Source organism: Mytilus edulis, chromosome 13 (genome assembly GCF_963676685.1).
Source record: "Mytilus edulis chromosome 13, xbMytEdul2.2, whole genome shotgun sequence".
Classification (NCBI taxonomy): domain Eukaryota; kingdom Metazoa; phylum Mollusca; class Bivalvia; order Mytilida; family Mytilidae; genus Mytilus; species Mytilus edulis.
The window spans coordinates 35,228,843-35,300,931 of record NC_092356.1 but is presented as its reverse complement, the minus strand read 5'-3'; the positions used below and the strand labels follow the sequence as shown (position 1 = coordinate 35,300,931).

At 31.6% G+C, this 72,089-nt stretch overlaps 1 protein-coding gene across 1 annotated transcript; it reads left to right on the top strand.

Annotated features, from left to right (window-relative positions):
• Positions 1 to 49,450: 49,450 nt before the first annotated feature.
• LOC139500655 (uncharacterized) lies at positions 49,451 to 68,047 on the top strand. Its single transcript, XM_071289416.1, has 9 exons — positions 49,451 to 49,585; positions 53,735 to 54,012; positions 55,279 to 55,360; positions 57,194 to 57,227; positions 57,795 to 57,872; positions 58,506 to 58,559; positions 59,307 to 59,360; positions 63,218 to 63,356; positions 64,153 to 68,047. Exons 1-9 carry the CDS (start codon positions 49,578 to 49,580, stop codon positions 64,176 to 64,178), a joined length of 753 nt encoding a protein of 250 aa, XP_071145517.1. The 5' UTR covers positions 49,451 to 49,577; the 3' UTR covers positions 64,179 to 68,047.
• The last annotated feature ends 4,042 nt before the right edge of the window (positions 68,048 to 72,089 follow it).

The window sequence follows — 72,089 nt, the reverse complement described above, 5'->3', positions numbered from 1 at the left end:
AAAACAACAGCATAAAGCATCGTAGTGGCCATCTTAGTCTGTTAACTAATTTTCACGTTGGTAGGAATAGGGGGGGGGGGGGCTTTACTTTTTCAGCAAGGTTAAGTCGAAAGTCGAGCTGATGAAGTCAAGAGTGGACAATATTTCTGTGCTCAAGTCTACCCTTTGGGTTCGAAAAAGGGATTAAGAGTAAATATTGATGAGACCACAGACAATCAAGATATTGAAAGTTTTTTTTACAGTCTTTTGGGTTTTTTTTTTATTATAGAGAGATCCCTATACACCTTATCAAGCCAAACAAAAACGTTCCATGTATAAATAAAGTAAGGATCTAATTTCATATTACCTGCCATTTAAAATATCACAAAAGGCACATACATATTTTGTGAAAAGTTTAACCATACCATTTTTATAATATCAATTCGTGGAAATCAAACCAAGTACATGAAATAAAAATCAGTACAAGGAAAATACTTCTCTATTTATTAACTATTTAGTAGATATATAATGAACGTTGAATATGCCTTATATCTAGACCTGTCCAGAGACAAATTCAAGTTCCAAATGTTATACTGAATATGAACCCTGTTCTAGACTGATAGTGTCGAGAAAGATTTTTAACGTGCTAGTTCACAAAGTAACACTCCGCATTTGGACATCATTTAGCCACTCGAGCATACCAGTCTTTTTTTACAGATATATCATGCAATGGAGGAGAGGTGTAATTAAATTATTAATTCCACTTGCTTAGCAATTTTAAATGTTGACGTATTTGGATTGACCAGGCCGGGATTTGAACCCACGATTTCCCGCACTAAGTGCAAAAACATAACCAAGAGAAATCTGAAATATAGTATCATATCAAAAAAACTAAAGTGCTATAAATAATCCAATCTAAAAGAACTCTCCCTTTTATTTAAGCCATCAAAATGCATTTAACCAGTTGATATTATTAAAAGCTGTACTTGAAAAACGATGGTCGATTTAAGCATAGATTTCATGCACGGAAGACTTCTGCACATTTGGTACTCTTGCACAATTAATTGAGGCAGCTCTGTTTTTTATTCAATATATCCTCATTTTGCATTACCATTCCAAGTTCCATGTCCATTCTCTCAGTCAACCTTTTATATTTGCTATGAAAAGCCTACCTATTGTGTTCTCGTTATGAACATACATGTAATATTTGCCACAGGACGTAAAACAAACAACATTTATTAAACAGACTCATAAATAATTAATATCATGAAAACCATATACGAAGGCAAGATTTGCACAATCCTATAAAGTAATATTTCCATGTATCCGTTTCGATAATTATTGAAACTATAACTACCCTTTTCCGGGTTGCGTTCAATATCGTAGCAGCTACGTAGTGCGACGTAAATTTATGACTATTGAACGAGAAGCTAGCTTAGCTGCTATTGATATCTATGTAGCAGCTAGGCTAGCCACCCGTTCAAAAGTCATAAATCTACATAGCCCTATATAGCCGATAAGATATTGAACACAACCCAAGGTCGTGTTCAATATCGTAGCGCTTACGTAGATGGGTCGAGTTCAATATCGTAGTAGCTACGAAGTGCTACGTAGATTTTGACTATTGAATGTGTAGCTATAGACTAGTTGTTACATAAATATTGATAGCAGCTACGTAGCCGCTACGTAGCCACTACGTAGCTGCTACGATATTGAACCCAACCCTGGGACGCGTTCAATATCGTAGCAGCTACGTAGTGCTAAGTAGATATTGACTATTGAACGTGTAGCTATAGACTAGTTATTACTTAGATTTTGATAGCAGCTACATAGTCGCTACGTAGCTGCTACGATATTGAACTGATCCCTGATATCAATATCTATGTAGCAGCTAGGCTAAATACAAAGGTTGAGTTCAATATCGTAGTAGCTACGTAGTGATCAATATCTATGTAGCAACAATTGTTAACGTTTGTAAGATACCAACAAAACTGACGAATCCATCTTAGATGACAAAACGTATCAAAATTTAATCCTATGGGAGAAAAAATAATCCTATAGGACAAAGTTAATCCTAAGGGAAAACAAAATATCTTACAGGACAAAATTTATCCTAAGGGAGAGAAAAAAATCCGGTAGGAGAAAAAAATATCCCATGGGAGAAAAAAACATCCCACAGGACAAAATAAATCCCTTAGGAGAAAAAAATATCCTAAGGGACAATAGTTTCTGTCAAAAAGTCTTTCATGATAATCCTATAGGATAAAAAAAATCCTATCGGATTTAACACTTTTTTTGAAAATCCTACAGGATTTTAAATCCCATAGGATATTAATTTAATCCCATAGGAGATAAATTTTCCTATAGGATAAATAAATCCGATAGGATTTATATATCCCATAGGATATTTAAAATATCCTACGGGATTATGACTTTATCCTATAGGATTTCTCAAAATCCTGTAGGATTTTTAAAAATCCTATGGGAGAAAAAAATATCCTACAGGATTTTGTCACTGTTTTCGCTCCAGTTGCCGAACCGGGCGAGCCATATCAAATTTATTTTTGTATTGTGTTATTTATCCCCAGAGGTACATTATTGCCAAATTTGATGATTCTACGACAAAAAAAAGTGTGGTTCCAATTTGCACTTATGAGAAGTGCAAATTAATCCAAGAACATGTTAATTTATAAAAACGTTACCTAATGACAGCGTTTCTTTGTTTACATTGAATATGACGTCATAACTCAAATAACGTCACAACTTAAATCCCTAACAACAGAACCAAAATCGGAAACGTTACAGTATTTCCGTTTCTCTTTTTAACATTGCTGATTTAAAAAAAAATCATAGACTTCGTCCCCATTTACAGGTAATTCCTGCCTCATATTAAAGCCAAACAATTACAAAGTTGAAGAGCATTGAGGACACAAAATTCCAAAAAGTTTTGCCAAATACGGCTAAGGTAATCTATTCCTGGGATAAGAAAATCCTTAGTTTTTCGAAAAATTTGAAGTTTTGTAACTGGAAATAAGATATCGAATGGTATAAGACTTGCCCCCTTACAAATAATTAAATTAAGCAAATGGCTGACCATAATCTATGAAGTCTAGGTCGGTCATTTCACGGGTTTTTATGAACTGCGCTTCGACAACCCACAGCCCCATAGATATATAAAAGGCCGTTGCAATATCAGACTGTCTAAGTACTTTAAATACGTAGGGATTTTCAAAAAATAATTATGTTACCACAACTATCAATGGTATAGCAGAAAACAATAGCAGAAAATAATAACAACAAATATTAGTGAACCAAGTTGTTATGTTTGTTGCCATTGTATAAATTTAGGATTAAACCAATGCGTTAAAAACATTTTTTTGGCAACGTACAACATAATCATTCATACATTTTTAATCATTGTTTTTCTTTCCCACGGAAATAAACACCTATTGAAACGGAATGAAAAAGACAAAAATAGGTACATTTGAAATTGACACTTTACGATTTATAAAAGATGACATGGAAGTAGATATATTGTGTTACTAAACACTTTCAATTCAATAAGATAATTTTGTTATTTATTTCCTTGCATAATTAAGGCAAATTGTAAAAAGATTCAATCTTACTTAAACGGTTTTACTAAAGTATTCCTGTTGACTTAATCGTTTAAACTTAGCAGTATAAATATTAAACGTTTATTTGTATTTCTTTCGACGTTTGGTTGATTCCTTGCTGAATGAAGTCCAAATATTTCATGCATTTAACGGATAAAAACAAAATAACTATTTAGATACTTCAGATCTTTGCAGAGAGAAAATGACTCTCTTTACACAAAGTATCAGATTTAACATCACCATGTTAACCGGAAGTTACTGTTTACTGATACACCACGTCTATCCAAATAGACACACAACGTATTTCTATTCCCCAGTCACCATAATGGATGTCCGTCAATGAGAACAATTTTATTTCCTGCACGCGATACCCTTGTAGTTATAATAATATTGTCGTGTTCAAAAGAAACAATTATGAAATTTGTGACTGTGGTGCTCGGTTGTCTATCGTACGGTTTGTGTTCTCTCAATCGATTTATGATTTTCGAACAACGGTATACTACTGTTGCCTTTATTAAAGATGAAGAAAACGTTTTCTTTAAAATCAGTTGGTAGAATTTTATTCAATGTCACTGCTGATTTAAACAGATTGGTCTTTATACCAACAATGCAATATAGAATTATAGCAATACACAATCTATTACGAAGACTTGAAAAATATTCATAGAGCTCCCTAACTGTTTCATTCACGGGACTATTATTCGTCTAAGGATTACCGATAATCGAAAAAATACCAATTAATTGAATTTTAGCTTGAAAATGAAGTAACATATGCAACTATTCAAGTCATAATTACGTTTGATAACTCTGCATGTTACTGGTTTAATGAGGATTATGTAAAATTTACTGGTTAATTACCCGATCAATAATTTAAAGAAAAGTGAAACATAAAGTTATTTCAACTCGGTTAATATCCATTCGAGGTCTTCTTTTTATAAATATATAATAATATTGTAATGAATTTCAGTGAAAATCGGACAACTTTAATCTACATAGGTATTGTCAAAACTTAATGTCTACATCTAGGTATTGTAAAATTTTCGTCGTGATTAGGTACCATGTTTGTTTTCTTTGATCACGTTGTCAATTTCATATCTCCTTAATCTATGTCCTTGGCTATCATTATAGTGGCAATAACATGTCATATTTAATTGCATTATAAACATTGAAATTTAATTGTGTTATTTGCATGGACAAAATAAGTGTCGAACATCGTCTACGTTTGAAAATTGTTTGGTCGCTATTTTTTAAAAATCCGAAAGAGTAATCGTCAAAATGTAAATTAACCAGTAATCTAATATGCTTAACCTATTTAATTATTTTCAAATTGCTCTTTAAACCTTTTTTCTACAAGTATTTGAAAATTCATCTGAAAATAATGAAGTATAATTGGCGATTTAAAAAAAAGATATTTGTAACTAAAGAATGTACATATGAGTTAACAATTTATATCATCAATCAGAAGAGCATCAGCTAAGGAATAAAATAAGCTTAAGATATTGATAGATTATTAAGTTTCTTTTCGAAATATTTAACTTTTAAAAATGACGGGATTAGGCTGCTTCATTATTTAGCATTATATTTGTAAAGATATCATGTTGGTGTCAAATTGAAAGAAAAGAAATCTACAATCAATTTAAATTTTGGAAAATTACCTTTTTATGAGCTATTGGTACTTATATGAAAAGAAAAATTGGTGATGTGTGGCGAAGTATTTTACCCGGCAAAGAAGAAAAAATATAAGGAGTCTAAACGTCTGACAAAAAATTCCTCAATCTCACCTTAGTAAATCCTAAAGTGTGTTAATAACAATTACTAATTTAAACCTTCCTCTTTATCAGCAAGTCAAAACGAACAATTATTCTTGAACCAAACAAAAAAATGCAAGGATTAAACAATGTCATACAAGAATGACTAGATACATCTTTACTACGTATAAATTGTATAAAAAAAAAGATGTGGTATGATTGCCAATGAAACAAATCTCCACAGGAGACCAAAATGACACAAAAATTACCAACTTTAGGTTTTTGTACGGCTTTCAACTATTAGCAAAGCCAATACCGCATAGTCAGCTATAAAAGGGCCTGAAATTATTGTCTATTATGTTACTTGTATCGTCCATCCTGTAATTTTCATTGTCTATTATCCATTTGTATTGTTTATTCTGTTACTTGTATTGTTTATCCTGTTTCTTGTATTGTTAATTCTGTTACTTGTATTGTTTATTATGTTACTTGTATTGTGTATCATGTTACTTGTATTGTTTATTCTGTCAGTTGTATTGTTTATTGTGTTACTTGTATTGTTTAACTTGTAACTGATAACAATGTACTTTGGGTGTGCTTAACTGCGAAGGTAAAGATTTGTTATGTTGAGATAAAAGAATCAAACATTTCATTTAGATTTAACAAAAAAAACAAAAAACTTTCAGTATTACTAGAAATTAACGACCATCAATGTGTTAATAGAGATTTGTAAGTTAACAATACCATGATTGTTAACAAGGCATTCGATTGTTATATGGACTAGGTAGATCAAATTATAATATTTCATAAACTGAGAATTTTTGAGATGTACATATTCTGAAATGTATGCATGTGCATTTAGTTTTATCCATTTATTTTTAGAAATATGAGTTATTCCGTATTTCAATAACGAAACAACAAGGTGTGTTCATTTTTCTATGATAAGCTTCTGTTTCGTGATCTGTATCGTAGATACCATAAGTAATATGTCAACTGTATTTAGTGCTTCTAATGATTATAAAATAATAATATCTTGGAGGATTCATTTGTCCTTGTCACTTTTGCCTGCTTTAGTAGTCAATGACTGGTTTGGCGAATACGATTACGTAGTGTAATGGATACTATGAACAGTCGGGTAGGGTTCATTTGACCATGACCTTATTTACATGGATATTTAATTATGGTAACGTGTATGCGATACTTGTATTTAAAACGTCAACTTTCAACATAAAATAAATCATTGTCCGTTTAGCACGCGAGTCATTTAAGCATATATACCCTTGTACGGAAAAATATTAAATCAACTAATAAAAAAGATACCATGCATATGTAAAGTTAGTACAAATGAATCATTAGATATTACCTCGACAAAAAGTAAAACACCTGTGTTTTTCAGCATAGGAGTCACATTGAATTTGCGGATCAAGAAAATAAAGATTGTTATTCCATATTTATAAGAATTTTTGATGGTTTTTCTATATGAATGGGATTTTGAATAAATAAGCATATTCACCTGCGAAAAAAGAATATTCATCGCACAAAACGTCGCGTGTTTTTACGTGCATAATTTTGGTAAACGTTTTTTGTACAATTAGTTTTGGTAAATAATTGCCATTACATACATTTCTCTCGGAATATGGAATACAATAATTACTGTCTTTTGTTTCGGTAAATATGTGGTTTAATTGACTTTTGAAAAACTGATATATACTTTCGGCCGTTGGCATCAGTGGATGTAACGTAATGTAATGTAAAAGAAAGAAATTACGTGTTTTTGCCGTTAATCAATGGTTTTGATAAGAACACATGTTTTGCAGTCTTGAACCGTTTGTTGAAATCATATATGGAAAATTCATTGTTGTGTATGGTTGACTACTTTATGTATGTTTGAAAATATAAAGTATAAGATCTCAAAATGTACTACATCATGTACATTTGTCCCTGGCTACGAGTTCGCACGTACACTATATACATGTATAGCATGTATACATGTACAAGTAAAATCAAGAAAACAAGTGAATTGTATTTTAATGTTAAATCAAACAGTCAACGGAAAGATAGCTGATCTACCAAGGCTGGGAATAAAGTATAATATATTTAAGATCGAATCATCATATAAGTATCCGTTCAGTGAAGTACTTTTCCAGAATCAAGTATTCATTTATTATTATGTATAAATTTCTCAGAAACATATGCAACATTTTATTTCATATTTAGCATGCTGGGATAAACATTTCATAGTGTGCACCTGTCGAGATGAGTGACTGTGGTAAGTATAAAAAATGGCATTATTACGTACTTTTATCATTTTATATATTTTTTTATAGTTACTACCATAAGGAAATTATGCTAATTAAAAAAATATTTAGAGCATTTGTAATTGCCTTATATTACACATTACATGTACGATTTGACATTGGTATTACAGTTTACAGATGTGTTTTATTCTTGTGGTGTATATGTAACGCCGTAACGGTAGTCAAGTATTGCGATCGATTTCAGAGAGTGTACGATCTGACATTACATCGCAAAAAACAAAAATGTCTAATAAGACACATTAAATCACTATTTTAATATGCTATTGAATTATAAAGACAGATTTGAAACTATATGTCATTAAAAGTACAATGTTTTGGCTGTATCACGATATCTTTTTATCGAACATACAAATTTCGATGGTTCACGTAACGGAAAAACCTTCAGCTTTAGCGTTTTCATTTGTAGGACGTCACGTTGAAAGGACAGCATGCGCCTAAAGAATTAATGGACTTTGTAGATTTCACCAAGCACATGTGCATTAATTCTTTTTGTTGTGCATCCGAATAAAATTAAAAGTTCTTCAGTCTTTTTTTTTTATTGCAATTTTAAAAACATAAAATCGGCATAGCGTTTTGCAAATAGGATCCGATACATTTGGATCAACGTGGGAGGTATATTGTAACATCCATTAGTATGTATATCTCTTAGTCTGCGCTAAATATAAAATATATCGAGAATTTTATAACGTTGTTGTGTACAAAACGAAAGAAACACGTCATATAAGAATTATTGTTTGAACACGACGTTAAATTGATAATTGATCAAACTGACACATTTTTCAAAGCATCAGAGAAAACGTTTGTTTTCTTCTATGCACTGAAATAGAAGTAAAACCTTTGAAAGCATCACATCACATTAGAACAGCATATAAATATTTATGCCTTATACCTAATGATATTTCTTTCAGGCATTTCACTGGAAAAAAGACTTAAATCTTTCCTCCGCGGTCCACGGCTGGTAAGTTTTTCATTATAATTTTAAAGTATTTCAATTCCCATCTGGTCATACCAATTAAACATCACACTATTCGACTTGCGTCATGCTATTATTGATACTCGTTTTCTAGACAGCCTGCACAAATTTATCGCAGGAACAAGATTGTATCTCAAAATGACCGGATATGATTTTCTGTTTGATCAATTTCCATTACATTGGATTGGTGACCTCCCAAATACTACAAAATGCATTTAATGGTTTGACAGTTTTTTGCTAAGGTATGTTATCAGCTAGTATCAGATTGTACTAGGGTAAATGTTCAGGCCTTATGGTGGTCTTGTTTATGTTTTAACTTTTCGGCTTTTGAGTTTTTAAATCTTAAAAAAATGTTTGCACCTGTCCTAAGTCAGGAATCTGATGTACAGTAGTTGTCGTTTGTTTATGTAATATATACGTGTTTCTCGTTTCTCGTTTTGTTTATATAGATTAAACCGTTGGTTTTCCCGTTTGAATGGTTTTACACTAGTAATTTTGGGGCCCTTTATAGCTTGTTGTTCGGTGTGAGCCAAGGCTCCGTGTTGAAGGCCGTACTTTAACCTATAATGGTTTACTTTTTAAATTGTTATTTGTATGGAGAGTTGTCTCATTGGCACTCACACCACATCTTCCTATATCTATTTTAATGGTATTCCTTTATTTTATGTTTTGTGAAGTCATATTTTTCAAACTTCTTAAACACTCTTGCATCTTGATCACTATTTAGATTAAATATAGTTAAAAATGCACAAATGACTTCCTCAAAATTCGAAACAGTTTTTCTTCTATACTCACGGTCTGTCTGTTTTTAAAGTAACACTTTAATATTACAGACTTATTATGAAGATAGTGAGGATGAAGAAATCGAAGATGGTGATAGTGATAAAGAGATAGACAACAAGGAAAAGGTAAAGTCTATTTCAACATCTTAAGTGTATATCCTGCAATTGGTTATTATGCTCTCCTGTTTATATGAATATATATGTATATATATATTTATTTGTTCCGGACCATATGAGTATTTGGCCATACGCGTATGGTCATGACCATATGGGTATATACTCATATGGGCCGACCATACGCGTATGGTCCTACCGTACGCGTATGGCCGGGGTAATTAACAGTTTGCTAGTTTAATTTTAATACTTCTAAATTCTTCATATGGTACGACCGTTCAATAAAAAGACAATATCACATAGTTCATTTTATTATTATATTATATTAAAAATATAAGCTAAATAAAAATAAGAAATTTAACATAGTTAATTTCACTTAATTGTCAAATTTAGAGTAAACACATTTTATACCGATGGTCATTACCGCCGGTCATTACCGATTTGTTATAACAAGTGAATGGCAATGTGTCGACTAAAACAAATAAATTCCTAAAATTTCTTAATGAACTGATACACTAGAAGTCACTGGAAAGTAACATAATTTATTATTATTATTATAAGTTTTCTTGTGAATATTGTGTATTGCAGTCATTTTACGATATTTGAGATCTAGAGCTAGCTTCTCAAAAACACCGTAGATATCAGAAGTCCTCGGTATCACTGTACGCAGCTGTAAAAAGGCTAGCTTTTCACTCGCAAACAACAGATTTAAATAAAAAGAATCGTGCACAAATTTCTTCCAAATGCAAAAAAGCTATGATCCTGTTTGAAAATGAATACCACACCAAGCCTACATGCAAGAATGTAACTAGCGATGAAAACTAACTATGCATGACATCAATACTTAATATTTACGTAGCTTTTGGATTATAAAATTAATAAATTGTCATGTAACCATCACAGTTTTTTTTTAGATAAAGTTAGTGTATTATTGAAACGTTTATAATGTAGTGTGAAAAAAAATACCTATATGGTCATAATACTCATATGGTCCGGCCCGTTAATAACCAAACGAGTATTATATTCATATGGTCCGACAATACGTGTACGGTCGGACCATATGAGTATACGCATATGGTCATGACCATACGCGTATGGTCCAAATACTCATATGGTCAGGAATATATTCATAGCTATAATAATATCCTTTTTTAATTATTTGAATTAATTGAAAATTTGAAAAACAATAATGACACATTAATGTGATCAAGCAATGTATTTGTTTTCTAGCACTAGAGTTATATCAAAGTTTAATTGACTATACACGACAGTATCATCTTGACGGTAGCTTTAATTTCGATACTGGTATGATATATATCGAAGCTTTCCAGATTAAATATTACTCAGAAACGTAGGTTTTATCTCATGGGAAGGACAATATATGAGTCATTGTGTGTACGGCATTGTAAATTGAAGATAAAAGTCATTTGTTATATTTGTTTTGAAATTGACATTTGAAATGGGGAATATGTTGAAGAGACAATAACCCTATTAAGGACCAGATAACAAAAAAATGCCAACAATGCGTCTTCAATGCAGCGAGGAAATACCACACCCGGGGTGGGCCTAAGCCGGCTCCTAAATAAAAGTATGTACTATTTCATTGAAATTCGACGTCTTTCTAAACTCCATAGCATATAAATGAACTAAACTATAAAAAACATACAAAAATGACAAAGACCGAATTCTCCTGACTTGGGACACGCGCAAAATGCGGCGAGGTTTAACATGTTTTGTGAGATCTCCACTTTTCACCTATACCTCTAGCCAGTGTTGAATAAAGAAACAAATACACAACAATACACACAGAAAACTCATGTTAAGAGAAGTCCGTGTTCGATGGCAGAATAGGTTACAAAAGAAAGCATAATGAACATGATAAAAGAAAACAACAGAACAGCAGAAAAATATATTCAACATTGCAACAAAACAAATGCAAACATACATGACACCTGATTTTATGGCGAGCTGTAATATTTATTTTTAGTTTTTGCTTTTCAAATATTTTAGCCTGGGGTATCATCATTTTATTTAACTGTCTTATTAACCAGGTGTAGAACAATCCTATATTGCTATAAATCGGGGGTTTTAAAGTTTTACCATTGAATACCGAAATCATGAATGAATGATACATAATATATATTATTAGAAACGTTTGTATCATATGGTTTCTCTAATTTCTTTGTTAATTTAACGTTTTACTGACACTTGTTTAAACAAACATAATCAAAGTGTGGTTACTGATAATCTCAGAAGATAATTGGCTACAGGGTGAACTTGTCATAGCCTTCATCATCTCCCAGAAGGATTCGAAATGTGCTCACATATTTGAGAGAAATTGGCAATTAGTGGAATGTGGAAGGCACTCGAACGGGATTTTTGTATCTGAAATAATGCAATTTAATTAATAGTCGTTAGAGAAGCATCTTTAAAAAAATTACGTGTGGACTATCGGATTTATCTTATGTTGAGAGATATTTTATCAACTTTCAATTTTAACAATTTAACAACCTCGATTGGATAAATCCAATAATCATATGATACCAATGCAAAAATATATATTTATCGCTATGCAAAAAAAAAATCACTTACACTATAAACTATGCTTTAATATTGCACATGTATTAAATGAAATCATTTACGTACCAAAGCTTCTTTTTTTTTTAGATTTTAGTATCTATATCATGTATATTTAGTATAGTCAAAAATGCTTATATGATTCTATTTATATATTTTTTTACCTTTAGGATATTCAAAAGGATCCATGTATAAAAGAGAGGTTTTCATTTTATTCAAACTTTCATGGATATAATATTCGTAAACATTATGGTGGAGGTATGTCATTAATAGAATATTTGATAATTGGGAAATAACGCATTTTTTTTTATTTATCTCATTGTCGGACGAAATAAATGAACCAAATTCCTGACCATACACTAAACGAATAATTTGATCTATGACACAGTGAACATACAAACTCAATAACATAAGGGGTTATACTTATTTAGCCTTCTTTCCTACAGTTTTACTTATTATTGAGATTGTTATACAAATCAATTAGCAAAACAGTCTTCAAAGTCATATAAAACGAGTGATTAGTGAAAAATAATGTTTATCAAATTCTTAAACCAATGCATGAATATATCATTACCTTAGTCTTCTGTTCACGGTTGTATCATTTCTTACGCTGACATATCGTATAATCGTATTTTTTTGTTGTCTCTGTCTGTTATTATGTGAAAATATGGCAGCTAATTGATTACCGTGTTTTGAAGGCGAAGTTTACCGATTGTCTCCTTATAGTAAACAATCAACAAAGAAGCGTTGATACTGAGCACGTGTATAACATGTAAAAGTGTATGTCAATGATAGATCCATGCGTATTGCGATCATCGGATTTTTACGAGAGGGTCACTTGCATACTGTAAATATTTCGGCGAATTGCTTTCTGGAAGCGAGCAATTTAAAAAAAGTAAACTTCTTCTTAATGTGAATAAATTAAAAAAAAATCTTCAGAAATTTTAAAAGTATACGTACATGTACATAAGTTTTATAATGAGAACTTTCCATAGAGTTAAAAAAAAAAATTGGCATTTTTTTTTATTTGCGGTGTTATAAGACTTTAACAACATAGAATTATGTGTTCTTTTGAGCATGCTAGTAATACTACTGTACAGTAGCTTTTTTTGTACGGCTTGCCACATGTTTTTGAACTTTATAGTAATACTTGTTTGTTTTACTCAGAAAAAATCAAATCAGGACTTCGAGTAATACGATCACGATCATGGAATCCTCCAGAAGACTATATACATGATAAGGAAGATCGTGAAATTGGTACTATTATCCATGTTGCAAAAGGTGGTGTTGTCAAGGTCCAATGGGACTTGTCGAATGGTATTGAAACATGTAGAAAAAGAGATAATGGTCAATATGATCTTCTTTTATTAGACAATGCGCAAATAGGTAAACCTACTTATTTCCATCGTATCATTTAAAAACAACCCTACACAATTTAATACTTTAATGAGTTATACAAGAAAAAAAATTTCAATGTAGGTATGATATCATCTACTAGATCGCAAATACGCTTACAGAATAAAGTGTGCAGGCGTGGTTTGCAGTTATATCTACCACTGGCCTAGTATATACAATCTATACTTTTAAGGTGCGTAATTGCCATAACAATGCTTACGATATTTTAATCAATTATATAGTGCCCATGGTCAATAAAATGTAGAATTTCAGGTTTATAACTGGGGAAAAAGATATACGTGCTAAATATAATTCCCGTAAGAATTGCATTTCAATATAATTTAAGTCATAATGCAAAGCGTCTTCTGATTGACTGACGTTGTTTAGTTAATCAGCTCATAGACATAGTTTCATCATGTGCCCATGACTTCATCAACGTTTTTTCATGATTAAATCCGGCTTACAATAGAATTTAGAATTAAATTATAAGGAATGACTGTAATATTTGTTCTGCCTATTCGAAATAAAATAAATAATGCTACACTGGTTATTCAGGGTGCACCACATTCTTGTTGTTATTTCTTCATAGACAGAAAAAAAATATATATAAAGCTTTCAAGCAGTAAACAATGAAAGCATTCTTTAGTTGTATTGCATGTGTACATGGTGTAGGCAAGGCGAAATTTACAAACATTCGGTAAATCTATTGTTCTGTGAGAAATTATTCAGTGTAAAATTCTTCATAAAAATTGTATATCATTTAGGTGTTATGCATTCTCATGTACAGTGTGATGGATGCAAAAAACATCCTTTAAGGGGAATAAGATGGAAATGTCGTAATTGTGCAGATTATGACCTATGCACGCGCTGTTATATGGACGATGAACATGACTTTAATGGTCATAGATTTAAAAGAATCCAAAGTGAAAATGCAAAGGGGTGAGTTTTTTTCCAAGAATTAAAGTAATCGTTTACAAAATTAACCAAAAAACAACAGAATATATCTATCTTTATTTATCATATCATTTTGACAAGTCAACTACTAAAACATCTGATTTTCATGGTCAAGCATAGAAAGTATTGGTTCTAATATAAACATGCCATAACCAAAAGTAAACAAAAAACAACCAATTAGTAAGGACAAATGTTATCAAATCTAACAATTTTGAACAAAATGTCAGTGGAAGTTGTGATCTTCAAGTGAAATCTCTTGAAAACTCCTATAACTGTTTTGCAAAACTGGTTTTCTAATCAAATTGTTAAACCTATATTTGATAAATAATGCAACCTCACATATTTTTTCATAGCGAGCAGATGATGTCAAGAAGTGGTTTAGAGGATTATACTGCGGCAATTGGAATTGGAGAAGGTGCAACTGTTAAACTTCGAAGTGATGATAAACACGAGGGTGAGATAGACAGGCAGAATCTTAACTTTATATTAATGAAATTTTAAAATACCAATTTGAAAAGACAGTGTGGACATTTAGTAGCTCTTTGGAGTGATAATTTGAACATGGAACATCGCTTGTCTACCAATTTTTTCAAAACAATGATTCCTTTCAACCAACAAGACTAAGCAAACAAAATGTATCAATCCCGGGAAATCTCCAATGATCGTCAAACATTGTCATTATCTATACACAAAGCTAAATGCGACAGCCAGTTCAGTAATGATGACTATAAGCAAACTTCCATTTTTGTCGGAAAAAATAAAGAAAAAGTTCCCATTACAATTTTTTTTTATTATTAACTTCTGGTTTTCAGTTTGGCGACTCTCTTTTTTTGTCATTGAAACAGAAGGGTTAGCATCAGACAAGTCGCTTGTTTAGTTCATTTTATCAAAATGAATTGTAAACTAATAATTGAACAGCTTTGAACATCTTTTTAAACTTCTTACTTATTTTAAATAGGTTGCACTTGTTTGGCTTTATAACTATTTTGATGATGAGTCTTATGTATAAAACGAGCATATGGCGTATTAAATTATAAGCCTGGTACCTTTTATTTCTATTATACGAGTCTTTTCATTTATATGAATCCGTTATCTAATTGTGTTGCGTATTTTCATATGATTAAAATTTATTCAACACAAACAAATACGTTGTCATAGTCTCACTTTATTTGAAACAATGAAATAAAAGTTAGCAATCTGACACTTTAACCAAAACAAGATTAAGATTATGAATCTGTTGCCTAATTGTGTTGCGTATTTTCAAGTCTCTACCTGTTGCATGAATTTTAGACATTAAACCGAAATATGATAAAAATATTATTTGGGAATTCTCTGAAAAACACAAAAAAAATAAGGTGAACATATTTGTTTGTGTATGATATAATATATATATGCTCTGCATGTGTATTACTGTTGAGCTGAGTGTTTCAAACGATATGATAAAGATGTACGGTGTACAATCATTATTTTACGCCGCCTCCTTAATTTATTTCTTCGCTTGACTCCTCGAGAATCCTTACATTCATGAATACATACATCGATTTACCCTCCCTTCATAATTGAATAAAGGTATCGTTCAAGAGCTTCTGGACAAGAAGATTGATGCATTTAGATCGGATGCAAAAGTGAAATGGAACGAGAGTGAAGGACGATATGCTGTAGGCACGGACGGAAAATGTGACTTGAAATTTAAGAAAGAAGGCAAAGGTCCATTGTATTATGCGGATCACCTGCCTGTTGTTTCAAGTGGTAAGAGTACATATCATGGTTTAGTTAACATGGTTAAGGGAGAATTACTACTAACTTTTTCACTTGTAGAAGAAAATATAATAAGTTACATAATTTAATATTATAATCTGTTTGCTTTACTCATATGTTAAAAAAAGACGCATTTGAAGGATTTTATCGTCCTTAGTGTTAGTCACCTACTACTAAATAGTAATACGTTGTTCATACAAATTTATTTAAAAAACATATAGCTATTACAATTTCGTATATGCGCATACATTTGTTCCATGTACTTTAAATAAAAGTAACATCAAACGATCTAACATGTTTTGCACAGACATCGCTACTTGAACAAACGTAGATGGAGCTGATATGTTGAAATGTTCAAATCTACATCTTTTGTTACATTTTAATGAATTCGTATAACAAAAGCTATAAGACGCTCTACTTTCGGTTAGTCATCAACGCCATTATATATCAGTTCAATACTACATTGGGTATTCTTTCTATTTTGTTTCTAATTTCATATCTACAAGTAGAGCAAATAATGAAATGTCCTGCATATGCAAGGACTTAAGGCTCTTTCTGTATTTTTGATGATTTTCCTTTAGAAATGCATGATATCAGCATTTTTCTAACGATGAATAAAGGACTCCAATAAAAAAACAAAATATAAAACTGATCAATATGATAAAAAAGAAAACAAACAGAATGGTACCTTTAGACGAATGAAACATGAAAGCATTATGTTTAGTATGTTTTCTCGTCACTTTTTTGTCAATCAATTTTAAAAGCAAACTTAATATAAAAAGCACATTATTTAATACGATATCCTTTAGATATATAAATATTTTTTAAGGAATGTGTTGCACTGATATATAAATTTGCATATTTACATATCCATATCTATATATATATCTTTTTGCAAGGCATTCAAATCGTTTATTGAAATTTATACAATTATGAAGATTGATTATCTAAACCCTGTTTTTGTAAGTATAATTGTGTTTTGGCTATAATTCAGACTCTGCTTTCAATGGACTACGAGTTGTACGAGGTCCAGCATGGAAGGAAAATGATAAAGACGATGGAGGATTGGGATATGTTGGAACAATTGTAAAGGTTCACAAGGTATAAAATGTACATATGGTCGTCGTCAGATATTGTCCTGTTAAGGAATTTTACTGCTGATAATTGCGTTTCTTTAAACCGTACGTTCCGGTACATTTTAATCGTCATTATGACGTCAATCTTTTTGATATCAACATGCTTATTCAATGTGAATTCCTTCACTGTATTTGCTGTGTATTGAATCTACATCGACATTCACGTCTTACATGTAGTTTAAAAAACTTATATATTGCAGCTTCGATTCGGTGATACATGTACATTATATCAGTATAGTATTTTGAATAATTTTTATTCTATTTCTGCAAACTAATAATTTATTTATTCAACATTTCCAACTGATAAATGAGGATTTTTCGTATCTTAATAAAGAAAGGCAACAGTAGTATACCGCTGTTGAAAATTCATAAACCGATTAAGTGATAACAAATCCGGGTTACAAGCTATAGCCGAGGAAAACGCATCAACAATAAGAGAAAAACAACGGAACAACAGAAACACTGAAATCCAACAAAAATAAACTATAATTTAATCAGATTTTTTGTTTTATTATTTATATATTGCGCCGATTAAAACGCCTATTTAACATTGGCAAATACACCAATGATTTCATTATCAAGATAAGTCTTTGTACATCCATCTATCAAAGTATAATTTGAAATGAATTTATGCATACGATTCACAACTATATTGAAGTATTTGAAAAGATCAATATAATTTAGAAATTTGATATAAATGGTTCTTGTATAGTTCGGACAATGTTTTCTGTCTTATCTGTAAGATACACTGTATTTTAAAGAAAAAGGAAATGAAAAGCTTTAGAAAAAAAAACGAAATAATTTATTTGAAAATAAATAAAAAAAAAATGCGCCCCAGCATTTTGATGTTTATATATCTAATTATCGAACATTTGACTTCTTCATCACTAGCCTTGAACACATAGGCGTTGCTTATGCAGGATATAATAACAGATGTGTTATACACATTGGCAGAATACTACACTCGAAATTAACAATTGTATGGTAATATGTTAGCTGAAGTTAAAGTCATATGAAACGAGTGACGGGCGAAAAATTATATTTATCCAATTATTTAAGCAATGCATGTATATATCATAAACTAAGTCTTCTGTGTACGATTTTTCATTTCTTACGCAAACATATCGTATAAGCATCATTTTTTGTCTCTGTTATGATGTGGAAAATATGGCAGCTAATTACTTGCCTTGTTTTGAAGCCACAGTTTACCGATTGTCTCCTAATAGTAAACTATCAACAAAGAAGCATGGATGTTGAGCACGAGTATAAAATGTCCAATGCGATAGTATTTTATTTCAATGACAGATCCTTGCGATCACCGGATTTTACGAGAGGGTCACGCAAAGTTCACTTGCATACGGAAAATATTTCGACGATTTGCCTCCTGGAAGCAAGCAATTAAAAAAGTGACTTTCTTCTTTTGTGGAAAAAAATGATGAAAACTATACATTTAGTTACAAAAACATATGCAATTTTTTTTTTAATTTGTGGTTTCATATGACTTTAACAGTGTAAAACAGGTTGACTAGCATTAAAAAGCTGCAATGATTTCATATGGAGTAAATGATTTTTGAGTTGCTACAATTTTCTTGAACATGAGGTTCCTATCATGATCATTTCTTAATAGGAGGTTACTGCTTACAAGGAACATCAATTAAACCAAGGGTTCGTGAGTGGGAAAATAAGCCATCCTATGTTTTACGGACGCCATTACAAGTTCCTTGCTTGTAATGGCGTTTGGAGATTCCAAGGGAAAGGCAGAAAACACCAAATGGATGTCCCTACTCATAAGTCAGACACAAATTAGTAATATCATTGCAAAAAAACAAAAACGATAAAAAAAAAAACAAAAACGGAAATAAAACGTAGCAAATTCAGTTAAAGACTGAGCAAACAATATTCTCAGGCGGAATATGGGAAACACATTTCAAACAAACATATACTCTGAAATTGTTTTAAATGTATGTTTTTATTTGAATAATTTTCATCAAAGAGTAGGATGAAAGATACGAGAGGAACAGTAAAATTCGTAGATTGAAAATAAACTGTCAACGCCATGGCTTAAAATACAAAGACAAACAGACAAATGATAGTACAGGAGACGAAACATAGAAAATTAAAGACTAAACTGGGGGTGATCTCAGGTGCTCTTGAAGGGTAAGCATATCCTGCGCCACATGTGGCACCCGTCGTGTTATCATCAGTTATATGGTTTACATTGTTGTAGAAACCATCAAGAAATACCACAATGGATGATAAATCAATACAAGATCAAGGAACATCTAGTGATCAGAAGAAAACATCGCAGATCGTTGAAGTTCAATGGGATAATGGATACAAATTTCCTTATGATGTACAGAATGAATTGCTTCGAATTTTAGACAATGGACCTTTAGGTAATGGTTAATTTGGTTTATTAGTTATATTCAATGTTGATAACCCATCATGTTCATAGGGAAAAATCAAAAATATCAATTGTTTTCAAAATCAAAATTTGTTTGACTGGTCTGTTTAGCATTTTGGGACCTTGTAACAAGGACCACTTTACATCAATAGATAAGCACATTAAAATGTATGTGTTTCTTGATTTATACATAAACAAACAGACAACGTATACGCAATATCATTGTTCATAATTGTACCTTATCATAAATGATAAATGCCGGAATCAAAGTGTTTAGTATTAAGAAAATTGTTTGACCACTTCAACAAAAACATATCACATTTACTCTGAATTACAAAAACAATAAAATGCAGGATCAATTATCAGTAAATATGTGGATCCAGGATGAATTGTATGATATAAATGACAGCCATTTCGGTACACAATAACTTCAAAATGCTGTATTCATTTAGAATACCAACATCTACACTCTTTATTCCAAATACTTAGAGTCTTTAAACATCATTAGTTTTCATATGTCATAATTGTTCGTATAATACGACTTTTATTGATCGAATCTACCAAAACTGACCAAAGTGGTACACTATAATAAAACATCATATAGCGCTAAATAGCGTTATCATAATTTGTAACTCAAATGTTTTTACTGGATGAATTCAGAATGTCAACATCTCCTCTGTTTATTCAAAATACTGTGACGTCACCAAATATCGATAGTTTTTATACATGCAGCACAGTCATTTGTTATAAAAGTTCTTTGACCTCAATAAATTTATGACTATTGGAGTAACATTATACTGTTGCCTCTATTTAGTTAATCAGATGTCAGGACGGTTAATATAACAAATCTCTCTACCTGCATCAGGCAAAACGGACTATATCTAACACTCCTTCATTGCAGTTAAAAGGCGTTGTCATGAAATTGTTCTAGTTTAACGATTTGTATCATACAAATGAGGGCAATATTGGTAAAAACTACACTTTGCTAAGAACTGATGCGTCACTTAAGCTCAGTAGTTTTCATTTCCCAGGATGATTTATCCTCGTAATAATTTAATTTTTCCCTGCTTGTATCTTCTGTGTGTAAACTCATATGCTGATAAATGTTCTATTAAGCGACGCCGTCAGAAAATTGGGGGTATTTCCGTGTTGTTGAATGATTAGTAGTTTCAGTTGCATGCAATTAACATTATTACATGAAGTTCTTTTCTGCATCAATTATCCTTCTTTTGCAGGCGTTGAACATGAAAGCTATTTTTGTGATATATGTAATGAACCAGGTGAATTCAACGAATGCATTAAAGGTTTCAGGTGGCAATGTTTAGATTGTAAGGATTATGATTTATGCAACAAGTGTTATATGGAAGATGAACATGACGCAACGCACAAATTTCAAAGAGTTATTGCTCCAAATAAATGGTACTTTGTTAATATACAACTCTACACTAACATGATTGGGGACTGTTTTTTAGCCTTCCTTTACACACCATCCCAAAAAAAAACAAAAAAAACAAAAAACTGTACAAGTATATTTATGAATAAAAGGGTAAACGCCAGTCCTCACTGACGTTGCATATATATTATTCACAGTAAAACATCAATATCTTCCAAAAGTAAGGAGCTTTTGTACAATTGCTAACTAGATTAACTATCCACAAGATGTCAGATGACGCATATGTACGGTACTGTAGGTTACTGTAATGAGCAATGAGCATATACCAATAACGTATAGTTAACCATAAAACTGCTAACAGTTCTATTTTTCGAAAATCAGATGAAAATATATTTTGCATGTAACTAACTCGAAATAAACGTTTTTTGTTTTATTTCCAATTTTTCGTAAGATTCACAAACATTGACCCAATTCTTTTATTTCAGATTTTGGAAACATTGTATACCCTTAAAAAATATGTATGCGTTTCAGTGATCAAGCTTAGGCTTTTGAGACTCAAGCTTGAAATATACGAAATATGTGTGATAGCTGTATGAATGACGCAATGAATGTTGCTATTTTTTTTATATTTTTCAGGGAAAAATCTTCCATATTTACCAGAGAAAATTCGAAGAGGGTTCAATCGTATGGAATTTTCAAGGGTGCACAGGTGGTTGAATATGATGCCCAGAATTCTGGTAAATGCATTGCATACTCCTAATGAATTACGAAACGAAATTTTATTTTTATTTCTCGTCTCGCAAAACATAATGTATTCTTACATACTTTGTTTATTTGATACAGAAACCGTCTTGTTTGGCCTTAGTCACTATTTTTTCAATACATGTAACATGCTGAAAAAAGTTGGGGAAAATCTGTTAAGCTGGCTAAAATATAAGTTTCACGTTTTATTTCTGTTCCGATAAGTATGAAAGAGACCGCGAGTAAGGTAAGTAAATGCTTTAATATTGTTATATTGTTATTTTTACTGTTAAAACTAAATGTCTTATTGCAACTACGGTTCAAAAGAGTAATGAAAGCCAACTTGTATATAAATATTCCTGTCCTTCTATCAATTATTATTATTTCATTGCAGTACTTACTTATTTGATCAGTTGACTTAACAATTCATTATCTATATAGGTATTGTATTTGTTCATTAAAAGTATTTTTGAATACCAAATTGAATGTTGCTTTTCATTATTAAAAAAGTTTTAAAAACAAATCGATTTGAAGTAATCTTTTAGTTAGTTCAATTACCTTTTTATAGTGACGGACATTTTGGTATTAATATTGATTCAAGCAAAGGGCCTTTGCATCGGAAATTAGCACATATATTGTAAAACCAGTTGTTGGCATGATACGGGTTATGTTCTTTTCCTATAGTTTATGATGGTTTGTATTATGTTATAATTCTTTTATGATAATTCTCGCATACTTGTTTTTCATTTTTGATAATGTGCTTTGTCTATATGTCTTTTTGGTATTTCTTTGATATATATATGTTCCGGACCATATAAGTATTTGGACTTTACGCGTATGGTCATGACCGACCATAAACGTATGGTCCGACCGTACGCGTATGGTCTTGGTAATTAACACTTTTTGATTTAAATACTCATACACACTGCATAAGGTATGACCCTTCTAGTTGTTATGTCATTTAAAAGGTCATCTTATGATAATTTAAGAATAAAACAAGATTAATCAAATATTTATAAAGTTTCACACCGTAAATGTTCTCATCATTTAAATACAATAAAAAGATGTCAAAATCAAATGCACTAAGAAAGTAACATTTGTTACTTTACGTATACCGGTGGTAGACAGGGCGTCTGGTGACTTACCAGGATTATTGTTAAAAGTAGATAAGATCACCGACAAGGACCACAGTTTATTTAAGTGGTCCTGTGAATTTGCTGTACTGCAGTCATGTTACGATATCGGAGATTTAGAGCTTCATACACCGTATTTTAGCGATGAAACTAAAATCAACTGACTGTGGCATCTATATTTAATGTTTAACTTGAAACTTAGTGCACATGTTCCTTATGTTATGATCTTTCTATTTTTTAAGCCACATTAGACTTTTGATATCAATTTCACGGTCCATTGAACATAGAACATTCTTGTTTTTAAGATAAAATTTATTGTATTATTGAACGTTTCAAATTGAATATTTGAAAACATACCTTTATGGTTCAATTACTCTTATTGTCCGGCCCGTTAATAACCGAACATGTATATATTCATATGGTCCGACCATACACGAACAGTCAGACCATATACGTATGGTTGCACCATATGATTATACGCGTATGGTCTGAATATACATGTTCCGGAACATATATATGACGTGACATTGTACTTAAACATCCCGATACTGTTTTATTGTGTTTTGTTAAACTTGTATATTCCTGTCTTTAAATTTTGCTAATGTGCTTCGTCTTTATGCCTTTCTATGTTTCTTTGTTGCATAGATGTTTGTGTTTATAGGGATTAAGATTATACCACAAGTTGACTGATGTTCCCCTTTCTTGACATCTTTACCTGTTATGTCTGTATATTTTGTTCACACATCATTGTCATTATAATGGAAGTCGATGCGACTGCCATACAATTGACAGGCTTAGATAAATGAAAAACCAGGGTTTAAACACCCATTTTCTACCTAAAAAAGCTCAGAAATAGGACAATTGTTATCCATTTGTATGATGTGTTTAAGCTTTTGATTTTGCTATTTGATTAGGGTCTTTGAATTGTCTTCGGAGTTAGTATTTTTGTGATTTTAACTTTTTATGATACAAAACCTCTAACGGGACGGATTTTGTTAAGTTTTCATATGATGAAGACATAATCCTTCCATCAGTTTAATTGAGGTCAGTAACTGCTAGTAGTCCTTTGTTCTGTTATGTTTTATTGTCATTTTGCTTAGTTTCTTTTGTTACCTGTTCCAACATCGGACTCGGACTTCTTTTAAACTGAGTTTTACTGTGCGTATTGCTGTGTGCTCCTAACTTCTACTTTAGCTAGAGGTTTCATGAGAGGGTTAAGATCTCACAAAACATGTTTAACCCCGCCGACCTTTTGCCTCTGTCCAAAGTCAGGATCCTCTGGTCTTTGTCTTGTACGTTTTTAAAATTCTAGTTCATTTATATGTTTGGAGTTTAGTATGACGTCCATTTTCACTGAACTATTACACATTTTTAGGGACCAGATGAGGCTGAATACGAATTGGTGCCTTTGGCTGATATCTGATCTGTAGTGGCGTTGTTGTCTCTTTGACATAAAAATAATACTAAATCAATGTGTTTCATTTTAAAAGATAGTAAAGTATATGACTGTTCTGCATGAGAAACGATTTCTCAGTCCTTCCCTTTAATTATCCCTTTTGTTCTTATGTATATTCTTAAGCAATCACCCTTAATATGCTGTGATACAAATGATCAATTGCAATTTTTCAAGCTAATCTTCCTTAACACGGGCCTATTTGTATGTAATATCTGAAAGGAGTCTTGCAAACACCTGTTTTGGCCATATCAGTACTAACTTAAATATCAATAAAAATAAACCTGCTTATTTACTATTCTAGGCGAATCAAAACCAAATGAAGAAACTGGAACGGTAACAGAAATTTGTAATTGCAAAATGGACAATGGACGAAGCGAGGTCGCAGTAAAGTGGTCAGTGGGAAATGCTAACCGACATGAAACTACAAGCACACACGATATACTGGAATTGCAAACCACAGGGGGATTTTGGATCTATGTTTACCATGAGCATCTTCCAATCCTAGGAAAAGGTGAGACATATATTTTAATTATACATTCGCTTTCTTGTTGATATATTTTCGAATTCCAGTTAGGATATTTCAATATTTCAAATCAATCCTATCTAACACAAACACTTAGGTTTTTTTAAATACATCTAAACTAAAATTGAGAATGGAAATGAGGAATGTGTCAAAGAGCCAACAACCCGACCAAAGAGCAGACAACAGCCAAATGCAACCAGTGGTTCTCCATACAGCGATAAAATCCAGCACCCGGAGACATACCTCAGCTAGTTTATTGATATTTACTCTCGATTTGTATCATTCAGTGATTTGTGTAATCCATTATGTTAATTCTATCATATACTAGATTAGTTTCATAGAAGTTGGTTCATACATAACACACATAATACCAATACCAAAAATTAAATAATTAAAAATACAGAATTTCAAAGAAATTTGTTCAGTAAAAAAAAGAATGCTGTTGTTCTAAACATGTATATAACAACAGCTGAAAAATTGTATACATAGACTGAACAGGTATTTTTTGTCATCACGCGAAGTATCTGAGCAAAACTAACCGCAGACGATAAGACTGAAAAATGACTTTTTATTAAATTGTTCGGTCTTTTAAAAACTGTACAGATCAACATTAGCGTTTCAGACTTATATTGGTTTTCTTGTGTCTTGCAGCCAAAACAAATACTAGAAATTCAATTAAAAACCAGAAAATATAAATTTATTGCACATTATTAGATCAGCTTTTGTCATGTGTTCTTTTTTATTTAGATTTTCGTGGATATTTTGACGTTGACTTTGTATTTGATAACAGCAAAACAACGAAAAAGGTAAATGTGCATTATCTGGTCATTGCTTGCTTAATATATATTAAAATTGCCCGTAAGTAAAACCAGTTAAAAGATAGCAAGCATAAGTCATCGTGCAGCCTATAAAAAGCCTTGCCGATTAATCATAATCAATAGAGACAAAAAATAAAATAAAATAAAAAAATACGAAAGCAAACTTGGGAACAGTACGCAACGACAACCACAACATAGGAAAATCGTGACTTATTAATAGAAATTGATTCAAATGTTAAATTTTTTTATTCGCAAATCGAAATCAGTTTCACTAATTATTTGTAAAAAACTCCCAATGGTCAGCATTATTTTGTATTAAAATCAACAATCAGTTACTTTTTCAGATGAAAGAAAAAAAATGTATTCAAATATAAGCCAAGTCATTCCAATCGTGATAAGACCATATTGATGTTTTAAATCTTCAATTCTTATATTAATTACGAATATTTTCAGATAAAAGTAACAATTTGGCGAAATATCCAACAAGAAAAAAAAGTAACTTTTAAACCCAGCTTGTTTATTGTATTTGCTGATCACCCTGAAGTTGAAAAAGGAGATGGAACTCGACCGAAAGAAGACAATATGGAAAAACTGTTTGACGAAGTCATGGAATTTGCAAGTTTGTTTTTGACCATATACTATACAATTTAAATTGCAAGGCCACATATGTTTGTTTTCGCAGAATATTACATTTTTACTGTGATTATGTAGGTAAAATTTGTTTACAATCAACTTAAACACTATTTTAACAACAGGAGTAACTACTTAACTCGTTATCAACTACTAATGTATTGCTATTGTAATATTAACTCTTTATTATTGTGAATGCCTTTCGACAGATTACAATAATATTACATTATAAGTATGGTTAGATTTTGTTTAAACAATGGTTATCCTTTTATTTGGACCATCATTTCACTTTATATTTTAGAAAAGACACGATTACCATGCCTTGTTGCAGGAAGAAAAGTTATGTTTTACGGTGGATCATCCAACTCTGTTTTTATTCACTACAAAACAGACAAGGAAGTTATTCAGGTAGTTTGAGCGTCTTAGTCTTATGTTGCATACAGTGCTAACACTACAAACCAGTAAAAGTCTGAAATGGCCTATATCTATACTCGACTGTAGTAATTTTTACTCGACCAGTCTGAATTGGTCTGAATTTAATTTGACATTACTCAACCCAGTCTTAACCATGCTCGACTGTACTGATTTGTACTTGACCCATATCTTTGTAATTAAAAATAGTCCGAATCAGTTAAAAAAAATCTGAACCCATTCTCGATCTGTACTCAACCTATTCTTTTCAGTCTCAACCATACTCAACCAATGGTCTGAACAATACTCGACTAGTCTGAATCACACTTAACCAAAAAACCTCTTCTCTTTTTTAATTGTAACTATTGAAATAAATTTCTTTTAAACTGACAAGACAACAGCCACTGACAATGAAATAAAGATATATATAAACACAGATTTTGGCATTCTTACATGATTTTCAGATTTATCAAACAGAGATAGTTGAATCAAAATAATAAATTATCTTGTATAATAAATAAATAATATTAATTTTAAAGGTTTAAAGATTTGCTAAAATAAACCTCTTACATAAAAACACAACCACAGTCAACAAAATCACTTAAATAGTTTAACCTTATATAAGAAATATATTTTTTTATTATAATTAAAGATATATTATATATAATATAGATCAAGTTGAGAAAAACAAATTTAAAAATTAAAGAAATGAATAAAATTGTTCTTCTTTCTATATATATACAACTCGTCTAAACATCAACCCAACAATGTTAGATCTGTAAATTTGCTTTCGCAAATTTTTGGTTCTTCCCTCGCCGGGATTCGAACCCATGCAAGTATTAGTGAATACCGTGTTCAAGTAATATTATGTTTATTCTGAAATTTTGGTTTACATGCCATATTGAATACATTTTGAATTTCAAAGTTTTGTTCAATTGTTTAGTCAGGGGATAAGCTGTTGTTAAACCAGTTCCTAGATTGATCGAGTATGGTTCAGACTAGATTGAGCATGGTTCAGACGCGTTTTAAATGGTTAAGTACTGGTCGAGGAGTAAAGGTCAAGTACAAGTTCAGACTATTAAGTATGGTTCAGACTACAGTCGAGTAGTATCAAGTAAATTTAAGACCAATTTAGACTGGTCGGGTAAAAATCAGTACAGTCGAGTACAGATATAGGCCATTTCAAACTTTTACTGGTTTGTAGTGTAACTTATTATGTCTTCCACTTTTTCGTATAAGGTCAATATAATTTTGTTCTGATTGTATTGTTTTATCTCGCCAGTTTGATATCAGAAATTTCGTTTTGATTTCTCAACATGTCGATAAATCATTTGGTATATGATTTCGAAATCTTTAAAAATATAAATTAAGGAAATTTTTGAAAACGCATCATCACTTTATAAAATTGTCCGTATATAGATTTAGAAATTATCAAGAAACTTAGGTTTCAACTCCCCAGGCAAAATTGGCTGTAGATGAATTTGGCGATACATTTTATGGATTTTTGACATATAGCTCTTCAACGGTTTCGGTATCTATACATCTTTAGATTTCAAATGTTTGGCTTTGAGCGTTCCTGATGAAGGTAAATCCAGAAAATCGCTTTGGACGCAAGAAATTATTAAACGTGTTTTTTTGTTTTTTTGTTTTTTGTTTTTATATATAACTAGAATCGAACAAAACAAGAGAAACTAATCACGTGCCTTTTTAAAACCAAGAAATCTTATTATGTATTCTAACTAAATGCTCCTATTTGTTTGTTTTTTAGGAACTTGTTAAAAAAGGATTCAAACAGTTTGAACGGGGTGATGTTGAAAAAGACGAGGAAGACATTCAATATTTTCAACGAATGGCAGAATGTTAGTATTTTCATGAATGAATGAAAATATAACCTACATAAATCATCACATTTGAATGTATATCCTGTACCAAATACGGAATATGACAGTTGGTATCATATTGTCCGTTTCTATGTATGGGTGTTTGTTTTTGTTGCAGTCCAGTGTTTTTGTTGTTCCGTTAATATCATGTTGTCATTGATGTGTTTTACTGGGTTTTTGGTTTGTGAGCAAGATTTTATTTTCTTAATCAATTTATTACTTTGAACATAGGTATACTACTGTTGTCTTTATTGATAAATTGATAATAATTGGGTTTCAACTTTGCTAATATGTGATAACCTTGAAAATGAATTACACTTCTATGTGCTTTTAAGCTTTTAATTCATTTTTATGGTCACTTAATTTATGCACATACATATATTACTTTCAATATTAAACAGATGTTTACGGAGAAACAGTTTTGCCAGTCATCATTTCACTAAGAAAAGGTGCATTTAGGAAAACAGTGATGCGCAGTGCTGCAGAATCTCGAATACCGGTAATTCGATTTAAGGTAATGAATATACATTGCTGCTTAGATTTTTGTCTGTTGTCAATTTATCTTCGACTTATACTATTTGATTGACCCCTTCATATCATCAGCCACTTTTTCAAAAGCTTTTATATTTCTGTTCATATACAAATGTAAAAAATCAGCTGTATTTAATGATTGAATAATTCGAATGTAAAACAAAAGTAAAGAATGTTTTGTATTTAAGAAACAGAAACACAATTCTAAGACCAGTTAGCTCAGTGAGAATTGTATGTAGTGTGTTAAAAGTCCGGTGTATTTAATTCCTTTTAAATTCTAAGTTTCTTCTGAAACTTACTTAGATTGAACCTATTGTTTTTTTTTTTCAATTTCAACATAATTGTCAAGTATAACAAGCTTCTGTCAACTTATATATTCCTTTTTTAACATCTAACATGTATACGCAGTACCTAATTGACCTAATAAGACGTTCTAACCTATTTTTGCAAGGTCCTCCTTGTTATAAATCTCTTCAACTATTGTTATTTGTACGCCTGAAATTTTTAACGTGTTTTGCTTTTTGCTGTTGATCCACTTAAAACTAGGAGAGTAAATGTTTAATTTCTATACTAAATAAAAATGATGTCATATGTTTCATGGATTTATCATTCTTGAATTTTTTTTCTCACGAAATAGAAACCGTAGAACCACTCTCGCCAAAAAAAAAAACCCGAACAATTTCTCATCGTTGTTGTGATTTAATTGGAGTTTTTCGTACGCAACTTAATAGAAAACCGTAGAACCACTTGCAAAAAAAACCCCACCACCCAACAATTTTCGATCGTTGCTGTAATATCTAATTGAAATTTTTCATACGCAACGTAATAATCCGATTACAAATGTACATGATGCGTACGCGTGTCTGTGTTGAGCTTTGCTACATTTGTTGTGTCATTAAAACAACCGAAAAATCTTATTATTTTGAAGGACAAAAACTGTTACCATATAGATCAAGAAGTCTCGACGGGAATTTGAAAAATATTTTATATCATTTTAGAAACATTCATTAGATGTGACTGTTTTGACACCCGTGAAGTTTACTAACAATGATAGATCAGTTAAGATGACAGAACATATTACAAATGTTAAGAATCCATGGAGTGTCCAGAAATCGAAATCAAAGTTTTATGATATAGGACGCTATGATTATGAGGATGATCCAGACGAAATAGCATTCATCTCAGAGGGTCCATCTGACATCAAAGATAACTTCGATGCTATAATATGCTGTTTAATAATTGGAGGTATGCAAGATGGTTTTTTAAAGTTGTTAAAAGTCTAAATGTTGAAAATTACACCAATTTTCTTTTCTTATGTTACATGTACATGGAAAAACAATATTTGCATCTGATGATATCAGTTATCTATAATAAACATCAAAACTCAAATATTGTTTAAACAAATTTTAAAAAATTGTGACGAATTTGAAACAATTGGCATGTGTGTGTGTCTTTTTGAAAAAAAGGAGATGTGGAATGATTGACAAGATTTGATGTGTTTCCCTCAGTTTTAGTGTGTAACCCGGATTTGTATTTTCTCAATAGATTTATGAATTTCGAACGGCGGTATACTATTGTTGCCTTTAATTAGAAATATCCGCAAAAATTTGAAAGAAAATAGATGAAATCAAATATAAGCAACCATTCCACCTTCAAAAATGAGAACAAACATACCGTGAAGTGGGGTATAAAAGGCTCGACATAAAAAATGTAAAACTTTTCAATTGTGAAACCAAAGGCCAAATTTATAACAAGGTAATTTGAAAGGAACAAATATAACATATATTAACCAAAGTCATCCACTGAACTACAAGCTTCGGACTTCGGACGGACACATAAATGATATGGCGGGGTATAGCACACTTGCTAGCGGTAATTCACCCTTTAACCTTGCATATTGGTGTTACAGTACAACATAAGAAGGTACTCTAATAAAAAGTTGAAACAACGCAAACGCCAAAAACAAAGACTATACGTGGTAGGATATTTATACATCCCTCATACATTTGTAACAACAAAATGACCTACTTACATCTTTGTATTAATGAAAATATGGTATAGGTTTTAATAAAAATGTTAAAGATGTTAATGTAGTCTCTGACTTTTTGATTTATCCGATCTCCATAAATGTCATTCATTGAAATCTAAAACATGCGTTGCGAACAAGTTGTGAAGTATACATACCGTAAGAAAAGCCAAAGAAACATCGTCGTCTGAAAGGTTAAAGCCTTTTTCTGTTGAAAAACTTTTGATGAGTCAAACTCGTATATATGAATAGTCACTCGTTTGATATCAATTTCCGTTTAAGTCGTAGGTACGGGAAACGATGGATATACAATGAAGTACAGTGTGTCCTTATACATAATATTCTTATATGAAAACTTAAGCATCGATATACAAACATAATTTATCTTCTTATATCTATTTACCATTTGTTGTTTTGTTTTAGTACCATATTTCACAACTTAAAATAAAGAGTTATATATGGTTTAATTAATTTGTATCAAATCTGTATGTTCATATATTCAAGCAAGCTAGTTGTTTAAAAACCTAATTTGCTGGTACTACAATACAAATAGGAACAGGAAAGGCTTAATGCATTTAAATTTATCATTTCAGTGTCGATGGAAAGCAAGTCTCAGAAAAAGAGAATTTATGTAAGACATACCGTAGTGTCGATATTTGCAGAATGTCATTTTAATAATAATAGAATAGAATATAATATTTTATTGTTCCGAATTACAAGCCTCATAAAGAGCACATACATCAGATAAGCTGATTGCTTATTGAATCAAACAGGTATCATAATATACTATAAATATCCCAGTAATGCTGCAGTCAGAATCAATGGCAAAACAAAATAAAAACAAACAAACAAAAACATTGATAATAAATAACAGGCATGTTGTTATTTAAAAGTCAAGAGAACTAACACTTTTTTTTCGTACCAATAAATCTTCTTTTATTCGAGTGTCACTGATTAGTATTTTGTAGACGAAACGCATGTTTGGAGCAAATTCAAAATTTAAATCATGGGATCCATGATGGGTTTATTCGCATGGTCAACAATAAGACTTAGCCTAAAGTTATTAAGTATTTAATTATAATATAACAACTAACATCATCAGTAAAATCAAACAACAACACTATGTTCGATTTAAAACAAAAGTGTATGATTGTGTCCACGCGTCAGAATTTAAACTGAATGTGACAATCACTGATCATGAACTCACTGAATTGGACACTTTTGGTTGATTTGATGTGTTACAAATGTACATATTCAAGTTTTGAACTTAAGAAAAAGTGCTGTACGAAAATAGAATTAATCCTGCAGTCCATGATTGTCTTTTATCAGAAAAAAGGTTTATTTCATATTGCTCTAAAGAAATGCTCGAATACAAACACACAGAACGTTGATTAATTTATAGTTCACACAAGGTCAAGCAATGCGCCATTGGAATGCGACTTAAATACACATTTCGAGGTCATGGAGGTTCATAAAACACTCTTCAAAAGCCAAACATTAACGTAGATCGGCAGTGGACGGAGCTTGAAGCGTTGTATATATAGTATACAGATACAGGCTAGCGATATCTGTGGAGCTGTTAATGTATGATAAGCCATCCAATTGTAGGAAACATTGCCTTAACACTACTTTGTCTCACATCTATGCCTGAAACATGAAGTCACTTTATTTTTAAATTTACGCATACATATAGGTCATTTATATGCATGCATTTGTTAATAGAATACAACTTTAATTTCCTGATAGATAATTTGTTAACTGATGAAATTTATACCCTGCATGAATCTATGTATATAAAAACGCCTTTTTAAAATTAACAAAATAAACAGAATATTGAAATCTGAGTTTTCCTCTTGAAATTGAATTCAGTAAACCATCTCCCCTTATGTCATGGGTTATTCTCAAAAGTCTGAAAGGCTGCTTTGTGAAGTTCTGTATTTTGATATTCATGATTCATGAATTGCTTCAATTTCCTTTACCATTCGATGCCATAGTGAATCTTGCAATTAACTAGTTAAAGGTTTTATCATTTGTAACCGTCTAGAAATATATGCATTTTAATAAAACACACCAAAATATTAAAAGGTTTGATAAAATAGGTTACTAGTATACACAATGACAGTTTACATTGACAACCAAAGCAATTTTCCATTTAACACATTTAATTCTGAAGACAAAAGATACATTTATTATCAAAAGACAAATACCATATAGGCATAAAAACCCAATATTATGCCTAAATATAATAATAAGATATTCGAAGATGTGGTATGAGTACCAATGAGACGAAACGTCATTCAAGTCACAATTTGTAAAAGTAAACCCGTGGCAGCGAACATCACTGAAGGGTAATTTATTGTCGAAATGCGCATCTGGTGCTGAAACTTTGGTTACACATATGATATCATTAAGTAAGGAAAGTAATATGTAATTAAGTAACTTTTTCTCTGTGTATCCTGTACCTACATTTATAACATTTTTGTGTCATGTAGAAAGAGTAATCAGAAATTAAAAGAACTGAAAGAACTAAACAAATTGCGACTTATTTGAACTTGATTTCAATAGTAACCATCATGGTGTATCTTATTAAATGTATATGCGTTCATTTCAGGGAAAATACACTGATATGTATCCGAATGCATTATCAATGTACCTTTTAAAGGAAGGGAAATGGAAGATACCAAAAGAACATATAACGAAGTCGTTTAACCAAAGATCAATCGAGTACATTTACGAGAAGGTATACACATATACAACTTGAAACAAAGTTACAAGAACATACAGACAACACAAACAATTAATCATTTGTTTCGTTTGCACATTGCCCAATTCTCAGTTTATTTTAGAACACAACTGATTTGAATCCTAAATATTCAAATTGGAAAGCTCAATCTTTACCTAAATGAAAAAAGCTGAGGTAGCAAAATGACTGGTTAATGAAGAATATGCAGGGAGCAAAACGAAAAGTGTACTGAATATGTATTACATTTCCATTTCAAATACTTGTTTAACCTTTGGTTGATTGAATTGTATGATACACACATGTAATGTGAATGAGATGCTTAAGGTGTAATACCACCAAATCATGGTACGTCACATCCGGTTGTATACGAAAGTAGGTCGAAAAAATATTCCCTTGAATTTGACAGTTGTAGGTAATTAATCCTACATTTTATTGCAGTAAAAACATTTCTGTGTCATAAACATATGTCTTGGGTATTTCAAAACACCATTAGTTTTTATTTTGGATTTCTATAGAAAATTTTGTAATCTTGAGGTTACATGGTGACTAAACCTTGTACACAGATAAAATAAGGGGAGAAATTTGATTGGTTAACTTCCAATGATGGTTATTTTCTTATATGCAATGAAATGTTATGTGAAATTTTTTCTATAGTACTGGACAGGATAAAACTTTACTCATGCCAAGTTTTTCTTTATTTGAAACAAAGATAAATTCTGCACATTTTTCTTAAAAGTGCAAATTTAACAAAGACTAATAGGGGAATATCAATGGTGGTATTACACCTTAAATGCTTCAAAACTGACAAATAAAAGTAGATACTGTTTCGAAAATTTGAATTTTCTAATTTCCAATGAGTTTCTACCTTCTTTTCAATATCGTACTTTACTTTGCCTTTTTTTTTAATTTTGATTCGATCATCACTGTCGAGTCGTTTGTAGACGGATTGCACGTCTGGTGTACAACATTTGAATCTTGATATATATCTATGAAGATTTATTATTTAAGATCATACAATAATGTACTGCACAAAAATATATCAACAGGACAGAGTTCTGCTTAAATGTGTAATGCACGTATTTGTTTTTATTATGTTTTAAATGCTCAACTTTGTCTAATGTAATCATTAAAAAAAAACTTATTTATCATAAGGATCTCTTGTCAAGATATATGACCTTGTTATAAACTAATTATAATGCAAGCTATGTACTTTAAAAAAAATCAAGTGTCGATCAGTTTACAATTTGAACATACGATGTTTTCAGTTAGTTTAACGTTGTTTTTCTTTCGGACAGGATTTGGCAGCTGATTTTCAACATGGATTGTGGTTAGAACTGCAAAATGACACACATATGGCTTTTAGATCTCCGAGAATGACTGGTATTATATAATAATGTTATAATCGGCATTCTAAAATCAACCAAATTTGAAAACAATCCCTCCAAAGACAGAAATCAACCTTATTTTGTCAACCAACTACTAAAAAACACTTTTTTTTTATAATCCTGGTACCTTTGATAACTTTTTACACCACTGGATCGATGCCACTACTGGTGGACGTTTCGTCCCCGAGAGTATCACCAGCCCAGTAGTCAGCACTTCGGTGTTGACATGAATATCAATTATGTGGTCATTTTTATATATTTTCTGTTTACACAACTTTGAATTTTTCGAAAAACTAAGGATTTTCTTATCCAAGGAATATACAACCTTAGTCGTATTTGGCACAACTTTTTGGAAATTTTGGATCCTCAATGCTCTTCAACTTTATACTTGTTTGGCTATATAACTATGTTGATATGAGCGTCACTGATGAGTCTTATGCAGACGAAAGGCGCGTCTGGCGTACTAAATTTTAATCGATAGACAATTGGCCTATTTAAGCAAATCAAATTTTTAAATAACGTTTTCCTTCAGTCTTGCATCTAATTATTATCCTATAAATATATCGATTTTACAATACATGTTATGTCTGTTGGACTGCATATTTCTTTCACCATAGTGTTTATACCCCCAACTTTCAAATTCAATCAGAAATATAATTCAGGACAAAGTTGGCCAAAATTTATATCATAAAAGAATTGAAACCTATTTTCTGTTATAAATTATTTGATAAGAAGTTTAATACTTTCATCAATTCGAAAAAAAAACCCAGTCATATAGAGATAGTAAATATTCAAAATTAATGCATTATGATCGAAAAGCAATTACTTTTATACATTAGGAAGATTGTGAACTAAACGACCCAATCTATACGGATTAAAAAAACCTCAACAGATTATAAGAGAAGCGTACCCATACCCAAATAGTCATGCGGGAATGCGTTTACAGTTATACAGAAAACGTCGAAATCCTAAGTTTACATTATACAGTTTTCGCATTCGTTACAGAGTTTATGGGCTCGTATCTCCTGTTAGTGTTGTATATCTACCCGCGAGACACAGGAAATATAGGGCACTTACAAAGAATTCCTCTATACCTTGAAAAACAATTATCCTATGATTGAGTGTCCTTATTTCATTTTTATCTTTTTATTCTTCATATTAGATATGGACTCATATTCCCTGTTAAGTTAACTAAAAAAACATAACAGGATTAAATGGAATGTTTCACACAAGTATGATGTTTTCATTTTCAAAGATAATAATAAATCAGTATTATACTTTATGCACATGTGTGATAATATACATCACAATCTAATATTGTAATGTACCATTAGAATATAATTTTCATCATCTGGCAACAGTCAAGATAAACAATAGATACATGAAAATAATTAATGACTTTTTTTTCAAACAAGAACCAGTTGAAAAGAAGGAACGTCTAAATTTTGATAATAGTTCTGGCGTTGACAGTGATTCCGATGATGATAGTGACATTGAAGATGCTGCATTTGATGAACATGATAGCCATATAGACAAGCCAGTAGGAAGAAGAAATGGTCAGTTCTTTAGTCATCATCGTTATACCAGATCATTGTACAGATATCACTACCCATATACATTTTCGACCGAATTGATATTTGATTATTTATTGATAAGATCAAGAAATTTTTGAAATATTGACAAAATAACTTTTTATTATTGATAAGATCAAGAAATTTTTGAAATATTGACAAAATAACTTTTTTCAATTTCTTTGGTTTTTCCTTTCTTGGAAGACATGTGTCTATGTTCTATATTGTATTGGCTAATTCACAGATTATACGTTTGTACTGGTTTCTAAAATTTTAAGACTGCAAACAAATCTCGCTAGTGAGTTGAGGCAAACATAACGTATCGACAACACATTTGTGTCGGTTTAAGTCGTATTCTTCAAAACAAGTACAATCCAAAACATAATCGATATTGAAGCATCAAAAACCAACCGAAAATGACCCACATGGATATTTAAGGTCGTTATAAACCACCATAATCATTCTCCACAAAACCAACTAAATATCGGAATTGGTCAGTGAGTTTAATACATAAATGTTTACCATTAGGTCAAGTTGTGAAATGAATAAAAGCTTTACAAAAAGAGGGACGAAAGATACCAAAGGGACAGTCAAACTCATAAATCTAAAACAAACTGACAACGCCATGGCTAAACAAGAAAAAGACAAACAGAAAAACAATAGAACACATGACACAACATAGAAAACTAAAGAATAAACAACACGAACCCCACCAAAAACTAGGGGTGATCTCAGGTGCTCCGGAAGGGTAAGCATGTGGCACCCGTCGTGTTGCTTATGTGATTACAAATCCGGTAATTAGTCTATTTCGGTAGGTCACAGTCATGAAAGGGAAGGGGATTGTAGTTACGACGTAAGGAACATATCCGATATCATTTGTGAAACGGTTATTCCATAACGGTCAACCAACTCGTGATGGCGTCCGTAAAATTTACGAAGGGATGATTTCAACTTCACCATTTGGAACTTTTGGTTTAATAGCTTCCTTGTGAGCAGTAACCCTCTATCAAGAAAATCATGATAGGAAATGCAAGCACGGGAATATCGTATCAATTGGGAGATATACTCCGTATGCAGGTGCTGCTGGAATGTTGCTACTTAGAAATGGAAAGTTCACAATTGGAAAGCTGAAATCATCTCTTTTGTCGTAAAGTTTTGTTTTCAACCGACCCTCATTGTCAATTTCTAGATGTAAGTCAAGATATGAAGCCGACTTAACTGTATCTGTAGTATCCTTTATCTCCAGTTCGATGGGATAGATGCGATCTGCAATGTTAATCAAATTGATCGTTTTATCATACTGACGAGAAACCTTGATAGAAGTCAATACATTTTGATCCTTGTTATATTCTTGTGAGTCAATCTTTACATTTACTATACATATAAATTAAAATCTATGTAAACATGTAATAAATAGGTGTATACATAATGAAAGTATTCATTTTGCAGCAAAGGAACTGAAGGTGTCAATATCGGAATTGTATGGCCTGATATTTTTGGCCCTTTTACAAAAACAGTATTGGAATGGAGCAAAACAGTTAATAGAAACTGGATGCGTAAGTATTATTCTACCAATTACATGACTTGATATATCCGTGATTATCAATTATGATTCATTACCATGTCAGTTTTGTTTTCAAAATCGTTATATCAAATTGAAGATATTGATTAAGGAGATCATAGAAGAGCTTTCGTTCATAAATTGGATTAAAGGTAAATAAAAAAAAAACTCATCCTGACTGCTCCAGTTTTGTTATGAGTTATGCTAATTAATACATATCATACAGTAACCTTCAACCTTCAACCGTTCTTATAATTGCTCTTTGGTTAATTGTTCATTATTCATTCCACGACTCTCTGTTGTTATACATATTTATAAAGAATATTATAATTGTGTCTGTTTTGTTTATATAATATAAATTATGTTGCTTCTTGGTTTATTTAACTGCATTAAAATGATCCTTGGTGTTTTCCGTCAAACATTTGCCAGTACTTTGGATATAATTACACAGATACAAATTATTGAAGTCGTTACCCATTTGTTTAGGGTGTGAACACATTTTATATAATGAAAGCTCCATAAACTACACCTTGATTCTTGTTTGTTAGTTAAAACATTTAAACCTAATACTAGTAATCTAGTGTCGGTGTAAAAAATAAAAAAAAATAGACGCTTCATTTAACCATCTTCAATTGTTTCTATCTATATTTGTCTTTTTTATTTGATTGTAGATTCGAATCCATCATGTTCTTGTTGGGTGCGTTATATTAGAAAATACAGCGAACAGCTGGCAAACTGCTCCACTAGTGCAAGACAGGCTTAGGAGATTGAATAAGTAATCAATAAATAAGTTTAAACATTTAAGATTTTTTATATGAAGTGACTAAAGATTTCACGCATTTTCGTCCCTGCAACGGTGGTCTTGGCATCCTCTGTTTTTGATGATCTGTTAACGTTAGCTTAAAGCAATTCCGTACCAGATTATAACACACCCCTTTCTTACAAACCCTTGTTAGCACTAATGTACGTGTATGTTACAAAAGTGTACATCAACAAAAAAGAAAGTGAAAAAACGATATCAATCAAAAAAGTTGTTGTTAAAATGCATAACAAAACGGTATAATTCATAGTTATCATTATATATCAACAAGAAAATCAGAAATCAATATTCCCTTACAAATTCGTACTTTTTGTTTGCTGACCTTGAAGTAACTTGCATAACTATGCAAGTTTATTGTTATAAAATAGATAAAACGGTGGGAATAAGAAAACGTTTTATCAATTATTCATCAACAACATATCTATGAATAAAGGAGATGATTAGCTACTATATGTTAGATTAAATAATAGTTTACATTACGTTTCTTCTTAGATAATTGGGTTTTTTAAAAGTCATACCGTAAAATGATAACTTTCTCTTTCAAATTTCAAAGGGTCACTTCCGGTGTTATCTGTTTGCAAACCATATGCTTCTTCTTAAGAGCACGTGACTGGAAAAATGTGTATGCAATATATATTCTACGATAATATCAAAACTGGTTTCTAAACATTAAGTTCGAATTCATGTGCCTTTATCATGTTTATACAAAATTCAAACGCAATTAAGAAAAGATATTTTCTTTAGCACTTGGAAGGTATTAAATGATTTCGACTTCAATTTTTTCTATGAATATTTAAGATCTTAATATATATATATATATATATCTCGATGCTTTCCAGAAATTTTCTGAACATTTTCATGTCATTCCCTTCCTATATTTTCCTTCTAACAAAGACTTGGTACATGCAATATTTATATAGAAATTTGTAGACAACACCTGATTATAAAGCCAGCTAAACCTCTCATTGGTGTGACATTGTATAGCCAACCATATGGCAGCAAATCAAACAGGCATAATAGAATAGGTAAACATGTCAAAAATGGGGTACATCTGTCAATATTTTGATATTATCTATTTTATGTTCTCATCCTGTCATGTTTGTTCTTCAAAATCATTGTTTTAGGGCCTTCACGCAGAGGGCATCTCGCATTTTAGAGTCTATATATGAGACTGACAAGAAAATTGAAAACGATAAACAGAAACGGAATAAACCTACTGGAAAAGAGGTGGAGTCGAATAGTAAGGAGGAAATGGAATTGGGTGAACATATCAACCATGCTGGCAGACTGTTACTAAATCATGGATACATCGAAGATGCTATAAAGACACAGAACAGAACGTTTCTGGACAACAAAGAAGTGCGGAATATTATAAACAAAATGTGGTATGGATTAGAGCACAGAGATCTAAAAACGGTAAGAAAGCATATTTTGTTTACAATGCGTGTAAATGAATGCAAAATAAGGAGCATCGAAATAAACGGCATCGTTTTGTGGATAAATCTATTGCATTACTTTAATTACCCCTTAATTTTATTCTATGTTAAATTCCACAAGTAATGAAAGTGTATTGACATTTATGAATGCGAGTTATTCTATATAGTGTATAGTGCTGGTGACTGGTACCTGTGTGTCTTTAAATAATTGTGCGATTGTCCTTTTTTCCTTGCCGAATTAAACTGTTATTTTAAATATGCGTATTTGGTTTTTTCTCTCATTAAATTGAGTGTTTAAATCTAATATATCGTAGGCAACTTTTAAATAAAATACTACCAAAAGTAGTTTTCTGCTTCAAATCGTCATATCCTACAAATTGCCGCAGACCAAAAAATTCAATTTAGAATCTATAACGAACGTAAATATATCAACTTTCCAATTATCAGCTTCGCACTTATTAGTAGAAACATATAAATTGCAACATTTACATATCTCACTTCTCACGTTCCGCTCTGCATGTTCATTAACAGGAGCGGGTATTTTTACACGAACAAAACTGCCCCAACAGAGTAATGAGAATGATCGTCTGAAATCGACCATATTTAAGTGTAACGGTCTTTCTCCTTACATGTAACTTTTAAGATTTATTCATGTTCTTATGTTTTACTGTTACACCCCGGTCCAAGGTAAGGGGTAAAGTTGGCACATTCAAACTAGTTTTACACAGCCACACTCTTTAGGTATCTATCACAAGTCAGGGGCCTGTAATTCAATTGTTGTCGTTCGTTGCTGCGTCAAATAAATGAACATTTGTCTTTAAAAGTTGATTGTTTGGAACCGAGGAATATATTGACAATTATAATCATTGACATCCCATTTCTAATAGGAATGAAATTTCATGAAACTGAAGTTAAATGATGATAAATTTTGTTCTTAATCTCACCTCATTCCACAAATTCTTTCAATGTGTGACGCAAAAAGCAATAGAACAGTGGACAACAATGTAAACTTTCGACTCTTTACGACCCGTTACTCACCAAACGACAGTAGAAAAGCATTTCGAACGAACTTATATTTGTATCTCTAATCGGCTGCTCTGCTTAACATGGAAAGGTCTAAAATAAGATACCATACAGGTTCTAATGCATCATACTATCTGTATTTGTCTATTTTACTAAATTACAATTACTTCAGTATCTGTTTGCAAAAAAGGGAGCAAAGTATAAAACTGGCTTATAATATAAGTTATATACCTTTGTCCATTTTCCCTAATGCGACCTTTCGTATAGACCGAATATCACCGAATGTGAATTTGCATGAACAACCAAATGAATGCAGCATGTCAAGCAGGATTTGCCTACCTTTTCAGAACACTCTAGATCATAAGAAGATGCGGTACGTGTAATTTAGAAAATGGTGGATTGAACCTGGTTTTATAGCTAGCTAAACCTCTCACTTGTATGACAGTCGCATCGTTGACAATGTAATGGAATTTGATGCGACTGTCATACAAGTGAGAGGTTTAGCTTGTTATAAAACCAGGTTCAATCAACATTTTCTACATAAGAAAATGCCTGGACCAAGTCAGGAATATGACAGTTGTTATCCATTCGTTTGATGTGTTTGAACTTTTTTTTTTGCTATTTGATTTTGGACTTCTTTTTGAATTTTCCTCGGAGTTCAGTATTTTTGTGGTTTTACTTTTTAGAATTCAGACTTGATTTGTTATTGTTATTGTTTTTATGTTTATTTTTGCCATGGCGTTTGCAGTTCATTTTCGTCTTCTGATTTTGTATGCCCCTCTTTGGTACCTCTCTCTCTGGTGTAATATTGTTTTTTTTGTTGTTGTTAACATTATCACTACTTATGATCGGTATTGAGGAACCTCGATCATTGGTTGTAAGAAATATATGTAGCTAAGGTATCCAATACCCATCCTTTTGGAAAAAATATATTGGGAATAACAAAACTACCAGATCTGTCATGTTTTAACATTATGTTAGAATTTCAAAAATCATTCTAAATTTAAGAATTAATTATCATCATGCAAAGCTATCATTGCTTGACCTGATTTTACATTAATAAAAGGCCTTTCCCCTTCAATATGCTCTTTATCTTGAATACATGGTCTTGGATTTTTAAATATTTTGGCTTAAAGCAGTCACTGAATGTTGTTACCATGTCTTTAAAAATGTATGAACATGTTTATTTACTACTGTAAGGTAAATCTAAATATTTATGACGCCTTGTTGTAGGATATCAGACTGTTTTGATGTGACGACTGTTCTTCAGCGTCACCACAACCACATTATATAGCTTAACAAAACGTCATTGGTGTTTAGACTAGCCTAACTCAAATAGATAAACTTAGCAGGTTCAAAGTTTTAAACTTTTGTACGACAGACATGCGTTATGCCTACTAAAGTATTTGCAGTGACGCTCGAATAAAATACAAATCTAAATTTATTACAAGTTTGAGGAGCATTGAGTTACAGTAACATCAAACTGACGTCAGGGTTATTTTGTGTCGTATGCTTTATACTAGTATGTACAACACAGTTACTATTCATATACGATTTTATTAAGTAAATTATATTGATAACAATACAAAGGGCCGTTTGTTAAAACTATAACGACACCAGATATATTTTAGAAACCTGTTTCTTCAACACTCGACGGATTTACACCATGGCCGTTGCATTTTTCTTTTACATTCACCAGTGACTTAATTTTTAATGGATGATAACTAATGTATTAATGGAGGCCTTTTGATATTTTCGACCGGTGAATTAAGGGTCAGTTTTCACAAATTACTAAGTATCAGGGTTATATAACAATTCTTGTTTGAATTCAAATAATGATGCACCAAATTAGTTCACATTGATCTTGAGTTCTGTTTTATCTTCTTACAACACGATGATGTTGTCTTTCTGTTGTAGTTGTTCTAAATCAGCTCTATACGGTCATGAATGGCAATTGGTTGTCAAAGGTTTTATATATTGGATATTTTTATATTAACCTTGTTTGATATCTTCAGTTGTATTTGAATATGACAAGCTCTATTGGCACTCAGATGCGCCTCTAGCCGATACAGCTTACTTACGATTTAAAATAACTGTACTTTGATATAAAAAATGATCAATATGAAAACAGGACATTTAATGACACCTTTTACGCACCTCGAGTAGAAGATGCTCTCTTGTTCATACACCTGTTCTCCGTCTGACAGCAGTTATATCAAAATGTGTGTTGTTCGTCCCTTGTCTGTCAATTTAGATATTGAGATACGATATAACAATAATTTTATACATATTTAACATTTTAGATTGTTGGTTTCATCGTACTCGCAGCCTTTCACATCATACTGTTACCTTTGTTAATGGTTACTATGGAAGCACGTCCTACACGATGGTAAGGTACCAGTAGGTAAACAAAAGAACGTACCATTATTTTTAAAAACAAGAAAATGGAGAAAATGATTTTTTTAGGTGTTTAGTGCTTACAGCTTTTAACCATTATTAGTTTACCACGAATCTGCAAGACACCCGTGGTGTAATCGAAGGTAGTCTAAAGCCCACACAATGATGAGAGTAGTGGAAAACCTTAGGGTATCAAATAAATCGCAATTTTAATTTAAAAGTAGCATTTAAACACAAAGGTCAGACTACTCGGCTGTTGCCGTTTACCAACAGTTGCACCAGCCACGGGGTTGTAAATACCCATTAAAAGTTTTTGAACAGCAGATACTATTGTTGCCTTTATTTAATATAAAAAAACCTGCCTAAACCATCAGTTCGTTTCAGCAGTCATCCATATTTTACGGCTACTTTGCGACACTCCCAAATATTTTCTATATGTAAATTAACACATTTCAGCAGTCACCTGTTTACAACAGTCAGGGTTCATTTATATCAAACAAGAGATAGTCATATCAATTTTCTACAACGGTCATCTTATTTGTTTATAACTACCAACATAATCATGAGAAAAATATATGTTGAGTGTCGTAATCAAATAGAAAACCGAACCCGTTTGCACCCGCAATACCCTCATAGGAGGTGAATTCTTGAATTCTTTATGTTCTATTGATTTCAGTTTCAATTAGAAACAGTATCAACCACGTATTTCTCCTCAAATGAAAATTTAGAAAGTTTTCTTCCAATTCGAATCCCTCGCATCCGAAATTTTTATTTCCAAGAACGATACTTCTTGCATCTAAAAACACTAACACAATTTGTTTCTTCTCCAAAATACAAAAAAACCCAAAACGTATCAAAGCGATAGTCAAACTCATAAGTCAAAAATATACCGACAATACCATGAACAAAAATCGACCGAAAGACAAAAAACACATTAAAACTCAAAACTGAGCAATGCGCACCTACAAAAACCAGCGTTGATCGCATGGCCTCCAAAAGTGTGGGCAAATAGTACTTCTTACATGATGTCCGTCGTATTGAACATGTACATACTAACTTGTTCAACAAACTTTGTGGGTAAGTAACACTCAAGAAAAAGAGAGCTGCAATTTGCCAATGGAACATATCCGTCGTTATCTACGAATTAGATATTCCATAACGTTCAAACATCTGGTGATGGCTTTGAATCTATTTCTAAATTATTACTCCATCTTAACAACTTGCAATAGCTTTCTTGTACACAATAACCTTCAAGGAAATCGTGATAGAAAATCCATCATTCCAAATTATATATTTTCAGGTTATATAGGCAGTACAAACTGCCATTCATGAAAGTCTGCATTCATTTGGTAAGTTTTATTACATTAAACGGTTATGGTGTAACATGTTTAAGAAAACGTATTGTTTCATAATGTAGATTAAGACGAAAAACATATTTCGAGTTTCATCTGTTTAAACTATTTTCAGGTTTTAAAGTTCACCTCAATAGAAGAACATATTTAAAATGCCCTATTTTGCATGTATAGTTATAAATTAAATAAGAGGACAAATCAAACATTGATAGATCAATGACAGTAGGAATACTATCATATTTTAGATTATCTTTGATTTCTGATGCAGTATAGCTAACGCAATACCATATGTGCATGCTTTTTTGTGTGTTTTACGTTATCTTGCTAACTTTTATAAAGTATTGATTTTCTAAATTCAGATGTTTTTACACCCCAAACATTTATTATATTATCTATATTTGGATGCATTCTCGGAAATGTCTTGAATTTTGTAATTGATACGATCTGCAAGTTTTTTCAATAACCATGTCTCCGATGAGTTCTGTGTAGAAGAAAGCCGCGTCTCGCGTTACCAATTATAATTGTGTTATTTCCAATGCACATTTCTATACATGCAAGTAAGATGAATAATTTGTTCGGAATGATCTTAAAAGAAACACATGTTGATTCGATGAGGTTTGTTTGTTATAACTAGACACTTTGTTGAACATGTGTCAATCGAAATGAATTGAATACTTAGACATACATATTTAGACAAACATTTATGACTCATGTTTTATTCAATGAATATTTGCACAGGTTGGATTCTTGTGGCTTCTTTTTGCTTATGCATACATGCTGTTATTTGACTACAAAGTGAATGGAATTTCATACACAGACTATTTTATAATCATTTGGATGGTGAGCTTTTTTGTGGACGAAACCAAACAGGTACTCAATTATCCTAACAGCTTTAAGATTGTGTTTTATAGATATAGAAGATGTTATACGAGTCCATCTTAGTCAAATTTAGAAACTCAGTTAAACCATTACAGGTCAATGTACGTCTTTAAACACGACGCCTTGGTTCGTTTTGGATATAAAAGAAGTGTTTTTGCTTAAACATATAGTAGTAACGCTGTATCAAAAAAATATAATCAATTAGATTGAAGTATTAGATGATGAGGCTTTCATGCATTCTACCTTCGGCAGAGAACAAGTCTCTTCTTTATATTTTCCCATCAGTTTTCGATGTGTTTACAACAGATTGACAAACTACGCAGATATTTAATAACTTGTTATATAAATATGTGAACGTATATTTACAATCGTCATTATAGCGAGTATATGATCAATTTTCATCAATAGAAGTACAATCTCGGTAATTCTTAGTTGTCTGATGTCTTTACTTGTACTTTGTGCCATATGTCTCTCAACGTACCTACATAAATTGTCAATATGATAAGAGATGAGGTATGACTGCCAATGAGATGACTACCCACAAGAGACCAATTAACACACAAATTAACAACTATAGGTCAAAGTACGGCCTACAATTTTGAGCAAAGCCCATACCGCATAGTCAGGTATAAAAGGCCCCGAAATGACAAATGTTAAAGATTTAGACCGGGAATATTAAACTAACAGCCTAATTTATGTACAAAATATGAACTAAATACAATTATTTAACACATCAACAAACGACAACCACTGATTTACACACTCCTGGCTTGAAATAGGCACGTGCTTACATATTGTGGTGGAGTTAAGCGGGATTCCAACCTTCACCTAACCTAGGACAGTGGTGTAACAGTACAACATAAGAAAGAACTATAAAAATCAGTTGAGTACAATTAGAAATGCATCTAACAAAAACATAGAGTGACCGTGGTTGGGTACTTGTATATCCCACCAACAAAAAGACACTAAAAACTGATCTGAGAGTACTCGCAGTTACTGCCAGCTAGTTCAAAGCCACTATCTACTAATAACAGATATCATGCCTCTAAGACTAAATCAAGTCCAGTGGATTTTTTATGGTTGCTATAACGCTGTTATTATAATCCAAAGCCATGTAGGCTCCCTTATAAAATGGCAAAGTCAAAAGGTAAAACACATCAAACGAATGGATATTAAAAATCATATTCCTGACTTGGTACATGCATTTTGTAATGTAGACAACTGTGGATTAAACCTAGTTTTAAAATATTTGCACCAAGTTATTTTTTCATAAGTTACGACTGCATCCATATTTTTATTTCTATTCATACAAGCTGTGTTTTTTTTTGAAGCATATTGTATCAATTATACGAAACAAATGGAAAAGTTACATTAGTGACTGGTGGAATCGGTTAGACTGGTGTTCAATATTGATATATACCGTTGGAATGTGTTTGAAGTTTGGCGAAAAACGAATTTATCAAGATGCATCGAAAGTCTCATTAGTAATTGCCTTCATACTTTTGTGCATACGGATCTTAAATCTGTTCTGTATGTCGGAGATTCTTGGTCCCAAGTTAGTTATGATTCGCAAAATGGTTTGTATAATTTTATCAACAGTACACTTGCATTTTGTTGTTTTATCTCAGTAAAACCAAGATACAGATGAAATTATTAACCATGTCAAAACATAATTACTTTCTATAGATTAATTTAAGAAATTGGAAAAAAATACAATTTTCATACAAAAAATGCAGAAAACACGATAACTATCAGATTAACTGTATAATTTGACAAAACAAAATGAAGCACTATAACCTCAAGTATTTAAAAGATCAAACAATGCGTGTTATGTCAATGTTTTGATGAACATTCAGTCTGTTACAAAAGACCATAGCTAAAACAATATGTTATGCTTCTAATCTCCTAACTAATAGAATGTGAAACTATTGTTAAGCTTATTTTCAAAGAGTTAAATCCCTTGTTGATATACTATATTCATTCCTTAAACTGTAAGATGCGAAATACGATTTAAGGTATACAAATTAAATGAACATGTTTGATTAACATCGCGTGACATCGTAAATATGGTTTCTTTTCTTTTAGTTTTCAGATACAGGTGCCTTTATGGCCATCATGACAGTGATTATGATGTGTTATAATATATCTTTTCACGCACTTTTATATACCAACTCTGAGTTTACCTGGTCACAGTTTGAAAAGATCACTAAAAATGGATACTGGATGTTATTTGGTGAACTTAATTTAGATGGTGAAAAAGGTAAACAAATATGGATAAAGTGCCGGCTAAAACTGATATTTTTTTTCAATTTTAAGTCCATGATATCAACATCACATTTCACATAACATCTCATTTTATCTATTTGCAACATAATAATAGTTAAATTCTTTCAAACGAATAAATAGCCACTATACCAATGGTTGAATTCAAGTTAAATCATTCACTTCAGGTCAGTAGCTGGTATTAAACATATATTATTCAAACTGGTATACGTTATGCAAATTATAAACATCAAAACAACTTATTAAGATTACATGACTTAAAGATAGAAAAAACTGCAAGTTATGTATAAATAATAATACTAACCGCAACACAAAATTAACCATTCTAACCTCCTTGCAATTATATTCTGATGAAATATATATTTTTTTTACTTTCTGTACAAAAAACCTAGGTGATTTACACATTAAATCAATACAGAACCATTCATATATAGCTAGGGAAAAGTCAAAGCATTCGGCATATAACAATAATCTTAGTGAATAGAAAACAGATCATACAGTTGCTACAGGTAGATGACCTGGAACTGAATTTACCAGTATATAATGTATATCAATGAATACAAGTATAGTCATTAAACGTACACGATCACTTTACCACTAAATAAAGCATAATTATTTTAAATCCAGTACCGAGTAATTTCTGTCATATTGCCATTGTAAAATCATATTAACATATTCCAGTAACTGTACCAGACTGTACATTCAACAGAGCTTTGTTTGAGTCTGGGGCCTTAGAACAATGTCCCTCAACGTTTGGGTTACAACTTGTGCCTTACTTGAAAGCTTTTTATGGATTGATAGCTGTAATATTATTGCTAAACCTGCTTATAGCAATGTACAGGTAAAAGATAAAATTAGCAACATAATGAGGTATTTGTATAAAAGTATATCATTCCACTTTACTGTCTGTTATTTACATAAGCCTTCAACCTTTGAACATTATAAATAGTAGTATAATATTCATATATGATTATGCTGGCGATAATTTATTTAGTTCTTGTGAATTTAAAATGTATTCAATTAGTGGTTGTCTTTATGATGTATGTTCTACACAAATCGATGTATTTCATGCTTCTTTTTTTCCACGTCTTTGGTATCAATATGCATGACATTCTGACAGTTTTTGGAAATGAAATGAATAATTTTAAAGAAATTGAATTGATTGAATAAAAATGTACAAATTATCAAATCAATGTTGTAAAAAGCCTATATACGCATTGTGATTGATATTTTTTAGATAATTGCTCTTGTAATTCTTAGAACATCATTTATACTCAAGACATGTTCTCCCCCATCTAAGATTGCTAACAATATCCAAAAGTCCCCTAATTTATATGCATACCAACTGATTCAGCGTCAAGGAAAAAAATAAGACTGTGCGGAGAAGTTTCCACTAATGTTAGCCACAAAAGCTGACAAATCTTCGCGTATAATATTGCCCGAAGTATATTGTCTAGTTTGTTAAAGTATCCACAAGCATTTAACTTAACAGTTGATAAAGCTTAGAAGTAAGTAATGTCTGGATAATATAAGTGTTCTTGAGAAAGTTATTAGTGTATATCAATTAACTTGATCCGAAGCACATGTATTTCGTTAAACACTATAAATAAAAGCCCATCACGTATCTATTGAAATACTTAAACACTTTTTGGAATTTTTGGTTATCAGTGCTCTTCAACTTTGTACTTGTTTTGGCTTTCGAACTTTTTTCATCTGAGCGTCACTGGTTAGTCTTGTGTGGACGAAACGCACGTATGTCGTAGTAAATCATAAACCTGTTCCTCTTGTTAGCTTTTATTCGTGTGTTTCTCTGTTCTATATGTTCTCCCATTTATTTGTATTGTAGTCCTGTCATGTAATGTTGTCATTTTAATGTTATATTTAACATTGCTGTAAAAGCGGTAGGTTTGGCATGCCACAAAACCAGGTTCAACTCACTATTTCTTTCTTAAAAGAGGGACGAAAGATACCAAAGGGACAGTCAAACTCATAAATCCAAAACAAACTGACAACGCCATGGCTAAAAATGAAAAAGACAAACAAACGATAGCACACACGACACAACATAGAAAACTAAAGAATAAACAACACCAAAAAAACTAGGGGTGTTGGCGGGTGCTCCGGAAGGGTAAGCAGATCCTGCTCCACATGCGGCACCCGTCGTGTTACTGATGTGATAATAAATCCAGTAAATAGTCTTATTCGGTAGGTCACATTCATGAAAGGGAAGGGGATTGTAGTTTCGACGTAAGGAACATATCCGATATCATTTGTGAAACGGTTGTTTATTAAAATGTCCTGTAAATAGTCAGGAAAAAGGCCATTGTTATATCATAGTTCGTTACTGTGTGTGTTACATTTTAATGTTGTGTTTCTGTTGTGTCGTAGTTCTCCTTTTATATTGATGCTTTTCTCTCAGTTTTAGCTTGTAACCCGATTTGTTGTTTTTTCTCAATCGATTTATGAATTTCGAACAGCGGTATACTACTGTTGCCTTTATTTGATGGAACAGAGAATATGTCAATGTTGAGACATGGAGGGTTTACATTTGGCAAGCTGAACTCACCTTACTTGATTGTTATTTATAAATGATCTATATGTGTAGTTACAAGAAAAATATCAATAAATGAAGCATACTCCAAATATCGATAATATCCTTAATTCCAAGTTCATAACTGTGATATATAAGGTACAACCATTCACCGAAAAATTAGAATAAAACATTGCAAGATGTTAAGTTTTTATTTTGATAATACTTGTAAAACAATCTGCTTCATACTTATACATGTAATACCAAACCAATCGGTCTGGATCAATGCACATGTCGCATCCATTGCAAAACAGACTATTTGTTTAAATATATATCTTTATAACCCAACGATTTAATGTAGAAAATAATTCATTTTAATGACAGTGTCCTTGTATTTAACTGTGTTGTTTTTAACTGTGTTGGTACTCTCAGTTGCAGTTTAAATAAATAAAGATAAAACATGAGCGGGCGCTGTTACATTACTGACTACAACACTGTGTCTAAATCCCACCGGCAAAAATTGCTCGGACTCGATGGTATCTAACATCCGGCACAATGACGGAACATCAATAGACAAAAGAAAGGTAGGTTTCTTCTTATTTTTTTTTTATTTTTTTATGATATCGAAGAATATATATACATAAACAAATATTTTCTATTATGAGATGCAATATTTTCTACAACCGTTCTATATTAACGGAGAAATAAGTAAAAATGCATGTCAAAATGACGAATTGAGTGAATCTTGCCTCGAAATTGTTTAATTTCTCGTTAAATTGTTCACATTGTACGAAAAGAAAGGTACGGGAAGATAGATACTGACACGGAGATTGCAAAACTAGCCATTATGAGCATCTCAATACTTGTATCTCTGTGTATGGAACGAAAGAAATGGGTCATGTCAAAATGGAACTGGCCGGTTTCGTCAATGTTTACCATCCGGTTTCGTCATAGATTTCACAATGCATAACCCGGTTTGGTCAAATAAAAAAAATCATAATCGCATTACATTATAATTGATTATTTAACTTCAGCGTTGAAAAGGAGTTTTGTGGGTCGTTGGAAAACAACTTCTTTTACCGGACAACGGCTTATTATTTATATGAGTCTCAGATTCAAATAAATAATAAGCAAACACTTGAATTCCTACTCTTATCATGCTTATAGATACAAATATTCTAATTTTAATTTACTTTGCATTCCGAAATTTTTTAACAGGAGATTGAGGTTAAAGCTCTCTAAATATGCGTTTTCTATTTGCGTTATGGGAAAATATGTTGAACATGTTTAAACTTGAAGTTTACGGTCTTAAAAAGCGAAACACACAATTGATATGTGATTTTCTCGCACAAAAGGATGGGCACCTTATAAGTAATCTAATCATTCTATGTATTTAATCTTTTCTATCATCGTTAAAGATATATCTTCTGAAGGATAAACGTTGATATTAAGACAAATGTATATGCATGCATAATCGACATAGAAAATAAATGTAGGACTACAACTACCTGATTATTGCATATAACTTCACACACAAGACGACGGGCGTATCATGCAGTTATGGCGCAGTTGTTTATTGACAATTATGGTACACAATTCCCCTCTTTAACAAATTTAAAATTAGTGTGAAGTTAAGTGAAATAAGGGATACGCCTTTCATTAGGAAAATATGTATAACCATAATTACCTATGTCCAAAAGTGTCCGTTTAAAATAGATTTTAACACGCCAAGTTTACTTTACAATAAATATAATATATTAAAATTCTCGAAAGACAATGTTCATATCCGTGTCAATGTTGCTTTTTATTAATTTGTTTGATTAAGAAAAAAAAACCGGGTGATATATATATAGACGAAACCGGATGATTGTGTAGTAAACAACATTGACGAAACCGGTGTATTTTAATTTCACATGACCCTTTTCTGTCGTTCCATACACAGAAATACAAGTATTGAGATGCTTATAATAACTAAATTTGCAATCTTCGTGTCAATATCTATCTTCCCGTACCTTTCTTTCCGTACAATGTGAACAATTTAACAAGAAATTAATCAATTTCGAGGCAAGGTTCACTCAATTCGTCATTTTGACATGCAGTTTTACTTATTTCTCCGTTAATATAGAACGGTTGTAGAAAATATTGCATCTCATAATAGAAAATAGTTGTATATGTATATATATTTTTCGATATCATAAAAAAAAATAAAAAAAAATAAGGAGAAACCCACCTTTCTTTTGCCTATTGATGTTCCGTCATTGTGCCGGATGTTAGATACCATCGAGTCCGAGCAATTTTTGCCGGTGTGGTTTAGACACAGTGAACAATGATTATTTTGCTCAATAAACAATCATTAAAAGTAATTATCTAACACACTTGTTTATATCATTAGTGTTTATGCATATGACAAGAGCATTGTGCTAAATCATTTTTGTGCAGTTGAATTTAATTTGTTTCAAGTAATACATTCAAAGAAGTCCACGAAGAAGCGGAATTTTATTGGTCACAGTTACAGAACGACTTTCTTGAAGAATACAGTGTAAAAACGATATTTCCAATACATGTCCAGTTACTTGTTTTACCGGTGATCATCATACATGCCTTCATATGGTTTTGTTGTCTTTATCCTGGTGGAAAACTGTATGACAGATGTCGCTGTGATGCAGATGTTAATAATGGCCGGAAAGATGACGTTGACGACGGAACAACTCTAAATCGTGGTCCTATGTTTGTAAGAGGTAAACATTTACCTATTATAATGTCTAAGTACTATTGTATTATATCTGTCAAAATTAAAATGTAGATTACACGGTTATAAGAGTTTGAAGAGGCAAAACAAAGTGCTCTTCTTCGTGTTCATTTTTTAATTTTTGATAACATTGATACTGCATGGTTAACGAAATTCAACAAATTTAATTCATAATAGTTCAAGAGATCACAACGCTTTAAAGGCTTTAGCGTCAATAAAAGGTTTTTAGTATTTTCTTCAGTATACATGATCAGCAAATGATTCATTTCAGAAAACATGATTTTTTTATTTTGATTTTCCCCGTGCGATATTGAAAATGATGTATTAATATGAACAACATATATAATATTCAAACTTGAAGACAAGAAAAATGACACGGTGCACTCATCATCTGAATTCAATCATAATGTCAAAACTCATACCGTCGCATCAATTTTGAAATATGATTGACATACTGTACTTGTCATTTCTGATACAGAATATTGAATGTGTATCACATAATGGAGTGCTTGTGCTTTATTCTTTTATGTAATGATGGCTAAAGTATTTTCATTTCGAGTGTACATCGTAAACTTAAAAAACTATAATATTGTTGTGTATGAACGTATGTGATGTACAATGTCGATTGATGTAACATCACGGTTAAGATGATAAAGATATTCAAGACAACCAAGATGTGGAAGATATTCCATCCATGCGACTTTTATGAATTCGTCATACGATGCAATGCTACAACCTTATATATGGTGTTAGAGAAGATGCATAACTAGAATAACAAAAGTTTTGTTTTTAATACTGTAAAGGAGAAGCGAAAGATACTAGACGAATATTCAAACGTATAAGTCGAAAATAAATTGACAACGTCTTGGCTAAATAAGAAATAAGACCAAAAGACAAACAATGGTACACAACACACAACACAGAAAACTTAGACTGAGCAACACTAACCTCGCCAAAAACTGGGGGTGATACCAGGTGTTCCGGAAGGGTAGGCAGATTCTGTTTCACATGTAGCATGAGTGGTTCGAGTGTTGCTCATGTCAGTACAAACCTGATAGACCTTTTCATCTGTTTTGCTAGTCAGAGTTAAATTGTCACCAAAACATGGATTCACATTTTGCAAAAGGAAAATGAGGTCAAGATGAAACAAAGTATATAGGTTATAGATCTAGTCACCCATGTGGATTACAGTTAAATCGATAAGGAACGTATGTTTACGTTTATATACACACATATTATCTATTTTTTATTTTAGTTTTCCTGTACAATACAAATTTTGATTTGAAGCTAAAATCGACGAATGAGGCCGAAGGAAATGGTGCTATGAAGGCAAAAGGGTAAAATCTTTACAGCTATATTTGTTTATGGTTCTAATCTAGTTAATTCATTACTTCTTCGTTCGTATTATTTAACTCAAATATATGTCAATACATAAAGAAGCATTAGCAACTAATAATCGTCTTGTCGAATAAAATACAGCCTCACTAGAATTTAAAAAAACGTGTTGTGAGTTAAAACATTTCAGTGCTCCAAGTTCAATTACATGATTCTGATTTGACAACATATGTGATAACGTCTTGGAGAAGAGCCAAGGTCAATTTAAATGCATAACTGTTCTTATTTATCTTCAACTGTATATTTGAAATACATATACTCTTTAAGTTTAGACTGCCACATTTGACTAATTTTAAGATTTTGTTGATTACTTTGAATATATTAACCAAAGAAGTAAGCACATGTTTTCTGCAAGATGCACTTACAACTTTGGACAAAACCAAGTACTAGTATGAAGGTCATTTCATTTAGGTGATCTCATTTTCTCTGCGATTGTAAGTAATAAAATTAACGGTATCAATTTTTTTGCACCAGATGCGCATTTCGACAATACATGTCTCTTCAGTGATGCTCGTGGCCAAAATATTTGAAATCCAAATCTTATATAAAAGATGAAGAGCTATAATCCAAAAGGTCCAAAAAGTATAGCCAATTACGTGAAAGGAATCAGAGCTTTTCATGAGGGAGATACATTCCTTAATTTATAATAATTTCTATCATTTTGTAACAGCAAATTTTAATAACATAAAAAATCCGTATTTTCATGCCAGTACCGAAGTACTGGCGACTGGGCTGGTGATACCCTCGGGGACTAATAGTCCACCAGCAGAGGCATCGACCCAGTGATAGTAATAAAATTAACTGTATCAATTTTCTTGCACCAGATGCGCATTTCGACAATACATGTCTCTTCAGTGATGCTCGTGGCCAAAATATTTGAAATCCAAAGCTTATATAAAAGATGAAGAGCTATAATCCAAAAGGTCCAAAAAGTATACTTTAGCCAATTACGTGAAAGGAATCAGAGCTTTGCATTAGGGAGATGCATTCCTTAATTTATAATAATTTCTATCATTTTGTAACAGCAAATTTCAATAACACAAAAAAATCCGTATTTTCATGCCAGTACCGAAGTACTGGCTACTGGGCTGGTGATACCCTCGGGGACTAATAGTCCACCAGCAGAGGCAGCGACCCAGTGATAGTAATAAAATTACGGTATCAATTTTCTTGCACCAGATGCGCATTTCGACAATAAATGTCTCTTCAGTGATGCTCGTGGCCAAAATATTTAAGTAAATTATTTGACACCTGTAGCAATGCGGTAGCATGCAAATCCAGGAAATCTATTTTTGTCTATTTCGAAAATTTCTACTAAATTCAAATCGATTTTGGTTACATTTTGACACTGATTCTATTTACTAATTGTTATTTTGGTTTATAACACACTTTTTTCCGCAATGTGTAAATTTAATTTTGAAGTCAGTTTCCTTTACTGCTTCTGCATATATTTTGTTCATTGGTTTTCCTCGTGGATGGGTTTGAAACTTTGTTTAATCTACCATTTCCCTACATCAGGAAATAACTGTACCAAGTCAGTAATATGACATTTGTTTCCATTTGTTTAGCATGTTTAATGTGTTTGAGCTTTTAATTTTGCCATTTGATAAAGGACTTTTCGAATTTTCTTTGGAGATTCATATTTATTTATTTAACTTGTCATGATTCATGTGATAAGTATTCCTGTGTGTTCTTATTATTATAATCACGGATTCAATGTACACTTTTATATAAACTTATATGTCTGTATATCTAGTTATTGCTTTTAATTCCAGAGAAATAGACATCATGGAAACTGACAGAATTACGGTAAATCTTAGTGTTAATATATAATTTATATAGTGTCAGAATTCACTAAATTAAACATAACTGTAGCGTGTTATTTTCATAAATTAAAAAAAAATCCACAAAAAATCGAGAAAGAGAGAGTGATGCGTAACATATAAAAAAAAAATGAGCACAAATCAACAAACGTAGCATACTACATTGTACTAGTATAGTTGTCTCTAAGGTATCTCATTAAAGCCAAATTTTTCAACGATTGATGTGTTTTTATGCTTTTTGCATTTCAGCAGTACAGTCAAACAGCATGACTAGCTTTTTCGAATTCGGAGAAATCTCTTTTTTTTCGGTTTGTTTTTAGGCATGTGTTTTTCATGATAAGTTTCTTGTAAAAGAACTATTTCGTGTATTTCCGGCGCGTATTGAATTGATATTTGACTAGAAAATGTTGAATTGTTTCAATACTTTTGTTTCCATCCAGTAAAGTGTTTGGAACATTGTTGTCATAATTAGCATTTGCTTATTTATATCTTTCCTTAAACACAGCACAAATTGCGTATTTAACGATATATTGATGTATCTTATGTTTAACAGAAGCTTCAAACGCAATTAGATTCAAATAGCTCAAAGCTAGAACAACTTAACGAAAGAAACGATAAACGGAATCAAAAGGTTAGTAAGCGAAAAAATTATAAAAAAAAAAACCAGAATCATAATTCATAGCTATAGTGATTAGTTACAAACATCCTAAATTATAAAATAACTGATGATTGATATGTGTTTTACGCCACTTTCAGCACAGTAGTGATAGTTGTTCGTTGCTATAAGTATATATGGTTGAAAGAAGCAAGAGTGATCGAAGAGAACCAACAAGTTTGACAGGACAACTAATAATCCCAGCAAATTAAGATTAGTGTCAAGCGCACCTGGTATTTGTGGGAATCTTACTCACAACCTCAATGTTGACATGATAGCTAGTGGAACAATAGTTCGACTACTTTTTTTAACTACTTAGAGCACACATTCACCGTTGCTCCACTCTCTCTAATAAAATTAAATAGCTTTACGATAATTACTTTATCACAATATTCTTCGATGATATATATAACATGATTTACAATTTATATGATATGATCCTTATGTTTAGTTCCAAAACATAACATGAACAAGCTTCAGATCCTTAACATACTGAAATAATTTACAAGAAAATTGCGCATGTTAATAATACTACATCAGTTGGTCTCTGATTGATAGTTGTCTTATTGACAATCATGCCATAAAGTGTTTATGCATTTGTCGTTTTAGTTATTGAGCAAACAGAAAGATATGGACAAATATTTGAGAGAGATGAAGAAAGTGGTTAGTTATCATTGTTATATGTATAAGTAAAAATCAGTTATTCATATTGTAGTCACCACATGTATATACGCATCATAATAGTTAAAATGTCAAATAAAAAAAGCACAAAACATCAGATCTCCGAAAAGTTGAGCCTGAAACATATACAGCTTAGACAATCTTTACCTAAGTGTTTCGAAAAATTCAGTATCTCATAAACAGTATATTCACAGAAAACAAACAGAAAAGGACTGGTATGCTAAAATAAAAATGCAGAACTGCCCATTGTTACATTTAGCAACTAGCAGTTATTTGACATAAACATTAATAAAATTCTTCTAGCCTTGTACAATGATGCACTGTTCACTGTGTCGTATGAACATGAGGTTTTGTTGTTCTTCTGTTATCATATGGTACCTTAAATTTAATTGAAAGAGAGACGTGTCATATGGTTTTCAAACCAATAAAAACTGATTAAAACAAATTTTGTAAGACATTATGAAGCAATTTTCATATGCCATTAGAACGTAAAATATTGGAAATTGTTCGTTGAGGATATAAAGAAATACTTCTGAGCTAAATCAAGACTCATTATACTGTCGAATCTCATAACAAAACCTTGCTATAGTCGATCATTTGATTTTTCCTGTCCCTTTTTCTAAAAGATAATAGTTAAAAAAACACTTCAAGAAAACACATGCGCAACTAGAGGTACTTTTTATTTCTTTAATTTAACTTATTCAATTTTGTAAGTTTTTACCATATCAGATCATGAAAAGGCTTAAAGATATGCATGGCAGTTTTGGAAGAATAGAGAAGGAGGTTTGTAATAATGTATACTTGATTATAAACAAAATAAGTAGTTACCTGCAATCCATCATTCACACATGCAGTCAGTCATAGTCTATGACATTTTGTATTAATCTGTGTTCTTCATGCATGTCAACGTTTGACTCAATGCATTTCATATGAAAATATTCACAGAAATTTTCACGATTTCCACTTGCGCGGAAAATAGCATTCTGTTGAAATCTAAATTCATTTAAATCAGCTGGTCGCTTTGACGTCCAATATGTTAATTATGATATCAAATTGATGTAACTTAATCCTTTAAATGATATAATAATGACCGTTTAAAAAGATATGATATTTTCCCCTTATTGCCTAATTAATTATCTATTTCACCATAAATCAAATACACTTGTGTATGTTCACCCAATACTACAATCATATTGGTATCTTCATGCACAAACAATTTCAGACGGAGTAATGAAGAACTATGACTATAGCTACAGTCGACACTTCAAAAGACTGACGGACACCCTTATTAGTTTTTATGAGTCTACACGTTTCAATTCACTAGCGACATGTGTTGCGTCTAAAATATTTGTATACTAATAGTTTAAGATCCAGATAAAACTTTGTATTGTAATATTAAGCATTCGTCGTTATGTGCATAATCCAACTTACGATTATGTTTATTTTATTTTACAGATTATTTGATACGATAAGACAAACAATCTTCCCTTCCTTTAATTGAGATATATTAACTGAAATATTTTTTTATTATCAGTGCCCTAGAAACAAGTGTCAAAAAATTAACACACAGATAATAAATACTGCCCTTTAAGACGAAATAAACATTTCCATAATCATAACAAAACATATCATGTGACCAATGACTTTTAAGAATCGTAAGGTTAGTAGAAACAAATCAGTAATGGTGTTGCAGTTTTAGCTTGATTGTAAGTTTAAAAATAAATGAATATGTATTCACTTCTCATTTTATTGATTTTGTATCTATATTGTGCCATATATTATATGTATTCGCTCATTATATATGCACGTGTAGTAGTATGTCTTTTAATTGATATAAGTCATTTCAATTGATATTTTATAGTTTGTCATTGTATGTTGTGATGTAAAACTACTGTTTCAGGTCAGGTTGATGGTTGTTATCTATTAAAACGTTTTAACCCATTGAATTGGTTTGCACCTGTCCTAAGTCAGGAACCTGATGTCCAGTAGTGGTCGTTTGTTGATGTAGTTCATACGTGTTTCTCGTGTTTTATTTTTTTATATATATTAGACCAGGGTTTCCCCTGGGTCAATTATTTTTTTCGCCACCTCTTTCGCCAAAACAATATATTTTTCGCCACTTTATTATTTTTTTTGCCAAGTAACATAAATATATTTTTTGTTTAAAATTTACCTTTTATCTAATCCCCCCACCCTTTCCCTTAAATAAGAAGATTTTACCCCATTGTTTTTATGACTATTCTCTCAAACTTATTTTAGAATCTACATTTTAATGAATAAATACGTAACATTTACTTTAAAACAACAGAATTTTTTTTAACTTAAAAGGGAAAAAATATTAATTGTATTTTAAACAACTTTTCTAAAGAGGGGCCCACTAAACTTTAATAATAAGGAAGATATACGTCCTGGAATATAACAAGATTAATGGGCATGTTTTGGTCATATAATACCACTATAGTTCGTAGGGAAAGTTTCTTTAAAAGAAAAATACTCATGTGCCCTTTTATACTAAGAAGTGGTTTTTACAACAAAACAAAAGCTTTTATCAATTGAAATTGAGGCCTCATTTCATTTGTAGTCATTACATTAAAGGGTTAATCTCATTCGAGGGGTTGTTCCCAACCTTTCGGATAGATTTCTTCATAACGACAGTTTTCTTTCATTGACCATCGTAATGAAAAAGTTGAGACGTAAAATTATGCTTGAAACACGTGTGTCACTCAAACGACTTTAAAGTATTCTCCCTAATCAATTACGTATATTAAAGTCAAAGGATAATTAAAGTTTTAGATCAGAGATTTTTTTTGCTTTTGAACATTTGTCGTCCCACCATTTTTCTTTTCTGAACTATTTTAAGAGGAGAGGAGACGTCAAAAGTTTGCTGCAAACACGTGCGTCGCAAAGTGGTAAATAAATTCTGTATGTGACATTAAGTGGAAGCCATTTAACCATACCATTTTGTCAAACAATTCAATCAACACCTTTATTAATTAATCTTTTGTTGTCGATAGCTATAAAATGCAATCAGCTGATTATTGATTTTCTGTCAAAATCTTAATGAGGTCAAGATAAATTCCGAGTATTGTCTGATCAAGTAAAGTCCGAGTAAAGTCCGAGAAAAAAAGTAAATAAACAAGATGGAGGAAAATGAATCGTTGTATATATTTTTATCGCCAAATTCTTTCGTAAATGACGAATTTTTATCGCCAGCGGAAACCCTGTATTAGACCGTTAGTTTTCCCGTTTGAATTGATTAACACTGGTCATATTAGGGCCCTTTATAGCTTGCTTTTTGATGTGAGCCAAGGTTCCGTGTTGAAGACAGTGCCTTAACATATAATGTTTTTACTTTTACAAATTGTGACTTGGATGGAGAGTCGTCTCCCTGGCAATCCTATCATATCTTTTTACATCTATCTAAATTTCCATAAATATACGGAATATCGAATGTCAATTGATCTTGGTTTATGTTTCATATTGATGTCGTTTGGCTTAATTAGTCATCAATACTTGTTACGATAAGTAAAAAATGACACAAAGTGAAAATTTGTACAAAAAGAACATTTAAGTACTATTTTCCCCCTTAAAACCGCCAAATTATCCCCATCTACGGTCTATATATATAAAGTGTCTAGAAAATCAACCTAACTGTATATATATGCATAATTATTTGATGCAACACTATGATACAACACAAAATCATTTAATCAGAGTTATTCTTCATTCAAAATATTCAAAAATGTTTTTTTCTACGATCTGTCTAATATCAAAACATGCAATGATTTATTTATTGATGATAGTCTGTTAAGGTACAATGTGTAGATTTGATTTTTTGTATTTCCGACGATATTTCGTATGAATTCAAGTTGTCTGAAAACAAAACTGTCTATCATAAATTTTGTTATTGAAATGGTTTGCTAATTATTGCATATGCTAACAATAAGTGCTGATACCATTTATTGTCATGCAAAATAGAATTGCCTGTTCTGTAACCTGCAGACATTCAAAGTTGTATTAGTTATTGACAATATATGGATTACGTGTTCAATTTAATCAATGTTTAGTCGTTGAAAGCTATTTTGTGGGATACACACAGGAGTGTTTCATGAACACATTTTCAGGAAAACTCAAATTAGATTTGACAAAAGAAACTAAAGTTCATTGATTTTTATAATGTAATAAGTAACTGAAAAATATTTATTAAAATATACATGTAGTTCGTATAAATCAAATCGATCGAATGGTCTCTTATGCATATCACTATATCGGTAGGGCAAACTTATTAAGATGACTTATTTTGTAAAAAAATTATCAAAACAAAAAGGTAATATACCTGAATACCTTCATATAACTACACTTGGTTAAATGCCTATTTTTCTTAATCAGTTATAATACCTTGGGTCATCAACGCAAAATAGCGGAAACAATTTAAATGGGTTTCATAACGTCAATTGTTCTTGTCATATTCAAGATTTGAAAATATTTATTTTTTCTTCTTCTACAGATATAACATGTATCCAAAATGATTAGACATAACTTCAAGTAGGTAAATTAAATTGAGATACTTATTTCTAAAAATGTAGTGATAACGCAATTAACAATTACAACATATTAAAAGGTTAATTGTGTATTATTAGGTATCAAAAACCGCCAAAATTATACAAGATGCAGATTTCACTTCGGACGAAGAGGAAGAGAAACAGAAAAGTGATTCCTCAATGTCAGATGAGGAGGATTCCGATGAACTGTCAAGTTCTCTTGATTTAGAAACATCAAGTAAGAATAATCGTTCTAACATTTGAATAAACAATTAAAAAAAAAGAATATTAAGCTTAACACTTCTTTGTTAAATATTGTGCACTATTAGGATAAATAAAGGAAACAGTAGTGTATACATATCGCTTACATCTACTCATCGTTATTTTTTTTAAAAATTAATTACTCATTTCAGCCATATGGACATTATGAAAGCGACTGATATATTTGCATTCTGTATCGCATGTGGCATCGGTGACATAGTTCTTTTTTGTTTGGTTTGCATTATTAAAGTTTGAGTTCCTTTGCATCTGAATTCTATTTTGATCAGCGTTTCAGAGTTTTCATTAGATTTTGGTTTTTAAATATTTAGGAACTTTGAGTCCTCAATGCTTTGTAACTTTATACTTTTTTGGCTTTCTGACTTTTTTTTATCTGCGTCTATGTTAGTCTTGCGTAGACGAAACGCGCGTCTGGTGTATCACATCACAAGCTTGGTATTCGTGATAACTGTTGAAATATGCATCTAGGGCTTTCACATTGGTACATGGAATGTGTTCAATGCATAAATTCTTTTACACATAGAACGCGAACAGTTCATCGCTGTTAAGCATACATGTATGCATATATCTATATATTGTGGTAAAATATCTTTGCCGCAGGTTTATTGTTGTCTACTTGGTATTAAATTATTAAAGAGATCCATTTTATTTGATCTGCTAGTCAAATGCGTTTTGTTAAAATATATTTTTTCTCTCATTTAGTCTTTTGGAAAATGTTGTTTGTGCTGTATACAAAAGATTCTTTTATTTTACAGATGATCCAGATTGTAAAATGCAATAATCAGATGATAGAAAAGTTGTTTGAATGTTTGAACCAAAATTGTTTTTTGAAACAGCAAGATGACCATTTGTACTATAACATATTGTGTGAACTTGATGTCCGGAATAACACTCGATTCATTGTCGAATCTATATCTTGAATAATCCGTATTGGTGTCACTTATGTATTTACATTTGTGTATATTAATGTATGAATGTAAATAAGATTTTTGTGTGGTAACTTCGATGTATTTCTTACTTTATTCCAATGAAGTTTAAAAAAGAGCAGCGGGTAGCTTTTTTCTGTTGATTGTAATATCTTAAATACTTGCGTTTAGTTTGCAAAACTTTGAATTTCACGATAACAATGATTTTTATTCAATTAGATTCTCATTTGTTCTGTTATTACAAGAAACGCTTAGTAACAGTTTGCCCAAAATAAATGCTTACGATACCAGCAACGTACTTATACAAAAAACGAATAAAAGTCCTATATCACATATATTTTCATTATAATACATTGTATTTCTTGTTTTCCCGTTAATTTTAGATGGTTGCTTCAACTAAAGAAAACTTCCCGTTAAACGATTTTGTAATTAATAACAATGTTCGTATACTAATCATGCTAATTGAGTTATACTATAATCCACGCTTTATTTTTTTTTATATATCAATTCAATTTTTTTGCGAATCTTACTGTTAAATGAATGTTTCCAATGAATTTGGTGTTCTTAATTTTTTTCTACGTTCCGGTTTGGTTTAAGTTTTTTAGTATTTTATTATCTAGCAATTCGTGAGTAATGGATTTGTATGCCCGAAAGTTTGAGGCGTACTGTGAATGGTTAACTTTATTACATCAATATCATCACATCATCCTTTAATTTGGTAGATTGGGTAAGTATATAAACGTTTTGAAAATAAAGTTGACACATCTAAATTTTATTACACTGTGATCTTTAATAAAACGTTTTGTTTACAGATTGTTATATGATACTATTCATACGAGTTATTTTCTGTACAGTTCAACTGGTAACAATTGTTAACAAGTCAATGGCATCATAATACAGGTTGCTGATGTAAGCTTAATAATATCATCATTTTTTTCTCCAGAAAGACTATTTGTATTACTTTTTATTCTATCAGCGTTATAACAAGACTTGATTTACCTTTACATCATTAACTGTTTTGACATATATACACTTTTGAAAATAGTGTTTTGTCGTCAAAGATTTGATTCGTGCAAACTAAATGATACTTATGATGTGAGCAATATTGCAATTAACAAAATAATAAAAACGCTCGTCAATGTTTGTGTTGGACAAGGTCGTTTTTATTTTGTATTTTTATCAAGTTGTTAAAACTTGTGCAAAATGCTCTTTATTTTATAATTGATAAATATACTAGTAAAAATTGTTCAGAGAAATTATATTTGATGTTGGTCTGTCACCACTTAATATTGATGTTTAAGCAACTGAAGAACATTGTGTGACTTTTATAATAGATTCTAAGACATTTTGTGAATTATTTAATTTCAAATTAATGAAATAAAATAAACACATAAGCGAAGAATACCCACTGAGTATGTTGGAAGAGAGCTTTTTGTGAGTTATTGGCACGTTATGGGAAAGCTGGTACATTCTACTAATACATTAAATAATGGTTAAATAGTATAAAAATTAAAAAGAAACATTGGTTTATTTCTATACAACTAAGTTATAGTATAGTATGCAATTGGCGTTTATGTATAACAGCTGTTATTCCAATATATGTTTTTTTGTTTTTAGCTCACCTGGCTCGAAGGGCAAAGTGAGCTTTTCTCATCACTTTGCGTCCTTCGTCCGTCGTCGTCGTCCGTCGTTAGCTTTTATCAAAATCTTCTCCTCTGAAACAACTAGGCCAAATTAAATCAAACTTGACCACAATCATCATTAGGGTATCTAGTTTAAAAAATGTGTCCGGTGACACGGCCAACCAACCAAGATGGCCGCCATTGCTAAAAATAGCACATAGGCCTTGGTTAAATGTAGATTTGGTTTATAACTCTGAAACCAAAGCATTTAGAGCAAATCTGACGTGGGATAAAATTATTAATCAGGTTAAGATTTATCTGCCCCTGAAATTTCAGACGAATCTGACAAATGGTTGTTGGGTTGCTGCCCCTGAATTGGAATTTTTTAAGGAAAATTTGCTGTTTTTGGTTACTATCTTGAATATCATTATCATGATTATAGATAGAGATAAACTGTAAACAGCAATTATGTTCAGCAAAGTAAGATCTACAAGTTAGTCAACATGAACAAAATGGTCAGTTGACACTTAAGGATTTATTGCCCTTGATAGTAAATTTTTAACATATTCATTATTTGGTAATTTTTGGTAAATTTTTACAAACTAATTTCCTCTCTTACTAATGTGCAAAGTTCATTATAGATAGAGATAATTGTAAGTAGCAAGAACGTTCAGCAAAGTAAGAACTTCAAACACATCACCATCATCAAAATACAATTGTGTCATGAATCCATCTGTGTCCATTGCATATAGACCAAGGAGAGCGACACAGGCTCTTAAGAGCCTCTAGTTTTATGTTGTTGTAACATGTGTTCGTAACTTAATCATGTTGTTGATGTTGAAGGTTTAAAGTTCCGTATAACCTGCTCCAACTGATTTGTTAACCTAAGATTGATTTTTGATATTTGAAGAAATATTCATATTTTATATTTTCTTTATATGTTTTTGTACAGCTTAAAGAGATAAACAACCTTGTTTTTTTTTTCTTTCGAAATAAAACAAAAATAAATATATAGCGCTTTGAATACAAAATTATGAGCAGTTAAGATTGTATTTTATATCTTTTTATTGAGTTAATTCGTTTATTTGCAAATGATTTCATAGTGTGTTCTTATTTTTGGTTAAGTGGCGGTTTGAGGAATGACATAAAATAATTAACTCCAAGGCTGGAGATTGAAATTGAGTGGATATCAATGGTTTATGGCTTACGCATTTGGTTTTCATAATTGGTCCTGCTATAAATAAGCCGTTATTGTTCTCGTTTGAATTTTGTAGAAACACGTTTTGTTATTTCGAAACATATTTTACTGTCCGTTTTGTGGTTTTGTTCCTTTTTAAAGGCATACAGTGACCAACATGTATTGCAGTAACAATACTTCTGTGCAGTGCGTCTGAACGTTAATGAAAAAGATTATAACATACCCATTAATATGTATCACACACATTAAAAATGTGAAGTGTGATTTGGTACCCACAAATACAAAAATAGTATGCCAAAAAAATGAATATGAGGTAGAATTTATTTTATTTATATTTATATTTTCTCATGTTTATCTTTATCTATTTGTCGTGTCGAATACAATCAATTATTGGACGATACATTGTATTTTCATTCATTAATTTGGCCATTTAGACTTTTTTTGATTTGAGCGTCACTGCTGAGTCTTTTGTCGACGAAACGCGCATCTGGCGTAAATACAAAATTTAATCCTAGTATCTATGATGAGTTTCTATATTGCATGTTCATTTTTATTATTTTTCATTTTTTATTTGTATACTGTACTATTTTTAGTTCACCTGGCCCGAAGGGTCAAGTGAGCTTTTCTCATCACTTTGCGTCCGGCGTCCGTCGTCGTCCGTCGTCGTCGTCGTCGTCCGTCGTTACTTTTACAAAAATCTTCTACTCTGAAACTACTGGGCCAAATTAAACCACACTTGGCCACAATTATCGTTGGGGTATCTAGTTTAAAAATATTGTGGCGTGACCCGGCCAACCAACCAAGATGGCCGCCATGGCTGAAAATAGAACATAGGGGTAAAATGTAGATTTTGGCTTATAACTCTGAAACCAAAGCATTTAGAACAAATCTGACGTGTGGTAAAATTGATCTATCTGCATTGAAATTTTCAGACGAATCGGACAATCGGTTATTTGGTTGCTGCCCCTGAATTGGAAATTTTAAGGAAATTATACCGTTTTTTGGTCATTATCTTGAATATTATTATAGATAGAGATACACTGTAAACAGCAATAATGTTCAGCAAAGTAAGATCTACAAATAAGGTAATATGACTAAAATGGTCATTTGATTTTTTAAGGAGTTATTGCCCTTTATAGTCATTTTTTACCAATTTTTCGTAATTTTTTCTTATCTTTTACAAAAATCTTCTCTAAAACCACTGGTCCAAATTTAACCATACTTGGCCATAATTATCTATTTAAAAAATGTGTGCAGTGACCCTGCCAACCAACCAAGATGGCCGCCATAGCTAAAAATAGAACATAGGGGTAAAATGTAGATTTTGGCTTATAACTCTGAAACCAAAGCATCAAGAGCAAATCAGAAATGGGGTTAAATAAGATAGTCAAGATCTATCTGCCCTGAAATTTTCATATGAATCGGACAACTGGTGTTTGGGTTGCTGCCCCTGAATTGGAAATTTTTAAGGAAATTTTGCTGTTTTTATACGACCGCAAAAATTGAAAATATTTTGGTCGTATATCACGTGTGCGTCGTCGTCGCCCGTAGTCGTCCTCGTCGTCGGCGGCGTCCGAAGACTTTTGGTTTACGCAATATAACATAAGTATAAGTGAATAGAAATCTATGAAACACAAGGTTTATGACCATAAAAATAAGGCTGGGATTGATTTTGGAAGTTTTGGTCCTAACAGTTTGGGAATAAAGGGCCAAAAAAAAGGGCCCAAATAAGCATTATTCTTGGTTCTCGCACTTTAATTTTAGTTTAACTAAAAAAAAAATCAATGAAATTTAAACACAAGGTTTATGAACACATAAAGGAAGGTAGGTATTGATTTTGGGAGTTGAGGTCCCAACAGTGTAGGAATTAGGGGCCAAGAGGGGCCTAAATAAGCATTTTTCTTGGTTTCCGCACCATTACTTAAGTATTAGTGAATAGAAATTTATGAAATTTAAACACAAGGTTTATGCCTATAAAAGGAAGGTCGGGATTGATTTTGGGAGTTTTGGTGCCAACAGTTTAGGAATAAGGGGCACAAAGGGTCCAAAAGTAAACTTTGTTTGAATTTATCAACAATTGAATATTTGGGGTTCTTTGATATGCCGAATCTAACTGTGTATGTAGATTCTTAATTTTGGGTCCCATTTTCAAGTTGGTCTACATTAAGGTCCAAAGGGTCCAAAATTAAACTAAGTTTAATTTTAACAAAAATTGAATTCTTGGGGTTTTTCGATATGCTGAATCTAAACATGTACTTAGATTTTTGATTATTGGCCTAGTTTTCAAGTTGGTCCAAATTGGGGTCCAAAAATAAACGTTGTTTGATTTCAACAAAAATTGAATTCTTGTTTTTTTTTTATCTGAATCTAAACATGTACTTATAAAAATTGTATATATGGGGTTCTTTGATATATGCTTAATCTAACCATGTATTTAGATTTTTGATGTTACGGCCTAGTTATCAGATTGGTCCACACTGAGGTCTAAAGGGTCCAAAATTGAACTTTATTTGATTACATCAAAAATTGAATTCTTGGGGTTCTTTGATATGCTGAATCTAACCATGTATTTAGATTTTGAATATTGGACCATACTAGGTAATGTCCAATTTAAAATTTAAAGTTTTTAAGTTTAAGTTCTTAGACCACATTCATTATGTGTCAGAAACCTGTGCTGTGTCAACTATTTAATCACAATCCAAATTCAGAGCTGTATCAAGCTTGAATGTTGTGTCCGTTCTTGCCCCAATGTTCAGGGTTCGAACTCTGTAGTCGTATAAAGCTGCGCCCTGCGGAGCATCTGGTTGGTTATTATCTTGAATATTATTATAGATAGAGATAAACTGTAAACAGAAATATTGTTCAGCAAAGTAAGATCCACAAACAAGTCAACATGACCAAAAAGGTCAGTTGACCTCTTAAGGATATATTGCCCTTTATAGTAAATTTTTAACAAAATATCGTTCTCTGTAACTAATGGGACAAGTTCATTATAAATTGAAATAATTGTAAGAAGCAAGAATGTTCAGTAAAGTAAGATCTACAAACACATCACCATCACCATCACCAAAACACAATTTTGTCATGAATCCATCTGTCATGTCTGTGTCCTTTGTTTAATATGAACATAGACCAAGGTGAACGACACAGGCTCTTAAGAGCCTCTAGTTTTTATACCGCTTTTTTGCTTCAATAAAGATGCTTCAAAATCATTTTGTCAGTTTATTTATATACTTTTAATAGATATAAGAAGATGTGGGATGAATATACGCAATACAAACTTAACTACATGACATAAATAAGGTATATAACACGAAGTACTCTACATTGCGTTAACTTTTAAACTGTGTTTAAATATATTGACGAGTTTACACCAGTGAATTTCTTTTTTTTATGACCCCGCAACGAAGGTGTTGGCGCCATATAGTTTAACTCTTTTCCGTCATTGCGTCATTCTGTCATTCCTTATTCTGTCATTCCGTCATTTTGTTATCCCGTCATTCTGTCATTCCGTCAATATGTCAATCCGTCATTCCGTCATTCTGCAACAAACCATTATACAGAGTTTTTTTTCTAAATTTTTGAAAATCACAGTTCTCTTGTAACAACCTTCATTCTGTATTAAACTTCACTACATAATACTAGTCTCATGTACGTCACCCCATGATAATGTATACCTTTGAAAAACCTTTACTGTGAAATTATAAAAAATTCAAAACTTATTTAATTAAAGTGCAAAACTACACGACAACGCTGGTGCTATGTTTATTAAATATGTTAAACATAAACATTCATAAACACATATGTATATATATATAGTATACACAGCTATATTCTCCACACAATATGATACCAAAAAGAAAAACAACCCTCCAGTCCTACCAATCCTTTATATTTTATAAAAATTAGAAAAGGGGAGACTAATTGAATAAATTAAAATTTACCAAGTGTTTAAAAGAGGACCGATCGCTTTGGCGCTGTAGTGCTGAATGACCGAACCTCCCGTTTCGGCGGGAAACTGACCACACGATAGGTACGACACCTATATACATCAGGAAAAGACAAGAGAAAATAATTTCACTCTAATTCACTATGAAATTGTATTTATACGGACCTTTTTTCTGAACGCTTTCAGATATTGGGCTGATTTTTGGTACTAGTATGCGAGTTAACCATAATGAGTTACAGAACAATTAAGTTTCGTTACATTCCGCTCATTTTTATCGCAATAAATTGCTTTGGACTTTGATAAATTGTTGAAAATCACAGTTAAACGGACATGTTTTTCTAAACGCTTTCAGATATTGGGCTGATTGTTGGTAGGGGAGTGAACCATGATGAGTTACAGATCAACATTATTGAAAATCATAGTTAGACTTTTTTCCAAACACCTTCAGATATTGGTCTGATTGTTGGTAAACACGATGAGTTACAGATCAAGGTTAAGTTTAGTTCCGCGTCGTTGATTTTTGCCAAAATTAAGGGTTGACGACTTTGAAAATTGTTGAAAATCACAGTTTTACGGACTTTCTTCTATACACCTTCAGATTTTGAGCTGATTGTTGATATGTGAGACTACCATCATGTTTGTGTCCACATGTGTCATTGAAATTGCAAAACTTTTTTAGACGGGGCCATTCGTGTCAATTCGACACATCTAGTTTCGAACAAACTTAAAATATATTGTGAACATCTAGTATTATATCTTTCTTATATGTTTAGTACTGACATTATGTTATATTAATTACAGATGGTTATCGATAGTAAATGAAAATCATTTGTAATTTCAACATGATCCCTTCTATTAGGACGCCAAAAAAAAAAAACATCTGTTATCACGAAAGATCATTCCTTTTCTGCCAAGCTCGTGTAAGTTTCTTTTTCAAAAGTGTAAGTTTAAATTTTCCTTGACATCCTGTCTTAATAAGAGATTTGCAAGTGTTTGT

Bases quoted from the DNA above. Each gene is read 5' to 3' on its own strand.
- LOC139500655 (XM_071289416.1), top strand. The intron at 59,361-63,217 runs GTTTGTAATAAT...GTGTATTATTAG, and splicing joins TTGGAAGAATAGAGAAGGAG to GTATCAAAAACCGCCAAAAT. The intron at 63,357-64,152 runs GTAAGAATAATC...TTTATTTTACAG, and splicing joins TCTTGATTTAGAAACATCAA to ATGATCCAGATTGTAAAATG.